The 60948-nt window shown below is 39.6% G+C and overlaps 1 protein-coding gene and 2 pseudogenes across 1 annotated transcript; 1 reads left to right on the forward strand and 2 right to left on the reverse strand.

Annotated features, from left to right (window-relative positions):
- Window positions 1-8459: 8459 nt before the first annotated feature.
- LOC131243954 (serrate RNA effector molecule) lies at window positions 8460-32460 on the forward strand. Its single transcript, XM_058243616.1, has 12 exons — window positions 8460-8959; window positions 14249-14361; window positions 18241-18301; window positions 22394-22468; window positions 22595-22669; window positions 22781-22828; window positions 23087-23155; window positions 23238-24044; window positions 24130-24178; window positions 29307-29593; window positions 29692-29886; window positions 32021-32460. The coding sequence occupies exons 1-12, from the start codon at window positions 8580-8582 to the stop codon at window positions 32079-32081; spliced, it is 2220 nt and encodes a 739-aa protein (XP_058099599.1). The 5' UTR covers window positions 8460-8579; the 3' UTR covers window positions 32082-32460.
- A 993-nt stretch (window positions 32461-33453) lies between these two features.
- On the reverse strand, window positions 33454-38088 carry LOC131244308 (probable LRR receptor-like serine/threonine-protein kinase At3g47570; annotated as a pseudogene).
- A 10981-nt stretch (window positions 38089-49069) lies between these two features.
- LOC131243955 (probable LRR receptor-like serine/threonine-protein kinase At3g47570) lies at window positions 49070-55404 on the reverse strand (annotated as a pseudogene).
- Window positions 55405-60948: the final 5544 nt, after the last annotated feature.

Here is a 60948-nt window from a genome sequence, read left to right on the forward strand (position 1 = left end):
TTTTACATGTATCAGGAACCACAAGGTAAGCTTATTTATTTTACTATCATATTAGTAGACATTTTTTGGACAGTTCAAAATAAAAAAAATAATCCAAAGATCTTATTTAAATAAACAAGTGTCCGCGAATATATGGTTAGGATTGTGAAACTAATCAGATTTCTGAAATTGGATACCGTGGGTTACAAAATTTAGCGGGTCTGAGGCCCGTTTGTTAAATCTAAAGTCTAAAGTCTAAATCTGAAATTTGAATTTGAATTTGAAATCTAAAGCCTGATTTTGGAATCTGAAGTCAAAAAACTTGTTTGGTAATTATGGCTGAAGTTTGAAAATTAATTACTGGATTTGAAACAATATGTTTGTTAACAAACATCTAAAATGTCTGAAAAAATGTTAATTTGGCACATTTGCCCATCTCCTGTTTCGAAATGTTTTACATTATAAAGAAATTACTTTTTATTAAATGAAAATAAAATTATTCTATTTAATTCAAATAAATTATAAATTACTTAATAGAAAATTTGAATATCATTATTCATAAAAATAGATTAAAAATTAATTATTTGCACGTATAAGTGTAGCGGCAATTTCTTCATTTTCTGGCCTAATGTTCTAAGACAAGTTCACAAAACGGATGGACATGGTAGATTTTTCACAAAAGTCAGGGTGGACCCCATATAGGTTTCCAGCACAAGATTTTCCTGCGAAAGGCTTTTCCACGCGTACATGAGCTGGTGTACACATGCGCGGATTAGATATTAACAAGGTAAGTAGTCAAATCGCTCTTAAGTGACGTCACCAAGTTCTGTGAACCCTCATGATGTGTGTGTTGTATTCATACCATTCAACCATTTGTAGAGATGATTATATGGTGTCATGCCCTAAACTCGGAAACCGGGCTCACAAAATTTTCGATTGCCGAATCCGGTGCCGACAACTTCCGTAGTACCCCATTCTCGACTCCAAGCGTCCATACGCCAGATTCCGATCCTGGGATACTACAAGGAGGATTTTTTAATGTACATTTAACTCGCAATAAGCATAACCAAAAGTTTACTCAAACCACAAAGGCAACATCACCATCACAAATCCACTAATATAATCATTTGAATACAATGCTGAAAGGGAAATACATATATCAAAATTAAAGCTCCAAAAGTCCGCTGCACACTCCAAGCTCGACGCTGCTGCAACCTAATGTCACTTGCACACATCTATCGTGCATAAGCTTATAGAAATCTTAGAGAGTGGTGTAAGTGTGAGCAGTATATGCGTGCTCAGAATGTAAATCAGAATAAACGGAGATACTGATAAGTCCACAAACCATACAATATCAAAGTAAGCAGAAATACTGACAAGTCCATAAGTCATACAATATCAGAGTACGTAATACAAATTAGCTATACAAATGAGGAATCAAGAGAGCCAAATATTAGATGCCGAGGGTACAATGCAATATGTAATTCCTGTTAAGTTCGTCTAGGCCATATAAGTATAGAAACATAGCAACCCAAAATGTCATATGCCGAGGATGTAATGCAATATGCAATATGTTGTGCAAATGAAATGACCAAGCTGCAGTGTGAAGTCAGGATGATAGTACGTGGTATCGCAGGCTATGAGGCCTATCACAAAGGACTTCTATCCAAACCAGTCTCATACCTAAATTTGGATAGATAGACTCAATGTGGTAAGCTCCTGATCTCAGGTTAGTCGCGCGCCCCAACTGAAATCCTGGCCATTGCAAAAGTACACATAACAATAGTTACGCACCACCAGCCCGAGTGGATAATGAGTAAATGAATGAATGAATATAATGCTGAGTGTGCAACTCCTGCTCTACAAATCAGTATTGTATATCTCTAGGATCATCACTGGGGTCTAGTACACTCCAAGCTAACTACTGCCTCTGCAGGTTACGCAGCCCAGCGAGTGGAAAAGATCTCATTACCCGCCTACCAAGAGTATACCAATGCCTACCCGACTCGTCGATAGCGGACCCATTTAGGAGTTGGTCAGACTCAGCCTAGTTATGCCTACTTCCTCAGGTGGGTAAGGCCACACCCCCTCCCAACCGACCACGATACAATGGGAGACACGGCCTCTTGGTATTCGACACTCGAGTGCTCATGTATCCACTCGGTCTCGACGTTGAGGCATCCTCTAGTACCAAGAAAGTTTAAGGATTTTCATCCAGGGCCATGTATGGCAACCTGATGCTAATAACATATTTCCGGTGTCCTATCTGGCCATCTACGATATACCTATGGAGGCTACAACCCTGATGTCGCTAGGGCGTACAGTAATCACAACACACAATGTAAGATGCATGAGTCCTACAATTCATTCATACATCAATCCTGCGCATATCATGCGCTCATGTGAGATAACCTCCGCCTATCAGGGAGTCTTATACACAATCTGCCCAATAATATATGCAATGGTCAACTACGTCTCATAACAAACATGCAAATGATGCGTATGGGTATGAATCATAATGCTTAAGCTGTCACGTACTCCTAATTGGTATCAATAACCGGCATCGACAATCGATCTCGACAATGTAGACATTTAACCAACATTGCCCCCAAGGAATGGCTCACATAGAACCTAACATATAGTGGACCCATGACCTCACACAAGGGCAAAAAATACAACACTATGGGCCTCACTCAAGAGCTTAATACACATCACGATGGGCCTTTCACATGTGTCTAACATACATCACAATGGGCTCCATAGCCTGGCCCTCAAACGCACTACAATGGGCCTCATACAATCATAATGGGCCCCGTCACATGGGCCTAATACACATCACATGGACCTATATACATTGGATAGGCCACGTCCCATGGGCCCTGAATACATCACGATGGGTCACAACCCATGGGCCCCAAACACATCGCAGTGGGCCTCTAACACGAGCTTAATATACATCATAAAGGGCCACATCTCATGGGCCTTGTATACATTACATTAGGCCTCGACAATCAGAATCGACCTCAATAATTGGAATCGTCCTCGACTAAACGGAATCGGCCTCGATGATCGGAATCGACCTCGACAATTGGAATCGAAATTGACCTTAACAATCGAAATCAGAATCAGCCTCGACAAATCGAAATCGACCTCAATAATCGAAATCGGAATCGGCCTCAACAATCGGAATCGGCCTCGATAATCGAAATCGAAATCAGCTTCAACAATCGAGATTGAAATTGAAATCGGCCTCGATAATCGAAATTGGCGTCAATAATCGACCTCGACAATCAAAATCAGTCTTCACAATCGGAATCGGAATCGACCTCAACAATTGGTCTCGACAATCAGAATCGGAATTGGTCTCGACAATCAGAATAAGAATTGGCCTCAACAACTGACCTTGACAAATCGGAATCGACATCGACAAATCGGAATCGGTATTGACAATCGGCCTCAGCAATTGGAATCGGCCTCGATAATCGGAATCGGCCTCGATAATGGCCTAAGGGAATGTCACAATGTGGACATCTAACCATTATTGCCCATCAATGTGGACATTCAACCAACATCACTCCCAAACAGTAGACCACATAGAGCCAAACATAAAGTGGGCCTATGGCCTCACACAAGAGCCTAATATACATCGCAATGGGCCACTCATACATAATAGGTGGGTCCCATTACATGGGCTAAATACATGGACCACATATACATCACAATGTACCGTAATACATGTGCCTTATATACATCAAATGGGCCGCAATACATGGGCCGGAATTACATTTCATTGGGCCTTACCAAATGGGCCAAAAATTCATCACAATGGGCCGCACCAAGCGGGCCACAAATACATTGCAATGGGCCTCAGACATGAGCCTTAAATATATCATAATAGGCCTCATATGCATCAAGTGAGTCGCATCAATAGGCCTCATATACATCAAGTGGGCTACATCAATGGGCCACACTAATGGGCCTTAATAATCATATGGGCCTTAACATATGGGCCTCAAACATGGGCCTAATACATGTCACAATGGGCCGCATGACACGGGCCTAATATACATCACCATGGGTCACGACCCATGGTCCTCGAATACATCAACAATGGGCGATGACCCATGGGCCTCAATATACATCATAATGGGCCGTAACCCATGGGCCCCGAATACATCACAATGGGCCTCTCTTACGGGCCCAATACACATCACATCAAGGTGGGACCCATACACTATATTATATCTACACCATTCATTTATTTTTAGAGATCATTTTAGAGCATTACCCAATCATATCAAAAGATCATCTGGACCATACCATAAATAGCAGTGGAGGTGTCCACAAAAAGCAGTGAAGGTAATATTTTCCAATGTTAAAACCACACAGGGCCACCATAACATTTATTTCCCACCCATTCTGTTCATAAGGTCACAAGACTTGGTTAAAGAGGGAAAACAAATATCACTTAATCCTTCTGGGATCCTTGAAGGATTTTAATGGTGGACGTTCATTCTCCACTGATTTCTGCAATGTGGTCCACCTGATATTGGGATCTACCTCATTTTTCTCAAGCCTTAAGACGAGCTTGACAATTGGATGGACGGTTTAGATTAACACTCACCGCATGATCAGGCCCACACAGCTACTGTCCAAGCATGCGGGTGGTTTGGATCAAAGCATGCATCATGGTGCGCGCCACACAGTAGGGATGGAATACATACATTACAGGTGGGGTCCACGTCCTACTGGATGGTGGGGACCCACACGTGCAGCTGGGTCCCGCCGCCCAGCAATTGGACGGACGGTCTAGATAAAACACATCAGCATGGTGGGCCTACGCATATGGACAAACGGTGGGGATAAACCCCATATAGCACTGTCCAGATGGACGGTTTGGATACAAGATGCATATATCAAGGTGGGTGCCACCCCACACGTGTCACACGTGTGGGATGGGCCCCACACTTCTAGAAAGGATGGATGGAATGTGTATATAACACATGCATCAGAGAAGGGTCTACCATCCAGATTAGATGGATGGACGGTGGATATAGAATATATATACCAAGGTGGGTCCATCCTACACATGTCTCACGTTTGGGTGGGCACCACATTCGAATAAATGGACGGTTGGAGGAGCACGTACATCACGGTAGCCGAAGGAGCTTGATGACGTCTCAGCAGTAGTTACAGCTGCTGTGTGAGGTACAATAGCCAATCCGTTCACATCAGGTGGGTCCCACGTGTGGCCCACCTTCTTTGTATCAAGTTGATATTTGTTTTATCTTCACAGAGTCTAGTAGCCTTAGTTGCTGGACGTTGCACCACTGGATGGTGGATTCAACACGTCCATCAAGGTGGGGTCCATATACACGTGGCCCACCAGCTACATTCATCCAGGTGGGTCTATACAGTTTTGCACGACGTGGATCGAGTGGGCCACAACCAACACAAGAGAGAGAGAGAGAGAGATCGCGATGGAGAGGAGGTACCCCGCTACTACGGGCCCTCCATTTCTTACATTGCATACATCAAACGGGTGCCACCACATGTGAGCCCTCAAATTGAAAATCAACGGTAGATCACCCACCTATCGGCCTCCTTTTTTAGCTCCTTGGACTCTTATGCTCATTGCCTTCAATTTCGATGGAGGTAGATGATAAATGAATGGTTGAGATGGGAGATGAGAGAGTGGGAAAATGGGCCACACTTGGATTTGGGAGAGTGAGCTTGGACGTTGGGTGTGGCTTGGGAGGTTTGAGAAATGAGAGAGAGTGTGAGAGAAGTGATGAGATAATATGAGATGTGTGCTGTAAGGAAATGATGGTTAAGGTATGGGTTTGGTTGAAATTTGGGTGAAAGAGGGATGAGTGGAGAGAGAGAATTGACTTTGGGAAAGGGAGAGGGATAAGTTGCTTGTACTCGAGGTATGGAGTGTACTTGACTTGATTTGATTGATTGATTGATGGGATATGTTGTAGAGATTCTCTTAGAATTCGCAATGTGCGGCGTTTCTTCGAAATAAACGCGGGCCCACATCTCCCGGCTCAAGTATCGGATCAGTGTGCGAGTCGCGGCGTTGGAACCGCGGCGACGGCGCGGTACAAGGGTATAAGTTTCGAGTCGAGTCAACTCTGATATACGAGACTCAGGTTAGGATCGCGCGCAAGCGTCGGATACGAGTCGAGGGTTGCCGAAATTCGACCGGGAGGATTGTGGAGGCCTACGGAACGATGCGGGCTAGGATACGGGTCTTACATATGGCATGGGAAAAAGAATGAGATAGATCTAAAGTTCAAGTGGATCCACCATATAAAACCGTGGGATCAATCACACCCATCGTCGAAACATTTATGGGGCCCATCATGATGTGTTTTTTAGATCCAACCTATTCATAAGTTAACATAAAGATACATGAAGTGAAAATAAAAATATAAGGTTGATCGGAAACTTCTATGGCCCATAAGAAGTTTTGAACAATGGATGTCATTGTCCCCACTATTTTCTATGGTGGGGTCCACTTGAACTTTAGATTTATCTCATTATTTTTCTCATGCTAGAAAATGATCTCTCCAAATGGATGGACGATATGGATACAACATACTCATCATGGTGGGGTCCACAAAGCTTGGTGACGTCACTTAAGTAGCGAGTTGGATACTGACCTTGTCACTATCTAATCCGCCCCCGATGTATACACGGAAAATGGATTGGCTACTCCCGCTGCCACCAGCCAATGGCTGATGATCGGTGCTTTGTGAGCCCCACCATGATGTATGTGTTTCATCCATGCTGTCCATATATTTCTCCAGAGCATTTTATAGTATGAGACCAAAAGTGAAGTATATCCCAATCTCAAGTGGACCACATTATAGGAAACGGTGTTGAATGAGCTTTGTCCATTAAAAACCTTGTGGGGGCCATAAAGGTTTTGGATCAAGCTCATTTTTGTTTTTTCACTTCATCTGGGAATATATGACTTAATCAACATATTGGATGTTAAATAAATGGTACAGTGGGCCCTAGGAGGATTTTAATGGTGGATATCCAATCACCAGTGTTTTCCTGTGGTGTGGTCCACCTGAGATTTATATCCCTCTTATTTTTGGGATAGATACTTAAAATGATATGTAAAAATGGATGAACGGAATGGATGAAACACATACATCATGGGGGCCACAGAGCACCGACCACCACCCACCGGGCTAGTGGCAGGGGAGTAGCCAATCCGTTTCCGTATCAACACCTGGTGTAGATACGTGTTGTGCGAAGACGAGCGCCCACGCTACGAGTTGTACAAACGGTCCAAAGGAGATCAAAGTTACATGGGCCCTATGATAATGTATTTATTATATCCACACCGTTCATCAAAATTTCTAGATCATTTTAGAGCACTATCCAAAAATTGAATTATATCCAAAACTCAAATGGACCACACCAAAAATAGCAGCGGGATAATGATTTGAATCGTTAAAAAATTCGCAGGGCCCACTATAACGTTTATTTTCCATCTAATCTATTCACAATGTCAAAAATATCTGGATGAAGAGGAAAAACAAATTTCATATTAATCCGAAACTTCTGTGACCCCAAAAGAGTTTCAATGGTAGATGTTCAATCCCTCACTGCTTTTTGCAGTGTGGTCCAGTTTATCTTTAGATCTGTCTTATTTTTCAGCTAAAGCCTTACGACGAGCTCGCAAAGTGGATGGATGGTTTGGATATAACAAATACGTAATGATGGTACCCACGGAACTCAGATGTCAATACACCAACCAATCCATTTCCCAATCCCGTCCGCTTCGAACACGGATTACATCCTACCCCCGGGCAGGGCTCTGTAGGGCCCATTGTGATGTAAGTATTTTATCTAAGCCATTCATCATTTTTCTCATATTATTTTAATTTATGATTTTAAAGATGAAGCAGGTCCATAGCTCAAGTGAACCACACCAAAAGATGCTGCAGTGATAATGACATCTACTGTTGAAACCTTTCCAAGGGCCACTGTCATGTTTTCTTAACCATCTAACCTATTCATTTGGTCACGTAGACATGAATGAAGTGAAAACACAAATATCAGCTATATCCGAAACTTTTCCAGCTCTCAACAAGTTTTTAATAGTAGACTCATTCCCACCTTGTGATCTGATTAATCCCTGGAGTTGCCTCTTTTTTTTGGCCCACACCTTAAATGATCTGAAAAAATTGATGGACGGCGTGGATCAAACACATAAATTATGGTGTAGCATAAAGAAGTTTTACATGTTAAAAGTTGGTTTTGTAGTGGGCAAATAATATTTTCCCAATTCCGCGTTAAGTGCAAAAATTCAGTGTTAACAAACATGCCCTAATTTAGTTAATTTCTGCCACGTGTACTATTTCGTAGTGCATGCGTATCAAGTGACAGAACAGACGGAGTATCAATAGACTCCCTGATTTTATCATTCCTTTCAACGTCCCCCGCAATCTCTAGGTCTCTCTCTCTCGAGGTTTTTTTTTTTTTTCCTTTTTTTCTTTTCTTTTCTTTTCTTTTCTTTTCTCAGACGAGCTGTTCTCCTCCCCTTATCCTTCACCCGAATTCCTTATCCTGCTCCAATGGCGGAGGTCATGGACATGCCCTTGGAATCTCTGGATCGGCGCCGCGAGCGGCAGCCAGACCGCCGCGACAGGACCGACGAAGAATCGCCTCCCCCTCCGCCGCGTCGGAGGGACCGGGACTCCCGGGAACGTCGCGACGAAAGGGACGAGCGCCTGCCCAATCGCCGCGCCGAGTACCATGACCGGGCCCGATCTCCCGGTCCTGTTGGATCTTCTCGGGACAGGGAGCGGGATTACAAGCGCAGGCTCAGCCCTAGCCCTCCTCCTTACCCCCATCGCGATCGTCGCCATTCCCCGCCTCGGCGGTCCCCACCGCCCCCGTTCAAGCGGTCCCGACGGGATGATGGCGGGTATGAGAATCGCCGCGGGAGCCCTAGGTTAGTGCTTATCTTGCTTTTTTTTTTTTAATTTTATTTTAAATTTTTAAATTTTTTTTTTTTCCGTTCGATCTTATGTGTTTTCTATATCTTTAGCTAGTTTCAGGAATTCAAAATAAATATGTTTTGGTTGGAATTAGGGTTTATGAGGTTAGGTTTAAGGTTGGTTCTGGTACTTAGTGGTATCATCATAATGTTTCTAATTGTTTTTGTTACTATCGAAGAATAGGGACATAATCGTCTGATGAGTGTGATTCAACTAAGAAATTAGCATAGGGACTTGGTCCATGGATTTTGAGTTGGGGTACTTGTGAAAAACGTCAAAATCTGAATTTCTGTTGAGAAATTCCAGAACTGACAAATTGCCAAGAACGATACATTTCACATTCTTTAGGAAGTGCCATCAAGAGGATAGTTACGGGCTTTATGGTTTATAGCCTTGCGGGCTTTAAAGGATTTTAGATGGGTATGATGCCCATTTTGAGGAAGAGGAATTATAGGGTCCAAGATTTGGTGGTTTTCAAGGAATTCTCCATTTGCAGTGGGGCCTTCAGATCAATGGTTGGGATAATTGAACCATGGTCCCACATGTCCTGAGTCCAACCCGTCACTGTTAGTGATGTACAGGAGCCAAAGTCTAGTTGCCTCTGCGAAAATGTTGAGTTGCCGGCTCTAGCATAGTGCAGGTTGAGGCTTGTTCTTTGGGTGTTTCTCTATTTGTCTGTACCCTGTAGCTTCCCTTTGCCAATTAAAGGCCATTTTTTTGAAGGGTAATGCAAATTTATTCTTAAAGTCACTGTTCTTAATGCTGTCAGCTGGGTCAATGTGTACCATTTATTCATTTTTGACATTCATGGAGATTCCTCCCAAGATACGATACTTGAAATGATGAGTCACCCATTCCATTGATATGGACGGATCCCTCTATTCAGTCCATACATAATGATATCACCAAATTCTTAAGATCTCTCTATTCAATTCTTTCCCTCCTTTTTGCTCGATGGAGGAATCCTTCTGTTGAAACTCTAGAAAGGATGATGCTATTCACATGCATGTAGTACTGAAAAAGCTAATAACAAGGTATCCCAAATCAGTTACGTATCGGCCGTAACGGTAACGGTGGGGCCCGTTACGCGATACGGGGGCGTAACAGGCGATGGGCCGATATTGTAACCATAGCGGCCCCGTAATGGCTGTTACGGACCTTGAAAAAAAAAAAGAAAAAAAAAGAAAAAAACTTACCTTTCTTCTTCTTCTTCTTCTTCTTCTTCCTCTTCTCGGACAGTTGCGGCTGCAGCCTTCGTTTTCTTCTTCTTCTTCTCTGTCTCTCTCTCTCTCTCTCTGTTCTTTCCCTCTGGCTCTTTTTTCTTCTCTTCTTTCCCTCTTTTTTCTTTTCGGTTTCCCTCTGTCCTTTTTTTTTCTTTTTTTTGTTGCAGGTTTACCACACACCAGCTTAGCTGCTGTAGGTATGTGTCATGCTAAGACGAGCGCTGACACTCCTTGAGCTCCAAGTTGTACGATTGGTTCAAAGGAGATCAAAGTTATATGGGCTCCACAGTGATGTATTTATTATATATACACCGTTCATCTATTTTTAAATATCATTTTAGAGCATTACCCCAAAAATGAATCGTATCCAAAGATCGTCTGGACCACACCAAAATAGCAGCAGAGATGATGATTTTCACCGTTAAACAATTCGTAGGCCCACCATAACATTTATTTTCCATCCAATCTGTTCATAAGGTCAAAAAGACCTGAATGAAGAGGAAAAACAAATTTCGTATTGATCCAAAAGTTCTGTGATCACAAAAAAGGTTTCAATGGTAGACGTTCAATCCACCACTGCTTTTTGCAGTGTGGTCCACTTGATAATTAGATCTATATTATTTTTCGTGTCAAGCCTTAAGACGATCTCGTCAAATGAATGGATGGTTTATATATAACACATTCATCACGAGTAGGGCCCAAAAACTTTGACACGTGTGTTACACTTCACAATCCGAGTCCCGCCTAATTCGGGCCCTTAAAAAATTGTATACGAGACATATATTAACTTAAAATTTACCAATTAAATTATGAATTGCAATTGCTAACTCACAATGCCAAAATCAAATTATTTGAATAGTTTTAATTGTTATTTTGTGGACTTTTATTTTTTAAAATAGGGCCTTTTGATTTTTTTCATGATTCACTATCCAATAAATGTCCACCAATACATAAGTGGGATAATGGCAATAAATTGTATGAATTTGAGGCTAATTTGGGGCATAGATTGGTCCTCCAAGTCAGCCCGAAATTAGCAACGCCATCTACCTGAATTTAATTTCATTTTTTAAAAGAACTATTGGGAGAAAGATATTAAATTGTTAAGTATATAGATATTTAGAAAATTAAATATATGAATTTTGTAGTTAAATTCAGGTTACCTGGTTAAAAAATTAATCAGACAGTTCGATACAACTTCTCACCAAAGAGTGGACCGTTACACCATCATAAACATGTTCCAATTTATAAATGAATGCATATTTGGAATGCTTAGAATATTTCGGATTTAATCTATATTTTTTCATATTTTTTTGGCAAAAAAAAAATTGTGCTGTTACAGGCCGTTACGTCCCCGTATCCGTATCGGTTTTGGAGGGCACCGTTACGCAACCGATACCGATACGGGATACTATGACTAATACTAATTGTTGATGCAGTTTTCCGACTGATCCTCTACGGTGTTCTCCCTTGAACCTGCACGGACAAAGGGGAGAGAAAAAGGAGGCCCTGATTCGTCCAGGGGACTCTCCAATGCCTAAGTCAGGCTCGAGGTCTTGAAAAGAGATCTATGGGGTCTTTTCTTTCGGTATTGAGAACGTACCTTGAGATGTGAACACCTTACCTATTTATAGGGTAGAGGGGATCCCGTTATAAGGGAGATCTCCCACATATTTTGGAAATTTGTTACAATCCGAAATTCCCGAGATTATAGGTTCCCACGATCATTGGGATTTGGTTTTATCTTCCGAAAATCTTGGGAGATCTTTAAAGATCCTTCAGAGCTTATAGCTCGGCTTTAGGTCGTACCTCGAGGTGGATGTCGAGTTGGGAACGACCGATACCATTCTGTTCGATAAGTCAGGATTCACCATGTTCGACTGTCAGCTGAGCTAGAGGGATCATGTTCCCTTCGTTTTGATGATGAATCTTCTTGACTCTGTTAGGAGTGTTTGTTTAGTTTGTGGCGATCTATGAATGGGCTATGGCCGATCTATGATCGTCCTTCAACTGATTTTCGATTAATCTATGGCCGATTTATAATCGAATTGTGGTCGATCTGTGATCGTCCTTTGATTGATCTATAGTCGACTTATGACTGATCTATAACTGAGCTATGGTCAGTTTGTAACCGATCTGTGACCGAGCTATGGTCGATCCGTAATCGACATGTGGTTGGTTTGTGGGCAGTCTGTAACTGTCCCTTGGCCGACCTAGGAATTAGGTCGACCCTTCAACCACTTACGTGGGCTTAGTAGCCTTTCAAGTGTTTTTACATTTGCATTTGCATTTTCTTACTTGAAGGTTAGCCTGCTTTTGGACGTGGAGGCCGTATCAAACTAGGGCTTCACTAGGCCTATGTTGGTTCAGTAGAGTTGGTCCATTCCATAAGCCGACTTTCGGACTTGCAAATTTTCCCCCAACACTAATCATGACTCAATTATGATCGAATGGATTGTTAACTATGGCTAGATCTCGGAAAAATGGAAATTTTATTGATAAGAGTCACCTCTCTAATTGTACCCAATATCTTATTGTGAATAATTCTGGCATCTTTAGGAGAGAGGAGGCATTTGCATTGTACATTTGGAATTTATGGGATTGCCATCAATAGGATGGCTTTGGGACTCTAGCAGTAAATAAATTGATCCCCCTGCAGTGTACAAAATGAACTTTGCAGCCAAGTACAAACATTTCTTACCTCCCCACATGGATAGAAGTTTGTAAACGAGAATTGATTTCAAATGCCACATGGTGAAAAGTAAAATGTCTAGGGAAGAAAATGATCCTATGTTATTTATTTTATTTTTTACAGGGATTTGGCTTGTTATATATATTCCCTTTTTTTTTAATATCTTAACACTCATTTGACATGCATCTTTCAAGAAAAAAAACATTCTTTTTAGAAGCATTTTACTGTGTATTTCTGTTCTTTAGTCTTAAATGAGCCATATCTAGTTACATGTGCCATGTCAGTTATGCGTTGTTTGATTGATTTATATGAGCCTTTCTGAACTACTATAGTTATCTCTACTATATATAATTATAATAGGCAGGGATAGACACAATTACTTTTTGGAATTGGTAAGTCTATGCGTTAAAGGACATGGGAACGGTTTTAAAGAAACCCAAAAGGCATTTTGGTTAAGCTGTCTAGTAAGTGACACCCTCCAAAAAAAGAATGGTTGCTACAGTGCATCCTGGCTATTGTGCTTTATTTATTTATTTATATTTTTAATGCTGGGGCGGTAACCTTTGCATCTGTGGTCATGTTGCAATGATCCAAACTGTTTACATGATGGGCCACACCATGGATGAGGGATATCCAAAGCAAGCTTCAAGATTGGAAGACGCTATCAATTGCCAAACCACGGTTAAAAGAGGTGATCTATATTCAAAAGAACAAAGTTTAATGATCAAAAGGGCTGAAATATTCCAATTTGATAGTTTTTCTTTTCTTTTACATGGCGAGATTCATCATATAAAGGTTAGGACCACTGAAACATGACACTAGATCCAACATCTACGGAGTGGTTGTAGATATAACAATATGTTGGGTGTAATGACAAACCCATAAGTAGACCTTCCAAAACTTCTCCTTCCCTCTCCACATGCATGGCATGTGCCATATCCATTGATCTTCTTTGTAACTGAGACATTTTGTATGTTTCGCACAGTGTGAGTTATTAAAACTACACTTGGAGTGCTTGTTGCTCATGAGTTTCATCTTTGAGCTTGCAATGCTAAAATGCTTTTTCCTGATCCTTGTTGCATATATGAATTTATCATGCAGAAGGGCTAAAGAGCTGGTTATTTTCGCTAAAGAGCTGGTTATTTTCCTTTTTCTTGAGCTTATAATTGTTTACATGATGTATTAATCTTGAACAAATGTCCATCTTGCTACTTTGGAGTCATGAAGTTGCATGTCATCATCCATCTGTTTTAGGTGGAGAATATCTGTCAATAGATGCACTTTGCATGTGGTCCCATTTTCTATTATAAGTTATTTTGAGATGATGTCAGGTTTGGTTATGATTATGGAGGATATGACCGTGGCTCACTGGGGGGCAGACCTGGGTATGCTGATGAAAGACCTCATGGCCGGTATATGAATCGCTCATCTGGTGGTTATCAAGGTGGGCCTTCTAGTAATTGTTCATTTTGATTTGGCATTGCATTTGAATTGATTTTTCATCTCTTTCACTGCCTCCCTGTTGTTTTACCTTCTACTCGCTATTGACTTCTCATCATGTAACACCATGACCATCCGCTAATGTACTTAGAAAATTTATATTTTTGGGCTTATTTTCCACATCATTTCATATATTATGCAGCAGATTCTCCTTCAAATACTCCAAATGGTCCATTTGAAATTATTCTCATGGATTCTTTTGGAGATCTTCTTAGATTGATGGAGGAAAACACATTTGTTCAATCATGATTATCTTTAATTTGGTCTTAGTTTGTGGCATGAAATTCTTATGTGGTCAATTCACTTGTTTTTGGGTCATTTCAGATGGTTTAGTGTTGATTTGGTGACATTGGTTCATTTTGTTCATGATCAATTTCTTTCACTGATTAGATCATTCTATGAATTCATTGTCTGTATGGATCATGATTCAGCTGTGTTGTATATATAGTCTTAAATTCCAGGGGCTTTTAGTTTCTATATGTTGTATGGTCCTATTGAACTGCACCTTATAGGAGTGTGTTGGTTTAATTTGAAGGCTCCAAAAGGGCAAGGGTAAGGCCTAGAAGGATGTGGAGGTAGTAAGAAAAGACTTCTGGACCTATGGTTTAACAGGATTTGGTCCATGAGGGTTTGTATAGCTGACCTGAATTAGTTGGCATAAGTCTTACCAGATGATGGTGATGATGATGTTATATGGTCGTTATTTTACATTGTATATTGCAGTTACAGTTACAATTTATGGTCCTGTTTGAATTCGTTGAAAAGAGGAAATTGATTTCCTTGGGACTAACATTTCCGGGAAAATAAGTGGAATTATTGTGTTTGTTTTCTCACTAATGTTACCAAGGAAATTTGTCTAATTTTCCATTTCTGTTGTTTGGCAGCCACCTCATTTCCACAGAAAATTTATGGCTTTGTATATGTATCAATAAATATTCGTGATCAATGGCTCATCTATTAGTGGCACAGATGTGGAAACTTGGTTAAGATCAACTGCTGGACCCCACATAGGCCACACATGGTTAAGACCATATAACAATGGGCCATATGTGGTCAATATCATTTAATGATAGGCCGTATGTGGGAATACACATGGGCATTGACCAGAGATGGTCTTGCATGGTTAAGATCGTATAAAAATGGGCCCCACACAGAACACGTGGTTAGGTTTGACTAACAATGGCCCCACATTGTTAAATATTTAACGACGGGCCCACAGATTATTCAATGCATTATCACATGTGCTTTATATGGATATCTGATACACAGGTTGGTTTTACTGATTTTATGTAAGTCTTGATGTTTTAATAGCTGGATGGGACCTGTCCATTCCAATTTTTAGAAAACTGGCTAGGACACTAAAGTGTGCAAGGGTTTTGGTCTGGCTGAACTGGGTTGGACCATAGAACCATACTGGTTTGGCAAAACAATTGGAAAATACTGGAAATTAATGAATATATGGTTCGGGAGACAGATGCAAGTTGGGTATAATTTGTTACAAAATGATACCATCTCCCAGGAATTGTTGAATGGTGGCGTGGTGATTGATCTGGACTGTTCAATTAGCAGGCTACATCTTGAATCAAGGTAGCTTTCTAGAGTGCAGTGGCGGAACATGATTCATGTAGCCAATGCCAATTAATTGGGATAAGGCTTGGATGATGATGATGATGATCTTGAATCAGGGTAGCTTGAAAATCAAACCCATTGGAAATTCATAAATTTCCATCACTTGGCTATTTTAGGACTGGTAACATCAAAGGATTGGTCCATCAGGTAGGCTGTAGACCCCACTCTGGGTTATACCAGAACAAGGCTGCCATCTCGAGGATGCTATTCCTATGTCTCTTGTAGATGGGCCGTTGCAACTTCTTTTGCACTGTGTCATACTGATACTATACTGTCACTCTTAGATCATGTTGAAATGTAACTTTTCTAAATGTAAGCATAAACCATAATGCGATACGGGTGCAATCAGATGGATCAGGGCGGTGTCCATGGAGTGTTGCTTATATGAGGAGACCAGCGACCTATGCTCGTCCATCCGTACCTTGTTTTGTAACATGCACTATGAAACCAATGCAGAAGCAGAGTCCAGATTATAATTAAGAAAGGGGCCTCAAGAAAACTTCTACAGCCAGCAATATGATGTAGCAGATTATTCAAGAAAACTTCTACAGCAAGCAATATGATGTAGCAGATTATTCTTCCATTTATTTTTCTGGTTTTCTGGTTTTCTCAAGAAAGTCTAGGGGTGTTTACAGTAGGCTCCAATTCTGTTTGGGAGTTTGATTTGCTGTGATTTAGTTTGTTGTTTGGCCTTGTCTTAAAAAAAAAACTCTTATCATCCAAAAAAAAAACAAGAAAGATAAATATATTTGTTGAAAAAGGTGCAACTACTAATTCATACGAGTTCTCTCGGCTTGCTGGTCTGGTTGGAGAAGAAGAAGCACTACCAATGTTGTCAAATCGCATATGCAATTGCATGCGACTAACCTAGGCTGATCGCTTATGTGATCGCGTAGTCACATAAATGATCACTGAAGCTTCTTGCGGTTTTTTAAAAATGTGGGAAAAAAAAATATAGAGAGAGAGTTCTTGCAAGTTGCAACTTTGATTGTTGAATCTTGATCGAGGAGGAGAGATTCTTTTAAACTTGATTGTTGTTTGAACTTCGAAGGAGGAGTGATTCTTTTAACCATTTTACTAAAACAGACTCTTTATTTTTTTGTTCAATATGCAAACATTTCAATGATTTCTTTAAGCCACTTGTTGCAAGCTTTTTTGTTGAAAACTTTTGTCGAATATACATAATATTTTCTAATATCCTAACATTTTAGAAGGTTTTATTAATACTTACCTTTCTTTGGGGATTACTTCTTTAAAATTATATTTCCAATGAATCTCTTTTTGGTGAACCATTTTGTTTGATTATATATATTTTTTAAATTAGATATCATCCCATCTTATTTATGGGAGAAGTTGATATCCAGCCAGCCTAAATTTCCGAAGGGTGCTAAGACCCATCCACTTTACACGTTTGCCATTTTAGACTTCCCAAATCTGTTGCCTGTTTGTGGAAGGAACATAACCTGGAAATCCCAGCCAGCCTAAATTTATGACAGATTCTATGATCCATCCGCGTACAAGTGTCATACACGTATGCCATTCCATACTGCCCAAATCTGGTGCCCGTTTGCGGAAGGAACATAGCCTGGAAATCTGGATCACTGAAAGCTGGGGCACGTCTATGTGAAATTCTGGCCTTTATTTCTTTACTAAAATGTTGCTAGTTTAGCCTGTGCATTGTGCATTTCCTCTTCAGACAATAATCTCATGTACATTGGCAAATGATGCCTTTTTGTTGCTTTTGCTGTCATGTTCCTGACATTTTAGAGAAACGAAATGATCGAAGCTTTTGGATTCTACCCTTTTGATGATGTAACAAAAAATGTAGACCAACCGGCTGTAACTGGCCTTTGGTTAATTGTTCTTTGATTTGGATTCATCTAGTAATTTGTATCACAATTTTCTTCCTTGTTCCCTTTTCTATTAACCTTGAATTGGTACAAATGTTAGTAATGTATTATTATAAAATATGAGTGGGTTTCTTTTATGATGGTTATACTTTCAATATAAGTGTTCAAACTGGCCTTTTAGTTAAATGTTTTTTTTTTTTAAGGAAAAAAAAAACAACTTGGATTGACCTTGTAAAAAGGGCGGTAGTGTCAAATTCTATACTTTTGTTTTTTGTTAACCTTGATATGTTGCATTCTTATTTGCCGATTAAAAAATGTTGCATTTGGGTTTTTTTTTTTTGCAGAATGGACAGATTCGGCGCGAGCTGGTTTTCTTGATGTTTTAAACCCAGGTGGTGCACAAAGGTCAGCATTTCACCTTCTCTCATTAGGCACATGTCGTTCAGCATGAGTCGTTCTACCTCGTCCTTTTTAGTTTCAGTGGCTTGATTTGAAATTGTCTTGTAATACTTTAGTCCTTTATTCCTCCATTCATTTATTGTCTCAAACCATTTCATTGCTGTGCTTTAAGTTCTGGTTGATTAGATCTTTAAAAAGAATTAAGCAAAGAAATCTTATCAAAAAAATGCACCTTTGTAATTTTTTGCATTGGATATATGTAGCTAGATATTAATCCTACTCGAAGTTATGTTGATGTTCCTGATTACTTAGTGCAACTGGTCAGTAATGCAGTTTATGTAGGAATTTAACTAACTTCTTGATTGATTTTGATCTTCGAACACGTAGTCATCATATGATATGTCCCCAACAACTCCAACTGCCCAAATATCAGCATTTGCGGGAATTTTCCAATAAAATCTGTACATAGATTTCAATTCCAGCAACTATGATTAGTTTCCAACAGTGCAAACACAATTTTCAGCCACCAAAATTGGATTTCCAGCAATTAGATATAAAATCCAGCTCACAATCAACCATAAATCCAAATGACCGGAGTGAATTGCAGCACCTATTGCTAGATTCTAACAATCAAAATTCTCTAGGAAAATCCACAACTGGCCCATATGCACAAATATGCCATGAAGAGAAGGCTTCAATTTTAATTGGCATTTTAGAATAAACCCCCCCAAAACAAAATGTGCCTCACTGTTAGGAGGGTCGATGTCAGTTATGCAGCCAATCACCCAACCTCTGCCGGGCAATCATGAGAAAGTTGACCCTGAATCAATGATAATGACACCATGTTTAGCTGTCCAAAGATAAAATATAGCAAATCTTCAATCTTCTCTACCACAGAACTGCTAAAACAGCCACACATACTGTATTTAATCCTAAAACCCTCTTAAACATTAGCCTCCTGTCAAATAAGAGACCTAATTAAATGATCCCTTACAAATCCCCATGTGATAGCTGTTTAAGTTCTCCCATTTTGGACTTTTCAGCAAAGAACCCCCAACCTTGCACACATAAGATTAATAGAAAAGGCTGGATGTCAGCACGACCTCCAGCAGGGGTTTTCCTTTTGAGTGCATTGGTTGGTTTTCCTTGCTTTTTCGAGCTGTTTCTTTGGCCCTAGGATCTTTTCTTTAATTGAATTTAAAGTTATTTGCTTAAAAAAAGTCTTGATGCAAGGATTTTGGCCATAATTTTTTATGGTCTGCCAATTAAACTAATTGGCCGATGGTATGGTGACCTCTCAGCTCTTGTAAATCAGTACAATAAATGATACCCCAAAATCCTTGGACAGTGGCCATGATAGAAGAATTCTGATACAAATGTGACCAAGTTGACTTTGATGAGGTCCCAAGAGATTTGAAAGAGGGCAATTCTGATACAAATGCAACCAAGTTGACTTTGATGAGGTCCCAAAAGATTCGAAAGAAGGCCATAGGGTAACCATCTGGCCTTGGGGCTTTGTCTCTTCCTAGGGCTTTGATGGCTTCAAGAATCTCATCTTCTTCTATTTGTCTTTCTACCCAGATGGCATCAGTTAGGCAATTGGTGACATGGTTGATATAGGAATGGGGAAATTTTAAGAAAAAATTGGGTTTCGGGGGAAAAAAGTAATTTTTCCTCTAGGGTTCAAAGTTGAGGTGCAAATACAATTGCCACCTTATCAAGCATTAGGTAACAAAGTTTTTGTATGAAGGGCTCTGATATTGACACCTACCTCGATGGGTTGGCATTCACCCTCTCTTTTCTACTTTTGTTACTGAAAGTAGAAAGAAAGAGCAAAAGTAGAAAGGAAAGGGGGTCCACATCAATCAGGCTGGGAGTATATACTGGCTCCCTCAATTTCTTAACAGGAATATAGTAGGGTTATTCAATTTCTATAGTGGATACATAACAACTTGCTTTCTTCAAGTTGTCCTTGATGCACCCAAAAACATTGTAGAATCCATTTTATTCTTTAAGCTGCCTTTTGCGTTTATTCATAGGTTAGACACGTTTGAGGTGACGTATTCACTTTTTGACTGTGCTCTAGATCATGATAGTCCATTTTGCGTTATGTTATGACTCCGTATCAGGAGCATGTGTTGCCCCATTGGGGCCTTCATGTAAAGAGTGATCAGAACTGTCCATGTTCTAGGTGTTATCCTAGACGGGCCACGGTAATAAACTTATGCTGAATGAATGATTTTGACCAACGGTATGTGTTGATGTGTTTGGTCTGTTGAAAGGAAAATTCTGATGGATCACATTCAACTCCACAAATTGATTGTCTGGTCATCCTTCAGTGTGGTTATTGGATCTTAGGCCAGTCAAAGGAGTGCCCAGAGAATAGACGGTTCCTATCATCTTACCATCTATACCTCTGGGCTGCATGGGGTGGCACATGCTGGTGATCTTCAGTTGTGTTAGAGCAGATGAATACAAATAGTAACATCCCATTATACTATCATTGCATATGACGGTGATGAGCTAATCCAATTCTCCATTTGCGGTGTGGAGTATATTTTCCATGGAAGACTAACTACCAACATTTTGGAAAGAGGGACACTAGGACAGCAGCGGCAACTGGAAAGAGGGACACTAGGACAGCAGCAGCAGCAGGAGGAGGAAGAACCAAAAGCCCCTGATATGGCACTTTCGGCAGCTGGAAATTCCACTGTCGCTGGGGGTTGTCCCGCTGCTGGAAAGCCCCTCACAACAGTGGATTTCTCGGCTACCAGAAGCCCTTCTCACAACTTAATTCATTCAGTTTGACACTAATATCTTCGAAGAGGCCTATGATTAGTTCCGAACGTGGATTGTTTAAGATGATGATGTTTGCTGAGTAAAAAGTTGAAAACTGTTAGCAGCTTAGCTTCCAAATCAGTGTGCTATTTTTGCATATGCGGCTTCTTTCCACTGGAATATCTCTAAGAGTACGAACACTTGACAATGAGATGAAAAAGTGAAGCACGTGAATCCCTTTCCATATCAAATCCATAAAGTAAGAAGTTGAGCTTGAAATTGATGAGCAGAAACAGAAACTCAGAATCTGGTTGAAGTTTAAATGACGTGTGGAAGCAGCTTTCTTTGCCGGCATGAACTGAATTAGAGCTTTTGCTTCTCTGTTTTTCTGGGTATTTCTCTCCATGAAGATAAGCCCTTCATATTGAACATACTGAATTCTCATATGCACACCCACACGCTCATCGTACTTTTATGCTATAATGATAAGTAATGTATAATTTTATTCACAGTATGTGTAATGCTGCAAGCCTATTTTTGGCTATGGTTTGCATTGATTACGTCTCAAAAGTTCATTTGCATTACTTGCATCTACATTCTTATTATGGATACATACACATGCATGTGACGTTGGTATTAGTTTATTTGTATAATCATAGATTGTATGGTTAACATCACCAAAACAAAATGCTTCTTTGGAATCATAAGCAATCCTTAGTGGGACCTACTAATTAGATGTTTCAAGATGATGAGTTAGCCTATGTTTTTTCTGCGCTCGATCTTGACTTGATCGGATGGTTAGGATCATTGTAACAACGTGATTTTTGTGCAATGGCTTGCACCCATTTGCATGCTTGAATGGAGTGCTTGAATCAATGATTGGCAAAGCCACATGCCAATTAAGAGCTTTGGGGTTGTTGCAAGTGTCCCCATGTAGGTGGATTCGTTAGCATTGTGCATGTGTGTGTGTGGTGTGGCCCACCTGAATCTCATGGATGGGGCTGATTTTTGGGTCCTAGGCCTAACTTCATGGGATGCATAATGTCGTCTCATGTGAGAAACACAACGATTCATGGCATTGTGTCTGTTTGCATGTGCATGTGTGTGTTGCAGTAGCTTTCCATTGTTTTCTATGGTGTGCCATACCCTATCCCCTCCCAATATAAATATGTATGTATATTATGTGTATGTATGCGTTATGCTTTGAATTTTTTATTTTATCATGAGGGGGAATACTTCTAGTGTCAGTGGTAAGGTGCTAAGCAGAAAATAATAAATATTCATTTTGTAGTAAGTTGACAAGTATCTGAATCATTGCAGGGAAGGCTTGATGTCATACAAGCAATTCATTCAGGAGCTTGAAGATGATATACTGCCAGCTGAAGCCGAGCGCAGGTGCTTCTTGGACATTTCTTAAGACTCCGTTAACGTCATGAATGCTGCACTGCATACATTCACCTTAATGATGTTGTTGTTATATATTCTTTTCACATTGACTAAAGCATGGTTGCAATCACACAGGTATGAGGAGTACCGGTCGGAGTATATTACAACCCAGAAACGTGCCTTTTTTGATGCTCATAAGGATGAAGAATGGTACTGGTTTCTTTTTTCCCTTATACTTGAATCTTTGTCTTTTGATTTTGATTTATTTATTTATTTATTATTATTATTTTTTATGGTACCTGACTTGTTTTCTTGATATAGGCTCAAAGACAAGTATCATCCAACAAACTTGGTCACAGTCATAGAAAGGTGAGCTCTGCTGGTTTACATATTTGAAGGACAAATGAAAACAGTAAGGCTGAATAAGTTAATGGAAATTGATGAGGGCTTGGTGAATGTCCTTTTCACTTAAGTAACCAGTTCTCCTGATGTTTCCTGCCAGTGTTCTTTTAAAAAGAGGAATAGGTGTTCTTGATGGGACTTTTTGTGGAGAGATCTATTGCTTGCTTATATTTTCTTTTCCATTGTCTACTTATTTTTTGTTGTATTTGTGTGGCCTTCTTTTAGGAGGAACGAACAAGCTCGGGCAGTTGCGAAGGATTTTTTGTTGGATCTACACAGTGGAGAGCTGGATATGTAAGATGTCTTCTTTTGTGTAGTTGATCTGTTTGATGATCCAGAGTCATGTTTCCAATTTCTTTCCATTTTTGAGATGCAGAGGTCCCGGTTTTATTGCATCATCATCGATAAAATCAGGACAGGGAAGCGAACCGAACTCCGAGGATGAAGCGGATATTGGTGGCAAACGAAGAAGACATGGAAGGGGTCCGGCAAAAGAAAGTGACCTCCTTTCATCCGCTCCCAGGGCTCACCCTGTAAGTGCTGATCCCAGGCGAATCCAAGCTGACATTCAACAAGCACAGGCGCTTATACGTAAGCTTGACAAAGAAAAGGGCATCGATGACAATGTCCTGTGCAGCATGGATCAAGACAAAGGGGAAGGGGAGAAGCCCCATAGTGGATCTATGGGTCCACTTATAATTATACGAGGTTTAAACACTGTCAAGGGCCTTGAGGGTGTTGAGTTACTTGATACGCTGATTACTTACCTATGGCGCATCCATGGTTTAGACTACTATGGCATGTCTGAGACAAATGAAGCGAAGGGTCCTCGGCATGTGAGAGCAGAGGGCAAAGGTTATGATGAAACAAATAATGTTGGGCCTGAGTGGGAAAAGAAGCTTGACTCATTCTGGCAAGGAAGGTTACATGGTCAGGATCCCTTGGAAAAAATGACAGCCAAGGAGAAGATAGATGCAGCTGCTGTTGAAGCTTTAGATCCTTATGTTAGGAAAATAAGGGACGAGAAGTATGGGTGGAAGTATGGCTGTGGAGCAAAGGGCTGCACAAAACTCTTCCATGCTGCTGAGTTTGTGCATAAGCATCTGAGACTGAAGCACCCAGAGCTTGTGTTGGAGCTGACTTCGAAGGTGCGCGAGGATCTGTACTTCCAAAACTATATGAAGTAAGTATAGGTTTTGGTAGCTTTTTTCAAATGTTCTGATGGATTTGTTTGAACAGTTTGTTGATTATTCTTGTTCTCATTGCAGTGATGCAGATGCACCTGGTGGGACGCCTGTGATGCAGCAATCAGTACCGGTATGATTCATGAATGCCTTTGGATGTGCATTTATCTGTATTCATTTTTTGGATGTGTGCTATCTGTATTCATGCAACAATCAGTACTGGTTCAGCAATCAGCACTGGCATCTGAAGTTGGCACTGATGGTGGTATATCATTGAATATTTTACTGCAGAGAAGGAAATCGCTATACATACAGCCTGCAGAAGTATTAGGATTAATATGAAATTGTTTCTTTTCCTGAACATGCCAGTATTGATCTTTTTTAGCTAGTTTGTACATACAATCTGAGTTGCTATTCCAGTTCGTTTATGATATTCATCAGTGGGAAGGAATTAATTACGTAGTTTGATTAGTAGTTTACTCATGAAAGGAATGAACTTCAGTCTGACTTATTATCATAGCTACATTGAGATGTGACAAAAATGATTGAAAATTCAATGCTATATACAATTATAGACCACATTCCCTTGTTTCTTATCTTTTAATAATCTGCTAACTTTTAATATTTAATGATTTTTGTCTCATTCTTTCCATGGTGTGAAGTCTCTAAATGCCCATGAATAGTATCAAACCTTTATTCCATGGTCTTTCCATGAGATTCATCTTTCTTACTCTTAAGCAATTCCCTGAGGGTGGCTCTAGTCAATCCATCATTTATGTTTCATCTTTCATGTCCTTTTCATGAATGGCCAGGGGCCAAAACCATCATTAGCTGAGATAATGGCCATTATATAAGTCCATTTACTTATTATTTAGATATTACTTTCAATAAGTAGCGGGCATTGTGACTGTTATCTATTAATAACGATTTTGCTCATTATATTCGCAGGAATTATGGGTATATTTAACATTCATACACTTATATAATGCCATCGGATTATTTTAAAGAGAAATGTTCACACACAACTAGTTGTACATCTGACTAGTTGCCTCATTTAAGGAGTAATTAATGTTAGAAAATGTTTCCAAGATCAGGGTTATTTCAAAGAGGAAAAAGACTTGCTGGCTTGGGTGGGCCCCATCGTGGCGTTATTGTGAAATCCACCCAACCATCAGGTGAGTCGCCTTGTGTTAGACTCAAGGCCCGAAAATTAGCCCCATCCATTGTTCAGGTGTACCACACGATTCTAAACAGTGTACATAGAAAGCTGACCCTCCAAACTGTTTCCCTTCGTGTAGCTCACATGAATCACGTATGGGCCTACTTTTTGGGCCTCATGACTAGCTTTTGGCGTGGCATCTAACATTTGAGTGGATTTCATACGCTCATCTTGGTGGACCCTGTAAAATCAAGTGTGGAGGTCTCTCTCCCAACTGTTTCCATTGGTATGGCCCACTTGAATCATAGATCGGTATGATTTTTTTTTTTTTTTTTAATCTCTGGGCCTAGCATGGGATTACACATCTAATGGTCGGAGTGGATCTCAACCTCAAATTGTGATGGGCCCCGTCTTGTGTCTCTTGGTTTCAAGACAAGTATCACTATTCTGACTGGGATTGTGCGGCGTAGAACAGAACACCGAGATTGGCACTGATGTGGCAAAGTTATGTGGGCCTTACCATTATGTATGTGTTTTATCCACACCGTCCATCCATTTTGCTAGATCAGTTTAGGTAATGAGCCCAAAAATGAGGCATATCCAAAGGTCAAGTGGACCACACCACAGAAAGCAGTGGGGAGGGGGCCACATAGGTTTTGGATCAAGATCGTATTTGTGTTTTCCTTTCATCAGGTCTGTGTGACCTTACGAACAGCTTGGATGGCCAATAACATCATGATGGGCCTTGGGAAGGTTTCAACAGTCTGTCATTGTCCTTGCTGTTTTCTGTGGTGTGGTGCACTTGAGCTTTGGATCTGCCTCATTTTTGGGTTCATGTCCTTATTGGATCTAGCAAAATGGATGGACGGTGTGGGTATAACACATGCATCATGTTGGGGCCAACAAAATTTGCCAAGCCAACACAGACCTTTGTCTTGTGTTCTACGCTCCGCAATCCAAGTCCGGATCAGGTGTTACCCAGGTAAAACCATAGTAGGTGTTTCCCCGACTGTGGGGCCCACCTTGATGTACGTGTTGTATATCCACACTGTCCATCGGTTTTCCCAGCTCACTTTAGTGCATAGTCCCAAAAATGAAGTAGAGCCACTTCTCAAGTGGACTACAACACATAAAACATTGGTGATTGACCATTAAAGACTTCTTGTAGGCTACAAGTTTTGGATCAAGCTGATATTTCTGTTTGTCCTTCATCTAGGTCCGTGTGACTTTATCAACGGGTTGGATGGCAAATAAAAATTACGGTGGGCCCTAGGAAGCTTTTAATTGTGGGTGTTCAATGTCCACTGTTTCCTGTGGCGTGGCCTCCTTGGTATTTGGATTTGCTTCATTTTTGGGACCATCCACTATAATGATCTGTAAAAATTGATGAACGGCGTGGATATACAACACATATATATCAAGGTGGGCACCATGCATTGTTGTCAAATGTGATCACATATGCGCATACTGTGGATCGAATCGCATATGCCATGCGATCCTGGCAAGTATGCCATGGCATACTTTTATATGCTACCAATATGAGATTGCATATGCAAGTATGCGATCACATATTTTCCAATAGCCAGAGTGGAAGCAAATTTTTTATTTTTATTTTTCCTTTTCAATTTGAAGAACTTTTGCCTATAAATAGGGTATCCCCTCTATTTTCACTATTCTTTACTCCAAAGCTCTAAATCTCTTACTCTCTCTTTTACACCTCTCTCTCCTACTCTAATCTCTCTACAATTATTTCAAGTATGTTTATTTTATTTTTTTGCAAGTTGTGGTTACTTTTTATAAATTAAGTTGTTAGTTATAACATGTAAGTTGTTTCAAGTTACCCATTTATCAATAAAATTTCTTTGTTCGAAGTTTTTAATAAGTAATTCACTTTTAATGCAGCTTGTTGATTATTTTGTTAAAATTTATATAATATAGTATAAGTATTTAAATATATAACTTAATGAAACACTCAAACTATAATGAAATAAGTAAAATAACCCAATCCAATCATGTGTACTAATTAGGCAAGTTTTTCCTAATTTTTAAAAATTTATTCAATTTTTATTTTTATTTTTTCCTTTTTTCAATTTTTTATTATTTAAAAAAAATATGCCATGGCAAATGCGATTGTGGCATTGTGCGATTGCATATGCGATTTGGCAACAAGCACCCACTACTGTGTTACCCGGGTAACACCTAATCCACTCCCCACTATCCTTGGGAACTTAACACCGTTTTGGGAATCAACAGGTGCCAAAGGGGTGCCCACCCTTCAATTTTTTATGGGGCCCACCATGATGTGTACGTGAGATGCACTTCGATCATTAGATGCGTAATCCCATGTTGGGCCTGGGACTAAAAAATCAGGCTGATCTATGATTCAATTGGGCCATACCAATGGAAACAGTTGGGAGAGACATCCACCATTGATTTTTACATGGCCCACTGTGTGAGCATGTGGAATCCGCTCCAACCATTAGATGCCACACCAAAGGTTAGGCCTGAGGCTCCAAAAGCAGGCTCATACATGATTCAAGTGCGCCATACTAAGCGAAACAGTTTGGAGGGCGAGTTTTCCTGTACACTATTTTCAATCATGTGGTCCACCTGAACGACGTATGGGGCTGATTTTCGGGCCCTGGGTCTAACATGGGGTGACTCGCCTGATGGATGGGGTGGATTTCACATTAACACCACAGTGGGGCCCACCCAAGTCCACAAATCCTTCCTCTTTTGAATAACTTTTTCAGAGGCAACATTTTTTAAACATTAACCAGTAATTAAATTAGGCAACTAGTTGGGTGTACAACTAGTTGTGTGTGAGCATGTCGCTATTTTAAATATGTTTAACATAATTTTAAATGTTGTCTACTACATATAATGCCAATAGCTTGGTGCAAAACTTTCTTGCAATTAGTTATTTGAGGTGATTAAGCTACACAGTTGAAAAGGACATGAAATGGGTGTTTAAACTAAAGTGAGGGCAGATAGGTGATTAGGGTAGAACTCTGCATTAAACCTCGTGGAAAGAAGAGGTGTGCCACACTATGGCCTGGTTATTATCAGATAAATTGGGATTATATATGTTAGATCTGGGGTCATATTTGGGGATCGAAACCATTGATCTGATGAGATACGTTGGTGATTGTTTCTTTGAATATCTCCAAGGTTGGAAGAGCCTAAATAATCAATAAATATCCCACAAAATAATGCTCATGGGGATGATCAATATTTAAAGGAAATTTTCTAGGGGTTGAAATTATGTCAATCTGAAAACTTTTCTGCCCATCCATGTCAAGGACAATTATGTGAACAGTTTGGGTCATTCAAACATTGACCCCCCTTAATTCAACGGTTGTAGTCTCCATATATGCTGCAACAATAGGTGGGGATTTATTGAGCAAACCATCTGCAAGAAACCTACTTTTTGAACTTCTGATGTTCCCCTTGCCAATGTCTTGCAAACCACTTCCTCTCTCCACATGCACCACATGTGTAAAATCTACTAGTTTCATTAATCATAATTAATAATTTCCAAGTTACCAGATTTAGATCTAAAGCCCTACCTATTGATTTGCAATCTGGGTATAGAGGCCACAATAGTGTCATTGTCAATTTCCTTTAAAGCCTCACTCAGTGAATGAATTGCTTTTGAAATGGGATATTCCTAGTTTTAAACCTTCTAAATTTTCACGAAAAAATGTTCATCAATGAATAAATATTTATGTTTCCATGGAAAAATCTGTGGTCAGATTGAAGAAATAAAAATTGCCTGTTATTGATCATAGCGACTGTTATATTGCTTGTAGTTAATGTAATGGGGGTTTGGAGAATGCCATAGGAATCATGTTTTCTTTGGGAATGCTCATTACCTGTGATTACTATAAATAGAAGTAATGTTCGTCGATTTATTTCGCCTATCAGTACCTTGTTCATGAGCTCCTGCAAACTCATCAATGCCTATTTTCTATATTCTAGTTACCAAGCTAGAGAGAGACAGATCAGTGCATGATATCATGTTCCAAAATCAGGATAGATGTATGTATGCATAAGCATGTGCTTTGATTAGTTATTGAAATATTGTTCTGTTTTGTTGCAGAGGGATAAGCCACAGCGGCGTAGACCAGGTTCAGATAACCGTTTGAGGGATGATCGTGGCAACCGCAGGGACCAAGAAAGGGTTGATAGAGTAAATGATGAAGAAAGGTATGATAGGAACGAGAACTCGCCATCTCGTGATTTGCAGTCCAACACTAGTGGACTGGAAGGGGGTAATCCTGATGATACGATATATGATGCTTATGGTGGACAAGGCATGCGCGGTGCTCCCCCCTTCGCTTCGGATATACCTCCTCCACCTGTACTGATGCCTGTACCTGGTGCTGGGTAGGTTGACTGTTTGTTTTGTTCCACATTTTCCTTGGGCATATCTTAGCTAGTTTTTTAACTATTGTCAAATGTTATTTTCATCGGGTGTTTTGCAGGCCACTGGGACCTTTTGTTCCAGCTCCCCCTGAAGTTGCCATGCGCATGCTGAGGGAGCAGGGTGGACCAGCTCCTTATGAAGGCAATGGTGGTCCACGTGGTAGGAAAGGGAGGTCTGGCCCTCAAGTTGGGGGTCCGGCACCAATCCTTGCTGTATCTCCAGCATTCCGTCAGGATCCTAGACGCATCCGGAGGTTAGTGTTGTTCCAAAGGAATAATGACGTAAATCTGTTTATGGTTTGAATGTTAAAAAGGGTTGCCAGTCAATGGATTGAAATTAACTTGTTTTGGCCTGATTTCAAATGCCAATCCCAACTCCAAATTTGACAGAAGTCATCCAATGGAACTAGCATCATAAAGAAACTAATTTCAGGAATTAGGGATTTACCTACCAGATACTGAGGTCAGAAACTCATCTAGATATTTATAAGAGAATCACACACAGGAAGGAGTCACAAGAGAGACTGAGCTTGAGTTCTGAACAGTCTTGTACATGTATGGTTGTCTATTATAATACAGATGCACAGTTGTGACTTGCGAATACAGCTGCACACACTCAAACACAAGAAGTTTTATTACAAACTGATTTTGAAAATCCTCTCACACGTGATCAGGTCGGGGCCACCTTTTGTTCTCTTGTGCACGTGTGGGCTGGGGTTTGATTGCTATCACATGCGGCCATACCTTTCTGTCAGGCTTATCCTTGAACGTCTAATTGCTTTGTTCTTTTTATTTTTTAAGAAAATTACCATTATTCATAAAAAAAGATCAGAGCCTCTTGATCATCTCAAGTATGTTATTTCCTTGATTGATTCAAATGCGAAGGACCAGTTTGGCAGACAGCTGAAAATGAGTTCATCTCATTTTAGTCAACAATAATTATGTATTAGAGATCTTGGTGTCTAATTCATGATGAGTTCATCATATTAGTTACGTATTAGAAACTGATATCTCTAATACATAATTACTGTGAACAAAAATGTGATCAATTCATTTTAAAGTGTCGATCAAATTGGGCCTAATTTTTCAAGTTGACCAAGATTTTGAACATCTTGACTAAGTTGCTGATTGTCCTCTACTTCTGCAACTTCCTGCTCAACCATACCTTCCACTTTCTCAAGGCCTCCGACATTTGAATCAACCCACCAATGTTAGATGGTTGCATTTTTACTCATGTGTGTGTGTGTGTGTGTGTGTGTGTGTGTTTTCTTGACTTGTTAAGGAATGACTGAGCTAGGCACAAGACATTTATGAAACCCCCTTTAACTAACATATTCCCACTAGGGGCAGGCTCCATTGTTACTGGTATCATTGTGACTTACAATCGTACTAGGAAGATATGGGGCCCACACAATGCATGCATGAGATCCAACCTGTCCATAATGGTGTCAGCGCAGTTACCCACAGGGCAACAAAATAATGCTTCTCCATGGTTTATGTGGACCACACCACAAGGAACGAGTTTTCATCAGGTCTGGATGAAGGGTCAGGTAAAAAATCATGCTGTTTTGAAACTCAGGTGGGCCCCTGTGTAAATCGAGGGTGGGCGTCACCTCTCACATTGTTTCCTTTGTGGTGGTCCGCTTGAGTGTTGGATCAGACTGCTTTTGCTTCCTGGGGATAATATGATGTGATGCTTTGGATGGATGGGTTGGATGGACTTCATACCTCACATCTGCCAGGCACCATCGTATGCTTATGTTGGTATCGGTACCCACTTCAGTGTGCCCCCTTCCCACTATGACTAGTTTATTTTCATTAATTGTGTTTGTGTTTGGTTTTACTTTCCATCCAGTACTGGATTGGGTCTTTCCTGTACATGAAGCTTATAGCTGTGAGATGACAATATACATCTTCCCCATTACTTGTGTTGATTTTGTGGACTCGAAGTTACTGATGGCAGAATTTAGCTATATTTATGGAGATTTCATGTGGTTTGACTCGGTAGATTCTTTCTCAAGCTGATAACCAATACTGCATTTAAAAAAAAATAATTTTCTATTCAGATTAGTTTGCTAATCTCTGTTAAGATTAATATTCTGTTTCCCAATGAAAGAAGATTTTTTGGTTAATGCTTTTATTTTATTTTTAATAATTATTTTAGTATTCAGAGTTCAGATCTGTTTTTTGGTGTGTTTATCACCTGTTTAATGATTGCTTTAAAGTACCGTCTTTCTTAGCTAAACCATGCCTAGATTTCTTAGTCTTATTCAACTGTCTGTCTTCGATTACTGATGGCTGTCCTTGACTAAAAAAATATGGTTTTCTGATTTTTTCAACTTTTTGATTATTCGGATGTTTGATTGTTTTCTCTAATTTTGGGTGCAGTTATCAAGATCTCGATGCTCCAGAAGATGAAGTCACTGTTATTGATTACAGGAGTTTGTAGACAGGTTTCGTTTCCACTTCAAGCCATGACGAGAACTTTGTTGACTGTTTAAAATGGGGAAAGAAATGGAATCATGCGCCTCTGGTTTGGGTTTCTACAGCTATTGGATCTTCATTTTTCATTGCTGGAAAGAAAAAATATCACTTGTTTTGTATTATATAGCAAACAAGATGTATACTCTGTCGGTGGAAGCTGCTTGTCGTGTTTTTGAATGGGAATACCACCCACCAACAAGAGTTACAGGCGATAACTTGATTTTGGAAATTTGAGATAACCGACTCTTCAAGGAATAGGACTGAAAATTGGATTTTCTTTGGGTTGTATTTGTGGAAATCACTTTAAGCGGTGGTGGTTTTTGCGTTGTTGTCTTGGTTGGATATATTTTCATTGCACATTTTCTGAACTCCATACCATTCCTATTATGGACTAATGGCAATGTTTATTCATGGTTAAGAGGATTATCTACTCCAAATGATTTGGAAATGATTGCCTTTGGCCATCTCTCTTTCGCAGAGGGCCTGCCAGGGTGCAATTAAAAAAACACTTATGCGTTATATTCACTGTTCTGTTGGTTATTTCTTAGTTTGAATTAAACCATAGTTAAAAACCTGACTAGATGTTCAGATCGGTTGGGTTGTGTGGACACTACTTAATTATTACAAAGTGAAATATTTGTTGCTGATTAATATAAGTAGTTTAATTCTGTAAGCAATACAAAATGTTACTTAAATCAACAGGAGCACTGATACCTCACTTAAGGTTGATTAACTTGGGTGAGGCTGGCGTTAGAATCTCACTCCTGACATTAATTTTTAATAAAATCATTCCATTTTTATCAACGTCCATTCATTTAGCTGGATCAATTTACCACATTAACCTAAAATTGAGGCAGATTCATTTTAGCTCATAAACCCAAAATTTTGGCATATACGAAGCTAGGGTGGACTACACTACTGGAAATACTAGGATGAAAATCGTTTCTTGTGAAAACAGTATCTTACAATACGCTCCTTTTGCAAGCATCTCTAGGAGATGATAAATGCAACACAGTATCTTGTTTTTCTTTCTTTTCTTTTCTGTTTTTTCTTTTTTCTTTTCTTGGCTGAAAATTGTGAACACCACTTGTAAATTTATTGATGCGGAAACAAAATCCGTTTACATTCCGAATGTTGCCAAACCGACTAACCCCTCCACTATACAACAACAAAGCAAAGTACGATAACAACCAAAACCACAAAGAAGACAAAAACATGGAAAAACACAACCCAACACCATGGTACCTCATCCGAAGGGCAAGGACAGCTGCCGCCTGACCCTGAGCGGGATGAGCATCTTAATCCGCACCTGAGTATCTTCGACTAGCCACAACTAGGATAAGATGAACCTTGGCCCGGCAATCATGGCTACCTTTGCTGATCTGGGTGAATCCCAACCCCAAGATATAACTCCCTGATTGCATGCATTTCTGCAGCAATATCTGTCATTTGCATCCGCTCATTTGGAGAGTCTACAGAACATGCTATGCCAATTTTGACCACAGAAGATAAGCACTCTTGCATTCTACTTCTTGCAATGCGGTGTTGTTCTACTTCGTTTAGAGCTAGAACTTCTTCTAAGAGCAGTTGTGGGTCTACAATCCTCATCACTTGATCAGGCAAAGCCTTCTTAGCAGATTGATGAATGCTGAGTCTATCGTTGAACACGTCATCAGTTGGTCCCTTTCCCGTGAACATCTCTAAAACAAGGATACCATAACTGTAGACATCTCCATGTGTGGATGCCTTTCCACCCATTCCATACTCTGTCATTTAGGCATCTCGAAATTTTCCATTAGTGAGGATTCATTCCAATAATTAGATAACAATAGAGAATAGTTTTTGACATAGAAGAAGAAGCACTTGGAAGCATAGGAAACAATTATCCTATTAATTTTAAAATTTTAAAGCATGAAGTTCTGAAGGTAGATTGACTAATGAGAAATGAGTCCTGCAAGCATTACACTGAAAAAAGAAAAAAAGAAAAAAAGAAAAACACATGCACTCGATATAAACAATTTGCATCCATCCAACATTGCATGGGTAACTGTTTGGTGCATTTTCAGGTGAAATTTATCTTAAAAAATGAAAAAAAAAGAAATTCTAAGAGGCATTTAATTACTAAGAGAAATCCTTCCATTCTCTCCTTCCTTCCTTATTGGGAGTCTCTTTCTACCGCTGCAGCTGGTTTTATTTTTGATAATGAAAGTATAAGTTTTATGGAACAATTTATTTTGAGAGTTTTGTTGTTTATCATTTATGAGAGCTGATCCAATTCTATTAGAGCATTATAAGTTATAGTGCTTCTAATTTCATTAAGAAACTTGGATTAATCGAGATTGTCCATTAGATATCCTGCCCATTTCATAGGCTACCATGAGAAAAATCACACCATTGGAGGATCCACCTGTTAGCCATTCATTTTCTTAAGAAATGGATGAAATGATAAAAAGTGATTCCTCAGTACCATAAACATGGTGGGCTTCAACAAATAGATGGTCCCATTTTTTTCTTCTTACAGTTGCTGTTTTTATAAAAGTGATCTTGACCATCCATTTTATATGCTATTGATTGGATGGTTAGGCTCATCCAATCGCGTGATTATGGCATGGTATGCCATGAAGTGTGTGTTCATTCCAATCCCCACTGATTGATTGGATTGTCAATGTGTATTGAAGCGACTAGGGGCATCGTGACTTACGGTTCTGTGTCGTCTCTTATCGTCGTGTGTTTTTTTTTTTTCACACGCACACACACCCCCACGCACTCACGCTAGTGGGATTTCACCACCTATGGGCACTCGAACCCTTGACCGGGAGTTGAAACTCCTAGGAGTCTACCACCCGAGCAAGAGGAAGGACCCGTTATCATCGTGTGTTGAAGCAACTCAATCGGATGAAAAATATGTGGGCCTCACAGCTTAAATTGAATGATCTGGAAACATTTTTACCTTGATTGCTCCTATGTGGCCTACCTGAGTTTTAGATTACAACCTCATTTTTAGTAAATAATACAAAACTATAACAAATGATAGATACAGAAATCCAGACCGTTCATCATATATACCTATTCCACTAGGCCATTTCTCATTGTGTATTTTCATAGCAGCAATTGTAAAAACAGTAGAGACAGCACAAACAATAACCAAAAGTGACATCAATAGTACAGCATTAAGAGCTGGAGAATTTGTGAATTCAAGCTATAGATATCTCAAAACATTAAAAAAAAAAAAATTATAAAAGAAAAAACAAAAAGCATGAAGTAGTTACCTGGAGGAACATAACCAATAGATCCTTTTATCCCAGTTGAGCTAGTTTGATCTTGAGAAGTATAACTGGCAGCATTAGAAAGTAACCTTGCTAACCCGAAATCGCCCACATGGGCACACATCTCACCGTCCAGTAGAATATTGGCCTTAGATCCCGATGCACCACTGGTCTCTCGCAATGGTGATGAAGATACTCCAATGCAGAGGCGACATCAATGGCTATATCTAACCTTTGAATAAGGTTCAAGCTCCTCAATTCTTGCTGCTCATGTGCATTTGGATGCAACCAGTTCTCTAAACTCCCATTTGGCATGTACTCAAACACTAGAGCTTTGAAATCATTCCCATTAAAATCAATACTTGAGCAAGTAGTAATGATTTTAAGTAGATTCCGATGCCGGATATTTCTCAAGGCTTCACATTCGGCAATGAAACTCCTTGAAGCTCCTTCTCGTTGAAGGTTGAGAACTTTCACTGCAACAAGTGTTTCATTGTGCTCTAGAATTCCTTTGTATACAGAACCAAAACTTCCCGCACCAATCAAACTGTCGGTAGAGAACCCACAAGTCGCTTTGAAGAGATCCCCATAAGAAACATTTAAAAATTGTCCCTCCAAGAAAGACCCAGGCAAAGTCTTCTTGTTGGCTTTTCTTCTCGCCCAATAAAGAGTAGCAAAGAGAAATGATAAAAGAATCAAACCTAAAACCGCACCGACCATGGAGAATATTACTCGCAGAGAAATCGACCTTCCATGTTTCCGATGAGGAGCTTTCTTTGGGCAGGCTGGCAGCCGTAATTGTGGGATACCTCCACAAAGCTTGTTGTTTCCAAGGACTGAAAATTCGCTCAGATTTTTGAAAATCCCTTGAGTTGGTACTTGGCCGTCGAGATCATTGGATGATAAATCCAAGTACTCAAGAAGTGGAAATTTCTCCAGAGCTACTGGAATATTCCCAGACAAGTTATTATGAGAAAGATCCAGAAATTGAATAGTTTTCAAATTGTTCAATCCTGGAGGAATGGCTCCTTGAAAGAAGTTATTGCTTAAATTAAGGAGTACAAGGCTCAGCAAATTGCCTAGTGCGCTAGGAATTTCACCCATCAATTTGTTGTGAGCAACAGACAATTTTTGAAGTCGTTCCATGTTTCCAACTTGGGATGGTAGAGATCCGACAAAAGAATTCTCATCCATAAAAACTTCGACCAGTGAAGGAATACTTAGAACTTCTTTTGGAATGGTACCATTAAGTTCATTCCCACTTAGGCCTAGCAGTTGAAGGCGAAGACAGTTTCCAAGACTCGATGGGATACTTCCCACCAAGCGATTTCGAAATAAATTGAGTATAGACAATTGAGTGATGTTGCCGATGGAGGAAGGGATTCGTCCTGAGAGTTTGTTGTCGTATAAATACAAGCCCTCCAAATTTTGAAGCTTCCCAACACCAATAGGAATGGTGCCCGTTACGGAGCTCTCATGTATACCTAAACTATTTAAGTTGAAGAGATTGCTAATATCTGTTGGTATGATTCCAGAGATGGGGCTTCCTCCTAACCCTAGTTTTGTCAGTTGGGTAGATAGATTGACGATGGTGGCTGGTATTTTTCCTCTCAGCTGATTGATATGTAGTTCTAATCGTTCCAAACGGCTACAATTTGTTAAAGAAGTGAGTAAACTCAAGTCATCATCTCCTTCTTTACCTCCAAGCTGATTATAAGCTAAATTTAGGAGACGGAGATGTTCTAATCTTCCCATATTCGGCGGCATGGGCCCACTAAATTTATTATCAACAAAACTAATATCAGCAAGTCCTGAAGCATTGGGCAATGAAACTGGTACTGGTCCCATAAATTGATTTCCTCCAATTAAAAGTTGTTTGAGATTTGGAAGGGTGAGACCTAGATTGAATGGAAGTTTTCCATGAAGTTGGTTTGCAGTCACAGAGAGACCAACCATGGATGAGAGGTTGTAAAGCGATGGCGGGATTTGACCAGACAGTTTATTTGAAGAGAGAGAGAGAATCTGTAAATTCAGTAGCTGTCCTAGTTCATCTGGAATGCTTCCTTCCAAACTGTTATCATTTAGATTGAGATAAGCAAGAGATGAGAGGTTCCCGAGTGGTGATGGGATGTTGCCGATGAGATTGTTACCAGCAAGAATCAACCGTTGCAGCTTTGATAATGTTTGAAGTTGGATAGGAATGTTCCCTACTAGCTTGTTACTGTATAAACGGATGGATTTGATTTCCAGACAGTTGGACAGGTTGTTGGGGATTTTTCCTTGCAGCTCGTTATCACTCAGATCAAGATCCTGAAGCCGGAAGAGACCGCCGATTTCTTGTGGGATTTCGCCATGGAAGCTGTTGCTCGAGAGGTTGATGCTCCTTAGGAAGGTGATATTTGCTAGGTGAGGTGATATGGGGCCCACCAATCTGTAGGACCCAAGATTCAAGGCGGTGACCTTTTGATGATGCCGGCGGCCGCAAGTGACTCCTTCCCAGTTGCAGAAGTGGAGGGAATCGTTCCATGAGTGGAAGACCCGGAAAGGATCGTTGGATATCTGATCCTTGAATGCGATCAATGCGAGTCTATCCGTCTCGTTTCCGAAGGAAGGGGACCCGATTCCCATGCAGTTCATGTACGGGAGAAGGAAGGCCAAGAGGAATAATGACCAAAATGCCATTGGACGTAAAAGTCCAAGCTCCATCGTTGTTATCATCTGGAAGACTAACAGGAAGAGAAGAGAAAATCAGAAAAACGCCGGGAGAATATGGTGTGGTGTTGCATTCGGGACGCGGATTTCCTGCGAAAGCCTTTCGCAGGAAGTTCCTGCGCAAGATTCTGTGTGGGGTCCACTATGACGTTTGTGAGAAAGCTACTCCGCCCATCCGTTTTTCCACTTCATTTTAGGATATTCCACCAAAAATGAGGAGGATCAAACACTCAAGTGGGCCACACGAGAGGAAAAAGTGGGGATTTAGTGACCACCGTTGAAACATTTATATGGCCACAAAATTTTTGTATCGATTTAATTTCTTGGTCTTTTCACTTCATCCCAGTGAAAATGACCTTATAAACGGTTTGGATGGAATATAAACATCAAGGTGGTTCCTGGGAAGGTTTCAACGGTAGGAATTCATTTCCCCACTGTTTCATCTAGTATGGCCCACTTGAGTTTTGGATCCAAATCATTTTCGGTCTCATGTCCTAAAATGAGTTCAAAACACGGATGGACGGGTTGGATTTCTAACAAACATTACAGTGGGCCCCATCCAGAATCCTTGCGCAGGAACTTCCTCCGAAAGGCTTTCGCAGGAAATCCGCGTCCGTTGCATTCGGACCTTCCTACCTTTATAATATGAGTTGGTTTTGCCTCCATCGCAGCTGAGGATCCCGCATGTGTCGCAACACATATGTACGAAGTTGCTGAGATGGTCTGATGATTTGAACCGTCCATCGTCTAGATAATAGGCTAATTGAGCTGTTGCATTTTAGTCTGCAATTCAAAGATGCTATCAGCATTTGATTTTTATAGTTGAATGCTAGCCATTGAAAAATCTCAATAAATCACACTAACCGGAGTAGGCAACCTAACCCTTGGATTTGTGTGTTTGTCCTTTTTTGTTACAGAAATAGGTAGGGGTGCGCAGCGAGCCGAGTCGAGTTGAGGTGGGCCAAGCTCGGCTCAGCCTGTCCATGCTGTACTCGAGTTCGAGCTCAAGCTCATCCTCCACCTCAAGCTCAACATTGAAGCTTGCCTTGTTTGTCAAAGCTGTCGAGTTGTGTTCGAGTTGAGCTAGTGGTTCGAGTCGAGTCGAGTTTACCTTAAGTCCAGCTCGAGATTGTTGGGTGAGAGACTAATGAATTCTATTCTTGATCCTCCTCTATTGATTTAGAAGAAAAGCTAAATAAATTTTTTTTTAAAGAGGCATTTTACATGACGCTCCACCTAGCAAAATTCATTTTTAGTTTGAACCGGCAACCGAAACAGGGTGTAGTCCATCTTTCAGCAGTCCAGAAAATCCATCTGTGTGGGCCCTATGATAGAAGAACCATGGGCCAAAAGCATCCTCAATTGTATGTTCTGAATTACCCATCATCAAGGTCATACTTTCCAATGGATAAGATTTTGAACAGACCTGGGACCACAAAAAAGTGGGACCCACCTGTATTGTTGCTGCTCAGACAAAAGCGCAGTTTCCGTTACCTTGCAGATGATCTGAGGACTTGTAACTCACAACATATTTAGGAAGGATATGTCTATTCATGTGAGTGCTCCATACAATATACCATTTTGAATTCAAGAGATCGTCAACACCAATATCAAACTCTTCATTGCTGGGGTGAAAGCAAAGAGATCCCAGTTCAACCTTTTCCGCATTCCCTACAACTTTAATATATTTATTAATCAAGCTGAGTCGAGCTCGAGTTTAAGCTTTGAGTCGAGTCGAGTTGAAATTCCCCTTGTTCGAACTCGGCTTGAACTCAACTTGAGCTTCAAATAATTAGCTTGACTCGGCCCGAATTGGCCATTCAAGCCGAGTCAATCCGAGCTGACTCGAGCCGAGTCGAGCGAGATTTTCGAGCTAGCTCAACTCGTGAACAGCCCTAGAAATAGGCGATAAAAAACACTTTTGTTGGCTCTTTTTATAGCCAATCCTTTTTATAAAACTATCCCAAGAAGTTTTCGTATCCACTTCATCTCTGTATGGTCGGGCGTTGGTGTTCTTGAGATTTCTGAATGTATTAGTGATTTTAATGGTGGGGATTCAATCACTACTGTTTTCTATGGTATGGTCCACCTAAAATTTAAGTCAGCTTCATTTTTGTGGCCATGCTCTAAATTAATTGAGCTTTCAAAATGGTTGGACGGTGTGGATTTAAGGCACATACATCACTGTGAGTCCCACAGTCAGGTTCCCCACTCACTTTGGTATATCCTGGGTCTCACCTAATACGCTCTCAAAGTAACCTTGTTGTGTGGATTTGGATGGCAGCCCATCAGATAGAAGACGCTCAAGTTTTCAAATTCATGAAGAGACGGCCACTTGTTTAGTGGCGGTCTTGATATGCTGCCATTTGTCACCTTGTTGGAATTGCAAATCAAAACATTTATTGCAAGTGGCTGGTTGTTCATCTTCCAATGCACATCAAGAGTTCCCATGTAGCTGTTTTGGAAGATGAAATTCTCTGTTTATTTTCTAGGAACATTTAGTCTTAGAAGCTCCTAGCAGGGGCAGTTTTGTCTTTTCACCTTACATTCAAACCTTGTATCCGGTTGTAACGAGCTAGTGAAGAAGCAATAGTAAGTGAATAGCAAGTAAGAAAAACAGCAAAACGTCAGAAGTTTGCAGCAGCAAAACAGTTCAAGAAAATAAATTTTCTGTTTTTCTTCTCTCTTTCTTCCTTCTGCAACAGATTTCTGAGTTGTGCTAAGGCTTTGTAAAACTCAGAAAATTCTGTTATCTTGAAGCAAAGAAAAGATCTGGCTTATACAGCCAACAAACTAGTATTAGAGCCAAGTTCTTCTTCTATAAGAAGTTTCTAGCAGTTTCTTTTTTCAGCCAAGTACATATTTTTCTGAAAGAAAAACAAAAATCTGCTTAAAAAATCAGATTGCAAAGCCAAGTTCTTTTTTGAGTTCCCTGGTTGGAAATTGCTAGCAGTTTTTCAGCAAAAAAAAAAAAGATTTCAGCTAAAAAAAAAAAAACCAGATTTCAACAGTTTTTCAGCCGACGGAAAAAAATTCAGATTTCTGAAGTTTTTTCCAGCTAAAAAGTCTGTTTTAAAAAATCAGATATTCTATTCCATCACTCCCTTCATTTTCAAAAAAATCAGGCCTTCTTAAAAAAAATAAAATAGATTGTTTGGGTCCTCTTGAGGCTTAGTAAAACCAAGTCACCTAACCCATAAAGCTTGTTCAAATGGTAAGCACAATCCAACCGCAGGTTCCTAAGTTGTCAAAGGACAACTATAAAAAGTGCTGCATCCAAATGAAGGCGTTGTTCGGGTCGCAAAAATTATGGGAAATCGTCACCGATGGGTATGTAGAACCCACTATGGAGGAAGAAGCCGCCTTTACCAACGAAGAAAAGACCGCTCTCAAAAATCAAAGGAAGAAAGACAACAAAGCTTTGTTCCTCCTCTATCAAGGGTTGGATTAATTAACCTTTGAAAAAATTGTCGAAGTGACATCAAGCAAGCAAGCTTGGGATACTCTTGGCATCATCTTCAAGGGTGTTGATCGAGTGAAGCGGGTTCGCCTTCAAACACTAAGAGCCGAGTTCGAGGCGACGCACATGAAGGAAGGTGAAAGTATCTCTAACTACTTCTCACGTTTAATTGTTATTATTAACAATTTAAAAAGAAATGGTGAAAAATTTGAAGACATGCGTGTCATGGAAAAGGCCTTGTGATCTCTCACAACCAAGTTTGAGCATGTGGTTGTGGTGATCGAAGAATCAAACGACTTAAAAAAACTGTAACTGATGAGATCTTTGCAAGTGCATGAGCAACGAATGCAAAAGAATACTGGTTCATTGCTTGAACATGTCTTAAAGTCTAGGTTGACTCTAAATGAATAAAAGAATGACCATACACAATGAGGGGGTTGTGATACTAGCAAACGTGCAAGAGGCAGAGGGCGTGGATATCATCCAAGCTATCAACAAAATCAACAAAAATTTACCAGTTTCCGTGGAAAAGGAAATGGTAGAGGCCGGTTTATACGTGGTCGTGGAAATACAAAGAACGTTCAATGCCACAATTGCAAGAAATTCAGCCATTATGCCTCTAAGTGTTGGAGCAAAGTGGATCAAGATGAATGATCCAAATATGCTGAAGCATCACACCATGAACAAGAAGACTCCACACTCCTCCTCGCACAAGAAAAGACATGTGAACGACCAAATGTGTGGTATCTTGACACTGGTGTAAGCAACCACATGAGTGATAACAAAGAATTGTTCATGGAACTCACAAAAGGAGTTCGTGGTGACGTGAGTTTTGGCGACTCATCAAAGGTACCCGTGATAGGCAAAGGAAAAGTTAAAATCTATCAGAAGAATGGTGAGCCAAATTACATCTCTAATGTGTATTACGTACCAAACATAAAAAATAACATCCTCAGTATCAGCCAACTCTTTGAGAATGGGTATATCATACACATGGAGAACTATTATCTCTCTATAAGAGATGCTCACAGAAGACTTGTGGTTCAAGTTCAAATGGTGACGAATCGAATGTTTCCGCCCCATATTAACACAAAGGCCAAGAAGTGTCTCTATAGAATCATGAAGAATGATTCATGGAGATGGCATCTTCGTTTTGGGCATCTCCATTTCAGTGGCCTTAAACTCTTATCCTCATCAAGCATGGTGCATGGCTTGCTGGCTATTGAAGCTCCAGAACATATGTGTGAGGCGTGCACACTCAGCAAGCAACAAAGGAACTCCTTTTCAAGTGGAGTGTCTAGAAGAGCAAAGGAACCACTTCAGTTGGTTCACACTGATATTTGCGGATCACTTGAAACACCCTCTCTTGGAGGTAATAAATACTTTATTACCTTCATTGATGATTTCAGTAGAAGACTTTAGGTGTATTGCATCAAAGAAAAATCTTCCGCTTTCACTATATTTAAAATTTTCAAAGCTCATGTTGAAGTTGAAAGTGGTCACAAAATTAAAGTACTTAGATCTGACAGAGGTAGAGAGTACACTTCAAATGCATTTCGAGATTCTTGCAAGGAACATGACATTAAGCAACAACATACTGCAGCTTACACGCCACAACAGAATGGAATTGCGGAACGGAAGAACCGCACCATCCTCGACATGACGAGGACCATGCTGAAGGAGAAAGGCCTGCCAAAGAGTTTCTGAGCAGAGGCAATTGCATGTACTGCCTACCTGCTCAATCGGTGTCCAACCAAGAGCGTCAGAAACATGACACCATAGGAAGCATGAAGTGGCTACAAACTGAGAGTGGCACACCGAAGGATCTTTGGGTGTGTTGCCTACGCTCAAGTTCTAGAAGTAAGAAGAAGGAAGCTTGATGATCGGGGTGAAAAATGCATCTTCATTGGCTACAATGAAGGATCTAAAACCTACAAGCTCTACAATTTACTAGCCAATAAAGTAGTGGTGAGTAGAGATGTGGTCTTTAGTGAGGAAGAAGCTCGGAAATGGAACGATGAAGAATCAACCAAAGATATTCTAGTCGAAATAGAAGAACCTGAAGAAATGAATGATTGTCAAGAGCAAACGCCCGCAACACCTTCTACGGCCGCATCATCAATACACAGTAGTCCAGGAGTATATTCCATCACTCCTGAAAGCACTCCATCAAGTTAAAATTCGGCGAGCTCATCCTCACCCATGACACCTATAAAAATGAAAAGCTTAAGCGACATCTATGAGAAAACTGAAGAGGTCAATCTTTTCTTCCTGTTGCAGATCATGAGCTTCTGACATTTCAGGAGGCTATAAAAGAAAAACGTTGGAGAATTGCTATGAAAGAAGAAATTCATGCCATTGAGAAAAATGACACATTGGAGCTGACTACGCTTCCTAATGGCCAGAAAACTATTTGCGTCAAATGGGTGTACAAGATCAAGCGAAATGCTGATGGTGAGATCGATCGCTACAAGGCAAGGCTCATAGCAAAGGGCTACAAACAGAAGTACGGGGTGGACTATGAAGAAGTCTTTGCTCCTGTTGCTCGCCTTGACACTGTGAGGATGATTATCTCCCTTGCAGCCCATCATAGTTGGATGATCTACCAACTAGATGTGAAATTTACATTCCTAAATGAAATTCTGGAAGAAGAGATCTATGTTGACCGGCCTGAAGGCTTTATTATGCAAGGAGAGGAACACAAGGTGTATCGACTGAAGAAAGCCCTCTATGGGTTGAAACAACAAGCTTCACGTGCTTGGAATGCACGCATCGACAACTATCTTTAAGAGAACGGCTTTGCTCAATGTCCATATGAGCATGCAGTTTACATCAAGAAGAATGCTCATAGCGATATGCTTATAGCATGCCTATATGTTGATGATTTTCTATTTACAGGAAATAGCCGACCGATGTTTAATGAATTCAAGAAGACCATGTTTAAGGAATTTGAGATGACCGACAGAGATCTGATGTCCTTTTTTCTGGGCATTGAAGAGAAGCAACAACATGGTGACATATATATATCTCAGAAGAAGTATGCTAAGGAATTGCTTGAAAAGTTCAAGATGGTCGATTGCAATGCCATAAACATGCATGTAGCAACGGGCTTAAAACTGACAAAGGACGGAGAAGTAAGAAGCGTTGACTCGACTATGTTCACGAATCTGATTAGAAGCGTAAGGTACCTCACAATGACAAAGCCGGATATTGTCTACAGTGTTGGGCTTCTAAGTAGGTACATGAAAGCACCAAAAGAATCACACTGGTTAGCCACAAAAAGAATCCTCAGGTACGTCAAAAGAACAATGGAATTCGATTTTTTCTATCCATATGATGATGAAGCAATACTGTATGGATATTTAGACAGTGATTGGGGAGGTGACCAAGATGAAAGAAAGAGCACCACTGGTTATGTATCTATCTCAGAACAACTACTTTCACATGGAATTCGAAGAAGCAGAGTGTGGTCGCCCTGTCCACATGTGAAGCAGAGTACGTGACAACATCATTCACTATCTGTGAGAGAATTTGGTTGAGAAATCTACTTAAGGAGCTAAAGCATTCGCAGGAAGAATCCACAGTCATATATGTGGATAACAAGTCGGCAATTGAGATAGCTAAAAATCAGGTGCAGCATGGAAGAAGCAAACACATTGATACCTGATACCATTTTCTAAGAGATCATGTGAAGCAGAAAATAATGAAATTAGAGTATTGTCATACTACGGAATATGTGTCGGATATTTTCACAAAGGCATTGCCGACAGATGCATTCAAATGACTAAGAACGATGCTCGGAATGAAGCCGGTCTTAGTTTGAAGGGGAGTGTTGGAATTGCAAACCAAAACATTTATTGCAAGTGGCTGACTATTTATCTTCCAATGCACAACAAGAGTTCCCATATAGCTATTTTGGAAGATGAAATTCTCTGTTAATTTTCTAGGAACATTAAGTGTTAGAAGCTCCTACCAGGGACAGTTTTATCTTTTCACCTTACATTTGAAAGCCTATAAATAGGCACCTTGTATCCGTTGTAAACAAGCCAGTGAAGAAGTAATAGTAAGTGAATAGCAAGTAAGAAAAGCAACAAAACGTGAGAAGTTTGCAGTAGCAAAACAGTTCAAGAAAATAAAATTTCTGTTTTTCTCCTCCCTTTCTTTCTTCTACAACGGATTTCTGAGTTGTGTTAAGGCTTTGTAAAGCCCAGAAAATTCTGTTATCTCGAAGCAAAGCAAAAGATTTGTTTATACAGCCAACACACCTAACAGGTGAACTGAAGCAGTCAATGTGGTGGGCCCATCCACGAAAGGCGGCCTTATCTGGGAGAAGGGTTCACATTGGATAACTTTAGCTTTAAGGTCAATGGGGCCATATACAAGTTCAGATTGTCTAATAGCTGCAAGTGGATGATTGATTCTTTTTCTATGCACCGGGAAATTCTACGGAAGGCCCAATCGATGAGCGTTCACGGTTAGCTATATCAGCTATGATCCGTTCATAGCATCAAAGAAATTCAGTCTTGCACATTCATCCACACACACATGCACAACTATACATCCCTATCCTGTACTTTAGCAAGATAAAACAATCTATTTGTTGTGTACGGCCCATCTAAGGTATGGCCTACTTGATTATCGGTTCGGATCTTCTAAGTGTCTGCAGTGCCAGCACTAATCATAAAGTTTAGTAAAACGAAGTGACAAACACCGTAGTACAGCGCAACATCTTCCACTCGTGTTAATAGCATGTGAGGGGCCGCTGGGTGCGGATGATGGGAACTTAAGTAGGACCAATAGAGGAGTCAAGGCACACGTGTGGTGCGACGGGAGCCTCTCACTAGGCGATTCCTACTTGATAAAAAACTTTAGTGGCCTCAGAAGGTTCAATTCCCATTATTTTTTAATGGTGTGGTCCACTTGAGCCTTCAAATTATCTTCTTTTTGAGTTCATGCCTTAAAATGATCCGTCCAAGTGGATAGATTATGTGAATAATGCACATACATCAGATGGGCCCTGTAGTGACCCTATCAGGACCGTCTAGCCAAGTGCTGGTGGGGGCAGTACCCGATCCTCATTGTCCAGTGCCCTTGCTAAGATTGATTGACGTCTCTACCTGATCAGAATGTCAGGAAATGTCCATAATTAGGAGGATGGTAAAACTATATTATTATACTCATAGTGAAAAGTATAGGCATTGGACTAAGATAGTAAATTACTTAAAAAGTAAAGACAAAAAGTAAATGATAATAAAATGATAAAAAAAGAATGAAAAGATAAAATGCGGTGTTAGGATGGATTGGATTGGTGAGGACCCAAAGCTCTACTGAATTTATAAAAATTGCAGGCAGTAGTGAGAGAGTTGCACTTGGATTCATTCTCCACTATCTTCATTCATTTAATTGCCCAATCAAGAGTTTTGGCTGATTTTTTATTTTATTTTATTTTTTTAGAGAACTTAAATGGTAGTTTTGGCTGATTTTGTTTACATCCTTTAGAAAGAATTTTCAATAATTTTCTACTAAATTGGCCAATCTGCAGAGAAGCATAGCTAATTGGGTTTATGTTTTTGAGTGATTCATGAATTCTTATATGATCTTCAGGCTGCCAATCTTTATTTTGCTAATTACAATTTGTAGTAAGGTTGAAAAAAAAAAAATCATTGCCCAACATCGCGTGTGGTTTCTAGCCATTGTACAAGTTAGGACAAATAACATTTGCCACGTGTCGTTATGGCAGTGGTATGTTTGTGCCTTCTAAACGTATGCCATATGTCATCCGGAGAAATAGTCTTTCTCTTCACAGTTTCCTTTTGCCAATCATATTGGCTGCAATAATTTTGTGATGATATTTATACGACGATGACATTACGTGGCAGCTCCCTAGTCATTGATCCTAATGGTGTCTGGTCAGGTGTAAACATCGTTTGATACTAAAGGTTTGACTAATTAATGACCTCTAAACAGATGGTTTACCGAACAAATATATATCAAATTCAATGTAGCGAATGATCGTTACAATATTCCCACGTGTTAATGCTATACACATGTGAGGGATACATGCCACATAGTAATGATGTCCAGAAATCCATATAGTAGGGCTGTCAATGGCCAGGCTGGCCCATCGGGCTTTTTTGGCTTGGCCAGCCCGGGCTAGGCCCAACGGCCAAGCTCAGGCTTAAAACTTAATCTTGCTTTTTTAAATGGGCCAGGCTTGAATCACGTACAACAGCCTGGTGCCCGATTCTGGCCCATTAAGATTTAGGATGAGTAATTTTGTAACGTACTAAAAGCCATTTTTTTCTCCAGCAAATCCAACCCATTTCCTCTCTCTCTCTCTCTCTCCCCCCCAAGGAGTCAGCAACCCAAAGGTCAATAACCCAGACGGTGAAGGCAATAACCCTAGAGGTTTTTTTTTTTTTTTTTCAAAATACACCATCTTTTCATATATACTTGCAAAGAAGAGCTGCACACCGTGTGGGTGGGCCTGCCGACAAAAAAGGAGAAGCAGCCCACAAAAAAAAAGGTCTAAGATTTATGCAAATAACCTTAACCTACTTTATCTAAGGAAAATAAGGCCCTCAGATATTGAATCCAGCGATGCTATCAACAGTGGGGATATGCATAGGACTTGGATCCGATCCACATTAGCAAGGCAGGTTGAACTTTCGGATATTGAGGACCGGGTCTGGGTTGGTTCAAGTAAAAAGAAAACCGCCCGTCTATTTCATTAGTGGGGTCCGGCCATAGGAAGACTCAGACTACCTTCCAATCTAGGGATCCTAGTCCTAGACTCATCTGCAGTGAGTCCCATCAGATCAATTGGCGGGATCACCTAACCATGGACCCCACATGCATATAGAACTGAAAACACAAGGACATAACGCATATATCATCGCTTTGCTAAGCACACACGTGTGTACAAGGCAGCTCATGTACAAGCCAACACATCTGGTATTGATGACAGGTGCAATATCTAAGCCATCCGTCAGGTTGTCATGATAGTGCAGATGTCCTTACCCAAAAATAAATCCAATCTGTTCAGCAGATGGGCCACAATATTAGAAATAGTTGGACGGGTAAGAAAACTTCAACAAATTTTCTTTCAGCCCCACGCTTGTTTTATCAACGACCTGAATCTTGGGGACGCATATTTTAATACTGCATACTCACCAAACCAACCACGTGTGGGTACCTGAGCTGTGCACGTGTGGGAGAGTTACTCATTAGGTGGGCAACACATGCTGGACACACACCAGCGGTTACTCATTAGGTGGGCCATGCATTTACATTTAATGTGGACCATTGGCTAGATCGATGAGCCTTATGGATGCATGGTGGATGGAATGCTATTTCCATCTATCCCACCTTGAATTGCCCATGAATCTCAACAATCATTTTGATTGAACTGGAGTATTGAACTATTTTATTTTTAACAATCCATTGATCAATCATGTGGATATCGGGACCATGAATGACTAAGATCATTAGCCACTTCGATTTTGGGCTCATTTCTTCCGTACCATATGTATTGTTTATAGGAAAATTGCTTCTTTAAAAAACAAAATCTTACAATACAATCCTTTCCCAAGCATCTCCCCAAGAAAGAAATACAAAGGTGAAAAACTAAGTAAAAAAACTTTCCACCCCTACGTATCTTCCATTCCTTGACTAGCCCAGTTAGCTAATCATAACTAAGACCAGATGAAGCTTTTTGCTGATCTTGGGTAATCTCAACCATAAGATATAGGTCCCTGATAGCATGCATTTCTGTGGCAATATCTTCCATTTGCATCCGCTCATCTGGAGATTCTACAGAACATGCTATGCCAATTTTGGCAACAGAAGCCAAGCACTCTCGCATTTTAGTTCTTGCAAAGTGACATTGTTCTCCATTGTTCGGGGCTTGAACATTTTCTAAGAACAGTTGTGGGTCTGCAATCTCCATCACCCGATCAGGTAAAGCCATCTTAACAAATTGATGGAGGGTTAGACCATCTTTAAACATGTCATTGATTGGTCTGTTTCCTGTGAACATCTCTAAAAGAAGGATACCGTAACTGTAGACATCTCCATGTGTAGATGCCTCTCCGCCCATTCCATACTCTGACATTTATACATCTCGAATTTTTGAGATATCAAGGTTTCATTCCAACAATTAAACGAAAATAGGTATTAGTTTTTTTTTTTTTTTTTTTTTTTTTTTTTAAAAAAAAAAAAAAAAAAAACTAAAAAGGAAGTGACAACCATTACAAGCATAGGAAATAATTATCCTATTAATTTTAAACTTTTGAGGCATGAAGTTATCAAGGTATAACTAACAAGTGAGTCCTATTACAAACAGAGACCAAGAAAAAGAAATAGGCATGCAACTCCATGAAAAACTAATAGTAGTACTAATTGCTCATCCATTGACCTTCTATGCACAACCATTGGATGCATTTTTAGTTGAAATTTATCTTAACTGAAATTGAAGAAATTACTAAAAATGAATCTTCCATCTTCCAATCCTTCATTCTTACTGACAGTTTAGTTACCAGTGCAGTTGGTTTAGTTGCTATAAATGGAGGTAACTTTTACAAAATGATTTATTTTGAGAGTTTTAGGGCATGTTTGGTAGCCACTGAAAAACTGAGTCCATCTCAATTAAGTTAATCGTATGCAATAGAGATCAATTGTTTTGGTAGGGATTAAAAATAATTCTCATTGCCAACAATTTATATAATCTCCAATACATAATTAATATTAACCAAAATGACATGGATTCATTTTTTAGTGGCTACCAAACAGGCCCGTTTTGTTGTTGTTGTTGTGGTCGTTGTAGTTGTTTATGGGAAATGATTCAGAACTCTCAAAGCAATCATGGTCCAATTGATTGATCTAGATTGTCCATTACATCTTCTACCTATTTCATGGTCTACTGTGAAAAAAAGTCACAACGATAGGATGATTCACTAGCCTATAAGTTGAGCTCATTTTTTAGGCCATTCATAATTGGGAGACATGGATGGGATGGTTAGGATTGACTGATAAAAGTGATTCGTTAGTACCATAACTCATCCAAGACAGGCTTCAACAAGTAGATGGCCATTTCTTTGTCATTAATTTTACATAAATGATCTCGACAGTCCATTTGATTAAGTGTTCGTACTCATCCAATCATGTGATTTTTATATGACATACCATGATTTGGATTTCCCCTTGGTTCAAAGCGACTAGGAGCGTCATAACTTTTTATTTTTATTTAATAAGAAAGGAGGGCCATGCCCCTATATTTTTGTATTTTTGTATTTATGAACGGAGGATGTACAAAACAGAGATTGTTTCCGTGGGAGCACCGGATTGTTTCTTATTGTCTATTCTTATGGCAGCAGTAGTTGCAACAAATCAAGCAATATAAACCAGTGACAATTCAACCTTCATATTTAAGAACTTTTGCAAAACATTAAAAGATAAAAAGAAAAAAGAAAACGAAAGAAAGATAAAAGAACAAAGGAAAAGTATGTAATTGTTACCTGGAGGAATATAGCCAACAGATCCCTTGATACCAGTTGAGCTCGTTTGATCTTGAGAGGTATTATTAGCAGCATCAGAAAGGAACCTTGCTAATCCAAAATCACCGACATGGGCACACATGTCATCGTCCAGTAGAACCTTGCTTGGTTTTAAATCACGATGAGCGACGGGTGTGCCATAATGGTGATGAAGATACTCCAATGCCGAGGCGACATCAATGGCTATATCTAGCCTTTGAATAAGGTTCAAGCTCCTCAACTCTTGCTGCCCATGTACACTTGGATGCAACCATCGTTGCGATATGTCTTAAATCTGAGTCCTTTCGCAATTGGGATGCGAAAGGGTCCCTTCGCAACTGGGATGCGAAAGGGAAGTTGCCTAAACTATAAATAGGTGTTCCTAGGGCTTTTCCAGGGATGAGAAATAATTCTAAGGCTTTCTAAAGGGATTCTAGGAAAATCAAAGGGTGTAGCAAGGGTGAGATTCGAGGTTATTCGAATCGGGTAAGTCCTCTCTCTTTGTAATTTCTATTTTCATAGTAGAGATCTGTCGCTTTGTGCCGTGATATTTTCCCACAAGGGTTTTCCACGTTAAATCTGTGTGTTCTCTTGTATGTACTTGGTGCTGTTGAATTGCTAGCCTAGATCTAGATCTATGTGATTTCGCAGCACAAATCCTAACAAGTGGTATCAGAGCAATCGTTGGGGCACAGATCTGAATCTGCAGGACTAGTAATAATGGGAAGTACTAGGTATGAAATTGAGAAGTACTCAGAGAAAAATAATTTTGAGTTCTAGAAGATCAAGATGATGAGTTCCTTAATCAAGCAACGCGAAGATGATGCTCTCGAGGAGTAAAAGTCTACTATGACTGATGATGATTGGAATACTCTTGATAAAAAAGCTTTATCATCGATCCGTTTATGTCTCACGGATGAGGTTCTCTACAATGTCATGAGAGAGAAAACTGTGGCTAAGTTATGGGCAAAGTTAGAAGATGTCTATGCGAAAAAATCCTCTGAAAATCGCCTACACTTGAAGCGGCAGTGGTATAACTTCAAGATGACAGAGGAAAATTAGTTTGCAAATTGCTGGATATGGAGGAAGTGATGAAAGATGAAGAACAAGCATGTATGTTGCTGAATTCTCTTCCGGCGTCGTATGAGTCATTCAAGGACACTATGTGCAGCACGAATAAAACTCTGAGTGTCGACACCGTTATCTCGGCCCTTCAAGGGAAAACTATGAGAAAACTTAACATCGACATGGGGATATCTTCTGAGGCACCGCTTACAAGGGGTAGGAATTTTAAACAAGGTACAGGTTCTTCAGGTTCTAGGTCTAAATCTAAGGGCAAGGGCAAAGGAAAGGTAAAGTGCTGGAACTGTGGGAAGGAAGGACATGTAAAGAAGGATTGTGAAAATCCTAAATCGAAGAGAGAAGATTCTGAGGATTCATACAAGGAGGCCAATGCTGCCACGTCAGATGGATCAAGTAGATGTGATGGTGATGTTTTATCTGTGTCTTCGCTCAGACGGTCATACGATGATCGTAAGGACGAGTGGATGCTAGACACAGGGGCATCTTTTCACATGACTCCTCATCAAAGTTGGTTCACCAACTACAGGGAGTGCAATGGTGGACAAGTATTTATGGGCAATGACACTGCCTGTAATGTTGTGGTTGTTGGTTTGGTGCGCATCAAGATGTTTGATGGGGTGGAGCGTACCTTGACTGATGTCAGGCACGTTTCTGATTTGAAACAGAATCTGATTTCTCTTGGTGTACTTGAGGCAAAAGGATGCAAGTACATAGGTATTGATAGTTCTCTTGAGGTATCTAAGGGGGCACAGGTAATCATGAAAGCGCAATAACTCGATAACATGTACAAGTTGATCGGGAGCACTTCAAAAGGTAGAGCTGCAGTGGATGTAGCGGATTTCACCTCTGTATGTGTGTGGCATGTTGGGCATGGCCACATGAGCGGGCAGGGTAGGAAGGCTGAGACGCGCAGACAGGGATACAGAGCAGGTGGAGTAGCCACATGTGAGAAGAATCACACGGCATGATCGCAGAATATCGGCGAGGTACATGGACGACTCTAATATCGCAAGAGATTTATCTTCTATTCAGATGACTCTAGGTGAGTCTGGTGCTGAGAAGTGAAAGGTGACTATGAGCAATATGATGGATTCGTTGTACCAAACTGACATATGGGAGCAGGTGGAGCTTCTAGTGGGCCGGAGAGTGGTTGAATGCAGGTGGATCTTTAGGAGGATACAACATAGATACAGGGCGATGTTGGTAGCGAAGGGTTATGCTCGGAGAGAAGAGATCGGCTTCTTAGAGATATTCGCGCCGACGGTATAGCAAATGTCCATTAGATCCGTGATTGGCGCTAGTTGACCAATGTGATCTTGAGCTGGAAGGATGGATGTGGAGTCTACACTTCTGTAAGGGAAAGTGAAGAGTAGATTTACATGAAGCAACCAGAGCAATTCGAAGTTAAAGGGCTGAGAAAAGACTTTGCAGGAGGTCGTGGTTCGACCTGTCGCCTAAGCAGTGCTTTGATTCCTTCATGGTGAGTCAGGAATTGATGACGTGTAGATCGCCAATTATGACATGTCTGAAATCAATGTACTGAAGACTCGGTTAAGTGGGACATTCAGGATGAAGGATCGGGGGTTTGCAAAGATGGTTCTTAACATTGAGATTGAAAGAGGAGTAGGCTTTGGTTATCTTAGGCAGAATACATTGGGTAGGTATTGATTAAGGAGGTGATGGATCATGTAAATCCGGAGAGCGTTCCCTACGCGTCTCTCCTCAAGTTTTCCTCAGGACATGTCCCAAAACAGATGAGAAAAACAGCATATCTCATGAACCTTATTCGAATGCAGTTGGCAGTGTATGCCATAGTTTGGATTAGACCGGTTATTTCACAGGCTGTCAGTGTTGTAAGCAAGTACCCCGACAAGCAATATTGGGTAGCGGTGAGATGGTAAGGAGACCGCGTCTTTCCTTTTGAGAAGACAGGAGTAAAGATGGTTGGGCATGTGGATTCTGATCCAATAGACATGCTCTCCTAGATCGTTCCTATAGAGAAGTTCAAGGTCTATAAAACTTCTCTGGTCTTGGCAATGGTGTAAAAGGAGGACGGAGTGTGCAAGAGAAGCTTGATGTGATGCATAAATAAGAGAAGAGGTCAAGAAGCTACACGGTTAAAGATTGAAGACATGGTGGAGATTGTTGCGATATGTCTTAAATCTGAGTCCTTTCGCAACTGGGATGCGAAAGGGTCCCTTCGCAACTAGGATGCGAAAGGAAAGTTGCCTAAACTATAAATAGGTGTTCCTAGGACTTTTTTAGGGATGAGAAATAATTCTAAGGCTTTCTAAAGGGGTTCTAGGAAATCAAAGGGTGTAGCAAGGGTGAGATTCGAGGTTGTTTGAATCGGGTAAGTCCTCTCTCTTTGTAATTTCTATTTTCATAGTGGAGATCTGTCGCTTTGTGCCGTGGTTTTTTCCCACAAGGATTTTCCACATTAAATCTGTGTGTTCTCTTGTATGTGCTTGGTGCCATTGAATTGCTAGCCTAGATCTAGATCTGTGTGATTCCGCAACACAAATCCCAACAACCACTCCTCTACACTCCCATTAGGCATGTATTCAAATACTAGAACTTTGAAATCATTACCTTTGAAATCAATGCTTGAGCAAGCAGTTATGACTTTAACTAGATTCTGATGCCGGATGTTTCTCAAGGCTCCACATTCGGCCAAGAAACTGCTAGAAGCTCCATGTCGTTGAAGATTGACAACTTTCACTGCAACAATCGTTTCATTGCGGTCTAGAATTCCTTTGTACATAGAGCCATAACTTCCCACACCAATCAAATTGTTCGAAGAGAACCACCAGTCGCTTTAAAGAGATCAGCATAAGAAACATTTAAAAATTGGTCCTCCAAGGAAGATGCAGGCAAAGGCTTCTTGATGGCCTTCTCACCCGATAAAGAGTAACAACAAGAACTGATAAAAGAATCAAACCAATAATTGCGCCGACCACGGAGAATATTACTTTTAGAGAAATCGACCTTCCATGTTTTGTAGGAGCTTCCTTGGGGCATGCTGGCAGCCGTAATTGTGGGATACCTCCATAAAGATTATTGTTTCCAATGACCGAAAACATGCTCAAATTTTTGAAAACCCCTTGAGTTGGTACTTCACCGTCGAGATCATTAGAAGACAAATCCACATACTGCAGAAATAGAAATTCCCCCAAAACTACTGGAATACGCCCAGATAAGTTATTATGAGAAAGATCCAACATTTGAATACTTTTCAAGCACTACGCCAAAACTACGAAAAAAGGACGGTCCAAAATTGTCTCAAATGACCAAAAAGGATGGTCATGGACCGTCGCATGGGCCGTCAAATTTTGACGTGTCGTATTACTTGAAGGACGGTCGAAAACTGTCATTCTTATTGACAAAAAAGGACAGTCATGGACTGTCCTTAAAAGGGACAGTCATGGACCGTCTCTTATGAGCCTTCAAAGGACGACCATCGACAGTCCTTTAAAAGGACGGTCATACACCGTCCTTAAAAAGGACTGTCATAGGCCGTCTCTGATGAGCCTTCAAAGGACGGTCATGGACTGTCCTTTAAAAGGATTGTCATGAACTCTCTTATGGCCCTTCAAAGGACAGCTATAGACCGTCCTTAAAAAGGACTGTCATGGACCGTCTCTTATGAGCCTTCAAAGGACGGCCACAGACCGTCCCTTATGAGCCTTCAAAGTACATTTTCAAATTTGAGAGGATCAATATACACTTGTTACAATATATTTCATCGTATTCTTCCTGATATACACCTGTTACATAATATATTTCATCATATTCACATTCGTATCCATCTAAACCCAAACTACGTAAATCCAACATAAACTATATTCATCCAAACATAAACTACATCCATCCAAACACAAACAATCTTATTCACATTACATTTATCCACGCATAAATACATATTAGTTTAACATCATAAATAAAAAAAGGAAAAAAAATCAGCAACAATTTTCTTTGTGTTTTTTATCTGAAAAAAATATTAAACCAACAAAATATTATAATTCAAAATCATGAAGAATTGCATAAACTTCTTCTAAAAAAGTAGACACTTTTTAAAAATAAAACTGATCATTAAAATAAAACTAATGCAAGCAAATAATGCAAAAAAGTATTTCAATTCAAGTTAATAGAAACAACAACAAAAATTAAAGCTCTGTAAAAAGGGGCATGTGTTAAAAGGGATACATTCTTATTTGTTGCCATGTGATTGGACTATAATTCAAGTTAATAGAAACAACAACAAAAATTAAAGCTTTGTAAAAAGGGGCATGTGTTAAAAGAAATATGTTAAGGTTTAGGTTTAGGAATTCGGGTTCGGGTTTGGGTTTAGGTTTGGGTTTTCAAGTTTAGGTTTAGGTTTAGGTTTAGGTTAGGGAGTTGAGATTAGGATTAGGTGTAGGTCTAGGTTTAAGGATTTGAGAATATATTTAGGTTTTAGGTTTAGGTTATAGGTTATAGGTTTAGGTTTTAAGTTTTAGGTTATAGGTTATAAGTTTAGGTTATAGGTTATAGGTTAAGGTTTAGGTTATAGGTTAAGGTTTAGGTTATAGGTTTTGGTTCAGGTTTAGGTTAAAGTTTAGGTTTAAGTTATAGGTTTAGATTAAGGTTTAGGTTTTAGTTATAGGTTATAGTATATAGGTTATAACTTTAGGGAATTGAGAATAGGTTAAGGTTAAGGTTTAAGTTTAAGAAATCAGGTCCGGGTTCGGGATTGAGTTTAGGTTTGGATTTTCAAGTTTAAGTTTAAGTTTAGGTTAGGGAGTTTAGATTAGGATTAAGTGTAGGTTTAGGTTTAAGGATTTGAGAATACATTTCGATTTTAGGTTTTAGGCTTAGGTTTAGGTTATAGGTTTAGGTTATAAGTGCAGGTAATAGGTTTAAGTTTAGGTTAGGTTATAGGTTAAGGTTTAGGGAATTGAGAATAGGTTAAGGTTTAGGTTTAGGAAATCAGGTTCGGGTTCGGGATCGGGTTTAGGTTAGGGAGTTGAGATTAGGATTAGGTGTAGGTTTAAGTTTAGGGATTTGAGAATGCATTTAGGTTTTAGGTTTAGGTTTAGGTTATAGGTTATAAGTTTAGGTTGAAGTTTAGGTTTAGGTTTAGGTTTAGGTTATAAGCTATAGGTTTAGAGAATTGAGAATAGGTTAATGTTTAGGTTTAGGAAATCGGGATCAGGTTTACGTTTGGGTTTTCAAGTTTAGGTTTAGGCTTAGGTTATGGAGTTGAGATTAGGATTACGTGTAGGTTTAGGTTTAGGGATTCGAGAATACATTTAGGTTTTAGGTTTAAATTTAGATTATAGATTATTGGTTTATGTTAAGATTTAGGTTTAGGTTTAGGTTATAAGCTATAGGTTTATGGAATTGAGAATAGGTTAAGATTTAAATTTAGAATATCGGGTTCGGGTTTAGGTTTGGGTTTTCAATTTTAGGTTTAGGTTTAAGTTAGGGAGTTGAGATTAGGATTAGGTGTAGGTTTAGGTTTAGGGATTTGAGAATACATTAGGTTTTAGGTTTAGGTTTAGGTTATAAGCTATAGGTTTAGGGAATTGAGAATAGATTAATGTTTAGGTTTAAAAAATCAGGTTCGGGTTCGAGATCGGGTTTAAGTTTAGGTTTTCAAGTTCAGGTTTAGGTTAGGGAGTTGAGATTATGATTAAGTGTAGGTTTAGGTTTAAGGATTTGAGAATACATTTAGGTTTTAGATTTAGGATTAGGTTATAGGTTATTGGTTTAGGTTTAGGTTTAGGTCTATGTTTAGGTTATAAGCTATAGGTTTAGGGAATTGAGAATCAGTTAAGGTTTAGGTTTAGAAAATCAAGTTCAGGTTCGGGATCGAGTTTATGTTTGGGTTTTCAAGTTTAGGTTTAGGTTTAGGTTAGGGAGTTGAGATTAGGATTAGGTGTAGGTTTAGGTTTAGGAAATTGGGTTCGGGTTCGGGATCGGGTTTAGGTTTGAGTTGTCAAGTTTAGGTTTAGGTTTACATTAGGGAGTTGAGATTAGAATTAAGTGTAGGTTTAAGTTTAGGGATTTGAAAATACATTTAGGTTTTAGGTTTATGTTTAGGTTATAGGTTATAGGTTTAAGTTTAGGTTTAGGTATAGGTTTAGGTTTCAATTTAGGTTATAAGCAATATGTTTAGGGAATTGAGAATAGGTTAAGGTTTAGGTTTAGGAAATCGGGTTCGGGTTCGGGCTTAGGTTTTGGTTTTCAAGTTTAGGTTTAGGTTAGGGAGTTGAGATTAGGATTAGGTGTAGATTTAGGTTTAGGGATTTAAGAATATATTAAGGTTTAGGTTTAGGAAATCGGGTTCGGGATCAGGTTTAGGTTTGACTTTTCAAGTTTAGGTTTAGGTTTAGGTTTAGGTTAGAGAGTTGAGGTTAGGATTAGGTGTAGGTTTAGGTTTAGGGATTTGAGAATACATTTAGGTTTTAGGTTTATGTTTAGGTTATAGGTTATAGGTTTAGGTTAAGGTATAGGTTTAGGAAATCGGGTTCAGGTTCGGGATCGGGTTTAGGTTTTGGTTTTCAAGTTTAGGTTTAGGTTTAGGTTAGGGAGTTGAGATTAGGATTAGGTGTAGGTTTAGGTTTAGGGATTTGAGAACACATTTAGGTCTTAGGTTTATGTTTAGGTTATAGGTTACAAGTTTAGGTTTAAGTTTAAGGTTTATGTTTAGGCTTAAGTTTAGGTTATAAGCTATAGGTTTAGGGAATTGAGAATAGGTTAAGGTTTAGGTTTAGGAAATCGGGTTTGGGTTCGGGATCGGGTTTATGTTTTAGTTTTCAAGTTTAGGTTTAAGTTTAGGTTAGAGAGTTGAGATTAGGATTAGATGTAGGTTTAGGTTTAGGGATTTGAAAATACATTTAGGTTTTAAGTTTAGGTTTAGGTTATAGGTTTAGGTTTAGGTTTCGGTTTAAGTTATAAGTAATAGGTTTAGAGAATTGAGAATAGGTTAAGGTTTAGGTGTAGGAAATCGGGTTCGGGATTGGGTTTATGTTTGGGTTTTCAAGTTTAGGTTTAGGTTTAGGTTAGGGAGTTGAGATTAGGATTAGGTATAGGTTTAGGTTTAGGGATTTGAGAATACATTAAAGTTTAGATTTAGGAAATCGGGTACGGGTTTAGGATTGGGTTTAGGTTTGAGTTTTCAAGTTTAGGTTTAGGTTTAGGTTAGGGAGTTGAGATTAGGATTAGGTGTAGGTTTAGGTTTAGGGATTTGAGAATATATTTAGGTTTTAGGTTTATGTTTAGGTTATAGGTTATAGGTTTAGGTTAAGGTATAAGTTTAGGTTATAAGCAATAGGTTTAGGGAATTGAGAATAGGTTAAGATTTAAGTTTAGGAAATCGGGTTCAAGTTCGGGATCGGGTTTAGGTTTTGGTTTTCAAGTTTAGGTTTAAGTTTAGGTTAGGGAGTTGAGATTAGGATTAGGTGTAAGTTTAAGTTTAGGATTTAGGTTATAGGTTACAGGTTTAGGTTTAGGTTAAGGTTTATGTTTAGGCTTAGGTTTAGGTTATAAGATATAGGTTTAAGGAATTGAGAATAGGTTAAGGTTTAGGTTTAGGAAATCGGGTTCGGAATCGGGTTTAGGTTTTGGTTTTCAAGTTTAGGTTTAGGTTTAGGTTAAGGAGTTGAGATTAGGATTAGGTGTAGGTTTGGATTTAGGGATTTGAGAATACATTTAAGTTTTAGGTTTAGGTTTAGGTTATAGGTGACAGGTTTAGGCTTAGGTTTAGGTTATAAGATGTAGGTTTAGGGAATTGAGAATAGGTTAATGTTTAGGTTTAGGAAATCGGGTTCGGGTTCGAGATCAAGTTTAGGTTTGGGTTTTCAAGTTTAAGTTTAGGTTTAGGTTAGGGAGTTGAGATTAGGATTAGGTGTAGGTTTAGGTTTTAGGATTTAAGTATACATTAAGGTTTAGGTTTAGGAAATCGGGTTCGGGTTCGGGATCGAGTTTAGGTTTGGGTTTTTAAGTTTAGGTTTAAGTTTAGGTTAGGGAGTTGAGATTAAGATTAGGTGTAGGTTTAGGTTTAGGGATTTGGGAATACATTTAGGTTTTAGGTTTAGGTTTAGGTTATAGGTTATAGGTTTAGGTTTAGGAAATCGGGTTCGGGTTCGGGATCGGGTTTAGGTTTGGGTTTTCAAGTTTAGGTTTAGGTTTAGGTTAGGGAGTTTAGATTAGGATTAGGTGTAGGTTTAGGTTTAGGGATTTGAGAATAGGTTTAGGTTTAAGTTTAGGTTTACATTTAGGTTAAGGTTATATGTTAAGGTTAAGGTTATAGGTTTAGGTTTAGGTTAAGGTTATAGGTTTAGGTTTAGGTTATAGGTTTAGGTTTAGGTTAGGTTATAGGTTTTTGGTTAAGGTTTAGGTTATAGTTATAGGTTTTGAGATTTGAGAATAGGTTTAGATTATAAGTATAGGTTTAGGTTAGGTTATAAGTTTAGATTTAGGGAATTGATTTTAAGTTATAGGTTATAGGTTATAGGTTTAAGTTATAGGTTTTGAGATTTGAGAATAGGTTTAGGTTATAAGTATAGGTTTAGGTTAGGTTATAGGTTAAGGTTTAGGGAATTGAGTTTAGGTTATAGGTTCAGGTTATAGGTTATAGGTTTAAGGTATGGTTTAGGTTATAAGTTTTGGGATTTGAGAATAGGTTTAGGGAATAAGTATAGGTTTAGGTTAGGTTATAGGTTAAAGTTTAGATAATTGAGTTTAGGTTATAGGTTTAGGTTATAGTTTATAGGTTAAGGGTGTGGTCCCTGC

Source organism: Magnolia sinica, chromosome 4 (genome assembly GCF_029962835.1).
Source record: "Magnolia sinica isolate HGM2019 chromosome 4, MsV1, whole genome shotgun sequence".
NCBI lineage: Eukaryota > Viridiplantae > Streptophyta > Magnoliopsida > Magnoliales > Magnoliaceae > Magnolia > Magnolia sinica.

Excerpts from the sequence above, each read along its gene's own strand:
- LOC131243954 (XM_058243616.1), top strand. The coding sequence starts at position 8,580 with ATGGCGGAGGTCATGGACATGCCCTTGGAATCTCTGGATCGGCGCCGC. Across the intron at positions 8,960-14,248 it reads AATCGCCGCGGGAGCCCTAG|GTTTGGTTATGATTATGGAG; the intron begins GTTAGTGCTTAT and ends AGATGATGTCAG. Across the intron at positions 22,670-22,780 it reads GCTCATAAGGATGAAGAATG|GCTCAAAGACAAGTATCATC; the intron begins GTACTGGTTTCT and ends TTCTTGATATAG.